The following is a 72,089-nucleotide window of genomic DNA, read 5'->3' as shown; positions in this document are numbered from 1 at the left end:
CCTCCATCTGCTGGAGGGTGATCATGTCATGCCTCCTGCCTGACTGTGGTAGTGGTGGTGGTGGTGGTGGTGGTGTTGGTGAACATCGCAGTGGTGACTGAGTGAGAGGGGATTGCGGCCCTCCCTGGCGCTGTGGTGATGTCTGTGGTGGAGGATTGGCTGGCTGCGATGACGCAGAGCTGGTGTTCCCTGCAGGCATGCTGTCTTCATCCTGTTCACTCCCCTCTGGCCTGGCTGACCTGCCTCTGCTGCCCTCAGCTGCACTGCGAGATGACTCGCCTGAAATGACACAAATGTAAATATTCTCAATGCTCTGTCTGCAATGCCATTGCATTAAAGTACATGCCAACAGTGCACAGTGGTTATCCTGGCCTATCCAATTCTATTACCATGCTATTGTGTTAGCTGCCCTGACAGTCCTGATCATGATTTCACACTGACTACATCACCCAGAATGCATTGCAGGTAAGCAGTAAGACATGGTGTGGAGTGGGAGCACTTTTACCACTATGGGGGTTGGAGTTGGGGAGGGGTTAGGGCAGCATGCTGGGCATGCTTCTTACCTTGTTTTCTAGCTGCTCTGGCAGAGCTGTCTGCGTCTCCTATGCCACTCACACTCTCCCGCTGGATGGTGGACTCCACCATCTGTTCCAGTGGTGTTGGTACTGGGGCTCGATTTTCCTCCTCCAGTTTTCCCTGCCAGCCTATGTCTCTCTGCCATCCTCTGTTTTGCTGTTTTTCTGAGGTCGTACCACCTCTTTCTGATGTCCTCTATGGTGTGCAGGGTCACACCTATGGCATTGATCTTGTCCCGAATGCCACTCCATATTTACCTCTTCTGTGCGTCTGGCACTTGGTGGGACTGGGCTCCAAACAGCTTGTGGTACTCTTGGGTGACATCCTCGATCAGGATCTCAAGCTCCTTGTCGCTGAACTTGAGTTTTCTTTTTCTTTCACCTCCCTCCTTCTCCTTGTCCTGGCTTGCCATTTCAATGCTCGTTCAGTGGTTTATCTATTTGTTTTTCTTGGCTGTGTTGCTGCTGGCTCCTCAGCTCTCCTGCCTGCCTGCCTGCCTCACAGTGAGCACCAGGCCCTGTGCACCTGGCTGGGTGTGGCAACTTCCTGTTTGGGAAGTAAATGGGTGTATCAGGATTGGCTGATTCACCAAAACGCAGTTTTTTAAATTACCGAATCGGTATTTCCGATTTTGGGTGTGGATTCGGTAACACCGAATCGGTAATAGCCTTTCGGTATGTATTTTTATTACCGATCTGTTCACAATCGGTATTTAATACCGATTTGCAACGAATCGGTAATGTTTAACGAATTTTTACCTACATCACGTTTACCTCATTCTTACTACCGATTCGGTATGATTCGGTATTAAGGAGTCGGTATTTGCAATTTACCTACATATGGCCCTAAATCTTTTTAAGATGGCCGTAGTCCAAGTACTAGTTCCTGGATGCAGACCTGCTGGTGCTTCTGGGCCGGGCCGGATCTGTGGCCCACACGCTGCTAGATGCCGGAATATTTACAGGAGGACACTGCCCGCTGCACGCCCTGTTGGAGGAGAAGTTCTACTAGTGCTTCTGGGCCCGTACGGATCCAAAGCCCAGACTGCGGGAGACATCCAGGCCTTTGCGGAGAGAACAGCTGCAGGCAACGAGGTGAAGCGCCCATTAGGGGAGAGGGGTGTGCTCCCAGCTGCAGAGGTGGCTGGATCAGATCCCAGTGCGGCTTGCGGTCGGGTGGGACCCTCTCTCTGCCTCCCTCTTGTCCTAATGTCAGGGGCCCTGTTTAGGGCACTGCCCCCAGCTCTGGGACATAGCACAATACCATGAGGTACTGGCCCTGAGGCAATAACAATCTGACACTGGGGTGCTTGGGGTGTGAATTGGGGCCCCTAGTGTTCACTGGTATCTGAGAGTAGATATACGGCTGGAGACCCTGTGATGCACACACCGCTTGACAGGCTGTGTCTGTTGCTATCATACACTTTAAGGATGGACTGGGCAAGGGGTGTTGACAGGCCTTGTTTTCCCCTCCTAGTTTCTGGCTCTTGGCAGTGAGGGCCTATTGCTGGGTCTTGGTGCATGTTGTCCCCGGATCTGAGTTGGCACTTGGTGGGACGCACGGTTTAGTCGTCTATACCCACACAGCATGTCCAAGGATAAGGCCTCAGGGCCCGGGCCAAAACAGAGCACTATGGATCGTTTTACAACCATGGCAGTGCCCCCCATTGAGAACGCGGAGACCACTTCTGGCCTGTCAGACAATGCTGCTCTCCTGCAGGCCATTACCCAGTCCAGACAGGCATTGTTTGGCGTCTCAGATTGGCGTGGTGGGGACGGAGGTCCCACTCCTGCGCCAGTACCTCCGCAACGCTGTTGACCGTATCACTGAAACGCAGACAAGAGTCTCGGGAGTTGAGGACACTGTAACCACATTGCTAAGCAAAGTCGCCTCTCTGGAACAGTTGATCAAGAGTCTCGCCCTACGGGTAGAGGACGCAGAAGGAAGGACTAAAAGAAATAACCTCCACTTTGTAGGCTTTCCTGAAAATTGCAAAGGGAACGATGCTGGCCAGTTCTTTACACAATGGCCCACCTCTTGGATTCTGGACACCGCTCACTCATTTTGCTTTGTCATTGAATGCACACATAGGGCCCTGCAGCAGAGGCCTTCACCTGGGGCCAGACCTTGACACATATTCGCACAAATTTTAAGTTTCCGGGATTGAGATGTCATTATGCAGCAGGCTAGACTTAAGATGGATCTGGTATACAAGTCCCATCGGATCATGATTTTTCCAAACTACACAAAAATGGTGCAACAGCAGCGCCAGTCATTTGCTGCGGCCAAGGCGCGTCTCTGTGACCTTAAGATCCCGTACACCTCCCCGGAACCTGGCCCACCTGAGAGTTATTTTTAATTCCTGCACCATATTTTTCGAGACCCCAGACGAGTTTTCACGTGGACTGATGAACAGCGGCCTATTAAGCCACATATTTCACCACACAGAGACAGGACTTTCGACCAGGACACAACCAAAACCCAAAGACAAAAGATGTCATACATCCCGGTCCATGTGGCGATCCAAAAATAAAAAGCAGGACCTGGAGAGTTCTCTGCCCCCAAAGGAATAATAGAATTTTTTTTTCCCGGGAGGGGTCATCTAGATGTTCTTAATGTATACTTGCTGATGAGCAGGAAGAATATGGGCCACATGTAAGGGTGGCTCTAGTCCACCCAGTAGGATTCGCAACACTTTAGGAACCCTGGGGATCCCTTGGGGAGTCGGCGTTGCGCCTGCCTGTTGGTGGTGGGATGCCAGGCTTCACGCAGCAGATACTTTTGCTGTTTTTTGGTATTTGGGGGTGCTGGGTGGGGGTTGGGTTGTTGTACGAGTTCTGGGTTGCTTGGTTCTGAATTGTTTTGGGTGCGTAGTTCTAATGTCCCTGCTCATCGTTTCCTCAATCATTCATTTTCACATATTGGTCTCCTATGACACAATGGCGGCAATTCCCATAGTACACTCCCGTAGGCAGCTACATATTGTGAGCTGGAATATGCAAGGGTTGCTCAACAAGATCAAACGAGGGGCAGTTCTCCAACCGGCCAAACACATAGGAGCAGATATCCTTTTTTTACAAGAAACGCACATGTTTGTCACAAAGGCCCACTGTCTTGCCTGCTATGGCTTCGCGCACACCTTCCACCTGGGGTTCACAAGGGGTTCCATGGGGGTGGCCATCCTGATTCCCCACCGTACTGCATTTACTTTGATACAAAAATGGATCGATATCCGCCGGCGTTATCTATTCATGCATGGGACTGTGGCTGGCGAGCATATAGTGCTTGGTAGTATCCCTTGGTCAGAATTTCATAGATCAGTTGGTGGAGATTTGGAGTACCCTGCCCAATGGACTTGCAGTAATCGGTGGGGATTGGAATGATGTGATGTCCACGAGAGTAGATAGGTGGCACCCAATGGCTGCTGAGGTGCGACCCTCTGATTCCAAACTGTGGACTCTGGTGGACATGGTCGGTGGGTCGATACTTGGCAGACACATAACCCTATAGAGACCAGTTTCACTTAGAGACCAGTTTCACTTCTTACTCCAGGCTTGATTATATATTTATCCCACATGCCTTTGCTCACAGAATACCGGCTACAACAATCCTTCCCAGAGGTCTGTCAGACCACTCCCTTGTGGCAATACTTCTCCTGATAGGCCTGAGCTGAGCCCCTCTTCGCGGGCGGCTCTCAATGTGGCACATACAAAACCCAGAATACCGTGCCCATATACATAACATGCTCTCGGAAAATATTTTCCATAATGAGGGCTTGTACCTTTGGGAGGCCATGAAGGCCATGTCTTGAAATGTGTGAACCTTAGCTTTTGCACAGCGGAACGCAGGCGTCCGAGTCAGTCACTCATTCAACTATCGGTGCAAATCATGACACTGGAACATTTGGCCCACAAAGAAAGCGGTGCTGCGGTGCATCATCAATTTCGTCTGGCTCAGCAGCAATACCAAGGTGTGCTGATGGATGAGGCACAGCGCATGGCTCCCTACACAAAGTAGGATCTATCAGTGGGGTGAAAAATCTGGAAAGTCTCTCTTTCGTCTCTGTCAACAAGCGCAAGCATAAACTACACTCTCAGGACTCTGTGCCCCTGATAATACGCTTGTGACTGACTCTGTGGAGCTGTCTAACAGCTTTACTGACTACTATTGCTTCTTATACACTGCCCATGAAGTAATTGCGGCCGCTGAGATTGAGAGGTTTTTGGACAACCTTCCCTCGAGGGCTCTCACCGAGGCAGCCAGGAAGTCATTGGAGGCCCCACTGACCTTAGAAGAACTGACCACCGCACTGGCTGATTTAGATGCAGGTAAGGCACCAGGTCCCAACGGCCTTCCTAGTGAATTCTATAAAGCCTATATGGCCCTGCTGAGCCTGCATTTCCTTGCTGCTATACAAGAAGCAGTTCAGACCACATTCATGGCCCCTGACTGGAGACATGCAGAACTTGTGTTCCAGAAACTAGGGCGTCCCCCGGGAATGCCATGCCTCCTATAGGTCCATTTCTCTTTTAAATAAGGAGGCAAAACTTTTGGCCAAGGCGCTCGCCACTAGACTGTTGGTCCATTTTCCCAACCTGATTCACCTGGATCAGGCAGCGATTATGTCCCAGCATGCCACTCAACATAATATTCTTTGAGTTTACAACGCCATCGCTGCTTGACTGTCTTCACAACCCCTCTGCCCTGTTACTGGCTGACATAGATCCAGCTTTTGATTCTGCCAACTGGACATACCTTTTCATTCTCTTGGAGCGTCTAAACTTTGGTCCAAAATTCATTTCATTCATACGTATGCTATACCACTGACTGACTGCATCAGTGCAAATAACTGACAGTGTCTTTATAGCCTTTCCAATTTGCTGAGGCACAAGACAGGGGTGCCCACTCTCCCCATTGCTATTCGCCCCAGTCATTGAACCATTAGCAGCCTGGATTCATATAGATGCCCGTGTCCGAAGCTTTAAGTGGTCTGATGGAGAGTCTGACCGACTGACCCTGCATGTCGATGATGTTCTTTTTTTCATGATTGATCCCTCTAGGTCTGACCCCTGAATACTCCAAATTATGCAGGTATTCGGTGAGACCTCGGGGCTCTTCATGACAGTAAATAAATCTACATTATGGCCACTTCGTGAATCGTTGGGCGATTGTAGATGGGGCTCGGACCTCTCCCAGACCGCGGGGAGGGATAAAATACCTAGGAGTTTTCATAACTGATAGACAGGAGATACACTGGGCACCCAACATTGAAGGAGCTCTCGCGAAGGTTAAAACTGAGATAAAGTCCTGGGTGGAGTTGCACCTCTCTCTCTATGGCCATTCGACGATATTCAAGATGATCTCCCTTCCCAGGCTCATATACCAAATACAGGATCACCCCTATCCCATCCCGCAGCTCTGGTTTAGACAGATTAACTCTATGCTTAACGGGTTATTCAGGGGAGGGCATGGTTTGACTGGCACTTCGCACATGCTTTCTATCTACGTATTGTGGGGGCATTGCATCCGCTGATATACAGTCATACTATGCAGCCTCTCATTTACAAGTTCTTAACGATTGGTTGTATTGGCAGAGAAACGAACCAGCATATATGTTAGAAAGATGGCTATTAGGGGATTCATGGCTTTACAAATATCTATACGGCAGCGTCAATACCAGCGCCTGTCCCCAACTACCAATGTAGTGCTGGCGGTATGGTGTCAGTCTCTTTGCCTTATTGGCTGCAGAAGAGGCTTACGGATGAGGCCCCACTGTGGTCCAATCAAATGCTCCCACACTTGCAACGTTTGCAGGGTTGGGACCGGATTGGGATCTCTACATTGGGAGACTTTCTTTAGGGTCTTACTCTCAAATCCTTTTCTGCTCTTCAGGAAGGGTATTTTATGCTGCGCTCTCAATTTTACAAATATTTGCAGTTTTGCCACTTGCTCGGCCCATATCTGAGGGACCTCACAGCTCTTCCTGAATTCAGCCCATTAGAGGGGCTGCTTCTCATGGGTGACTTGGAGGACCATAACATTTCTAAGATTTATCGAACACTTATCACTCACAGCGCGTCAACACTTGAATCCCTCCGGGAGAACTGGCAGACAGATATTTCTTTTATTTAAAGAGTTTTATATAGCGCTGGCTAGACCCAACGGTATCAGAGCGCTTTACATGAGAATCAACAATGTTACAGAAAATGATCAACAATTACACAATGCATCAAAGAATAGTCTATACAATTAGGAGAGGAGAGAAAGGAGAGAGAAAAGTAGTGAAGGGGGCAGGGGAGGTGAGAAAGGAAGGGTAAGGGAAGAGACAACATGGAGAGACTAAAAGGAAGTCTGTCTAAAGACCTACTGGGTAGGTGACGACCAAGGCGGGAAACCACGGTCCATCTCCCCTATAGCTAAACCAGGTAGCTCCATCGGGCATTAGACAAAATAGTTCAGTCTCAATACATTGGGAGAGGAGAGAAGGAGAGACATAAATAGAGGGAGGATGCGGGAAGAGACGAAAGGAAGTCTGTCTAAAGACCGACTGGGTAGGTGACGTCCAAGGAGGGAATCCCCGGCCTGTCTCCCCTATAGCTAAACCAGGTAGCTCCTTCGGGCATAAGACAAAATAGCTAGATCTCAATTCACAGATAAACAGGGTGGGGACTAAGGCCAGGAAAGGTGAGGGCAAAGGTCAGAAGCAGCAAAGTGGAGTAGAGTAGAGAGGGGAAGGGGGTAGGGGGAGGAGGGAGAAGAGGTCAGGAGAGACGCAGGAGGATTTGTTGCGGCCGTCATTTTAGGCAAGTACAGGCAGTATTTCAGGAGCAATCACAGTGTGGGGTGGCTACATCGCAGCATTGTTGTCTCTCGTGTCCCTGTAGGCTCTGAAAACGTACTGCATACCACTGTTTTTTGGGCTTTGCCGTGCTTCTTTTAGCCTCTCCACATTTTGGTCGCTTTTGTGCACCAGGGTATCGATGCACGTGTTCATGGCGTCCATTTTGCTTTCAACAGAGGTGAGGCTGGACTGTATTACGAAACAACAAAACAAATGCCAATACTGTTATCTCTGAATCAACCTGCTAGGGTTCTCAACAGAAAGAATAAAACTTAATGTGAGTACAAGACTTGGAATTCAGTCTGAATGAATCATTTTTTATTTTTATCTATTTTTACAATATTTATTTCTTGGTTAAATTTCACCAAATTTCACAATTAACATAAAACAAGCAACACAAAAAACAGTTTCATAGTAAAACACTTCAACCTCTACTTTCATACATCGTTGATCAACATTACACATTCCATTCCTACACTCTCACACACACCTGTCAAACATACTTTATTTACAATTTTTTATACAGTGGTACATATAAATAACACCATAGGCAGTAATTTATTTGATTTTCAAAATTCTACTGCATATGTAGCTATTTTTGAGGAATCTTATGATGTAACAAAACGGTCTACGCGTTTCGGACCCCTTTTGAGTATGGAGTTCTCATCAGGACCTCATAGCTGTGGAGAAGGAAAAAGAATATCTCTGTCACTATGAGTGGGAACAACTACTACCATACTATCTGCCACTTAGTCTTTAAACCTCTTACCTTACGGCTGGAATGTGCCATAATTCGTGAAATGCCCGGCGTATACAACTAGAAGAGACAAAGCAATGGACCCCCATCACTATGGTAAAACCATTAACAGCCACAAATGCAAGTTTATATCTATAGCCCACTCTCATCTCTTGTGAAACCCTCAAGGATAAAGCAAGATGAAGCTTACTTACATCGCTTCGGGGTATTACTGTGATGCACAGGAGATCTGTAAAAACAATACAGTCATTCAAGGTGACTTGTTTAATAAGTGTCTTGTGAGTATCTAGTGTGAAGTGATCTGCTTACTTTAAGTTGAGCGTCTTCCAGTGTATATTCACGGTGCCAATAGTTGTTAATAGGACCTGCAAAAAGACGAGTGCGGTTGAAAATCTCTGTCAATTTGAGCAGGGAGAGTAATCTGCAATCACGAGAATGCCGAGCTGAAGGAATCCTCTTACATTCGTTCGGGGAGCGTTCTCTGTCACGCAGCCTGTCTTTGCAAAGGCGTGTTGGTTCGATAAAAAACGCTGTGATTTAACCCTGAACTATTTCCAGGTTAGGTTTGAATCGTGGGGGTGAGCTTGCTGGGAATTGAAGTTTACTTGATGCACGATGCTGACTCGATCTAAGCATCATGGGATTTGGAGTTTAAGATGTGGTGTGCGTCTCGAAAATCTTCTGTACAGGATAAAAAGGCAGAAAAAGGGACGCTTCTCCAGTAACAGATGTCAGCTTGAATGAAAATAAATGTGAACTTAATTTTGGCAACGCTCGGTTATTTACTTTCGATCGGATTTTTGTCGTATAATGCCCCATCTCTTGAGGTGCATCTTGGGGCATGGAGTTGTAAACGTAAATGCAAACAATTAATGGCTTAATCCTGCCGTAGCTAGCTATCTCTGATGACACATTTGTGTTGTGTGGTGCCACATTCATGTAGATGCATCGTGGGCGGTGGAATTCTGGGGTGCAGTAGAATATATAGAAAGCTTAATAGCGGCAATAAATCTTTGTAAGTAATTGAACATGTATTGGTTGCGTGCATAGACTATGGCATGTCTCTTATAACTGATCTCGTCCTTGGTGGACCTGAATTTCTTTAGATTCTGCATTTTCTGGTAGCATGAGATGGTATATCTAGTGCTGCGGAGGGAAGCTGGTTGTATCTTAATTTAGCTTATATAGCTCTGAGAGCTCATTAAGGCCTTCAACGGCAGAATTGAATTTAACAATATGCATTGCTTCTCTTCTAGACAATTTTGCATCTAGATCCCCACCTCTTAGATCGTGTTCGACCTTCGAGATGACTGTCCACTTGAGGTCAGTTTCGCTGTGGTTCATTGTATGCCAATGATTGACCAGTGGAGCAGTCAGTATTTTCATTTTTATTCTCGATTTATGTTGTGTGATTCTGGTTCGGACCTCTTGATTGGTCTTACCAATATATAAGAGGTCACATGGACACTTGATCCCATAAACTACAAAATGTGATTTACAATTCGTGAACGAATTGTGTTTCCAGAAAATGTTCTTATACTTGAAAACAGACCCTTCTTCGGTGGTGGAGCAACATATGCAAGTTCTGCATTTCTTATGTCCTACAATGGGTGGTAGGCCCACAAAGGATCTAATTGTGATTGGTTCTTTCGGTGGGAGGGCCGCCCTGACTAGCTGATTCGCGATGCTCCGATCTTTTTTGAATGCGAAAAAAGGTTTATTATTCAGTGATGCATGCAAATTTTTCACCAAATGCCAGTTGCTAGCAATCACCTTTTTTAGCAAATTTGAGTTGGGACAATACGTTGAAACAAAGACAATCCTATCAGTTTCTTTTTTGACACTTCTTTCAAGAAGGCTTTCACGTGGCGTCCACCAAGCGCGTTACATCGACCTTTTGAGTAGCTTCTTGGGGTATCCTCGTTCCAGAAGGTTTTCAGTTAATTTGGTGGCATTACTTACATATTCATCTTTGAAGTGAAGATTGCGACGAATTCGCAAATATTGGCCATAGGGTAAATTATCTTTCATGCTTCGCAGATGGTTACTTGAGAAGTGGAGTGACTTATTCCGGTCTGTCTGTTTTTTGTACAAAGTTGTGACCAACCTTCCCTCTGCTGGGTATACTTCTACGTCTAGAAATGGCATTCTGCTTTTGGAGTAGTTAAGACTGAATTGTATTTCTTGAGTGCGATTGTTTAGCCATAGATGGAATTCTTTTAATTGGTCTTCGCTCCCAGTCCAGACGAAGAAAATATCGTCGATATATCGACTCCAATAGTTGATCTTTTTAGAGAAAAGATTGTTTGCATAGATGAAAGTCTCTTCATAGGAGGCCATGAAAAGCACCGCTAGTTCTGGGACAAAACGGACATCCCATTGCGACTCTGCCTGTTTGAAAATAAAATTCCCCATCAAAATTGAAGTAGTTTTTCTTCAGGGCGAAGCTGGCCAATCTTTAAATGAACTCCGTTGGAACTTTATGAGGTCATTCACGTGTCTCCAAGTATTGCTCCAGTACATGCAAACCTTCGTCTTGAGGGATTTGGGTGTAGAGGGACACCACATCCATCGACACCAGAAAGTGCCCATTTTCGTCAAATCTGATCTCTGCAAGTTTATTTATAAAATCTGTTGTATCTCCCAGGAAGGACTTGACCTTTATTAAAAAAGGTTTCAGGAAGAAATCCACAAATGTGGATATTGGTTCCATCAATGAGTCCCACCCAGAGACAATTGGTCTCCCGGGAGGTTCAGTCTCGCTTTTGTGTACTTTTGGAAGTACATAAAAGAGTGGTATTCGAAGGTGCTTTATTTTAAGGTATTCTGTCTCTTTTTTACCTAGGAAGCCTTTCTCATTTCCTTTTACAATAATAGATTGGAGTTGGTTTTTAAGTTCCAATGTAGGATCGTGATTGATTTTTCTATAGCATTTTTTATCATCCAGCTGGCGCTTAACCTCAGATGTATATAGTGTCTTATCCCAAAGGACGATTTTCCCGCCCTTGTCGGCTTGTTTGATAACCACCGACGTGTCTTTTTTCAAATTCATTAATGCTAAAGATTCCAATTTGGTTGTATTAAATTTGATCGATTTCTTACTTTTTTCCATGTCTGATATTGCTGACAGCACTGTCCTTTCAAAGGTTATTACTTCTTTCGGAATTTCTCACTATGGTGAATCCATTAAAAGTTTATATCTATAGCCCACTCTCATCTCTTGTGAAACCCCCAAGGATAAAGCAAGATTAAGCTTACTTACATCGCTTCGGGTATAACTGTGAAGCACAGGAGATCTGCAAAAACAATACAGTCATTCAAGGTGACTTGTTTAATAAGTGTCTTGTGAGTATCTAGTGTGAAGTGGTCTGTTTACTTTAAGTTGAGCGTCTTCCTGTGTATATTCACGGTGCCAATAGTTGTTTATAGAACCTGCAAAAAGACTAGTGTGGTTGGACTGTATTACGAGCAGGAGGGTGCCATAGTCACTGCCAGGCATGGACGAAGCACAGAAAGCTTGCAGAGGACGGAGACAGTTTTGCACCCAGGTTGAGCCGACTCCACTCTGAGCGCTGTCAGTGCTTGTTGGACTGTGGGGAAGGTACAGAGCCCCTCCTTCCTTACATCTCTCTTGCTGTCCTGAGGTGTTTGATATTGCCGAGACACTTACTTTGAATTCCTCCTCGTATGGTCAATTTTCGGCTTAGTGCTGGCCGCCATTTTAGGGTCAGGCACGATCAGGCAGGGTATAGGTTTGCTGCCGTTTTCTATCCCTGGTCTAGCTGTCCGGTACCGAAATTGCTCCCACGGCCCTTTGATTACACCAGGCCGTTTTATTGTGTCCCCGCCTCACCAGCTGGAAGTATTGCGCCCTCCAAGGGACGACGTGTCTACGCCGATGGTCCCAGCAACTTTCCTCCGGTCGCGATTTGCAGCTCCTCCGATCGTGGTATGCAGCATCCCGCTCACCGCTCATTCAGGGGTCATGTTGAGAGCGTAAGCTCCACAAGCCTTCCTAATAACAGATAAGGTGCATGGATATCAGCGGACCTTCCTCCATCCGAGCACAGCGGTCCCATTGACAACGACGACTGGAGGAAGACCTTGAATCCCCCAGGTCGGCTGCCATCTCCATGCGCCTGATACAGCTAAAATACCTACATAGGGCATACTTGGGTGCAGCTTTACAGAGCGGGTCTCATTTCTTCCCCAGTGTGTCTCCGCTGTGGGATGGGGGAAGCCACTTTTATCCACACAGTGTGGGCATGTCTCAGGCTGGACAGGTTCTGGAGAGGTGTCCACAGATGTTTGTCTGAGGTGCTGGGGTGGACAATACACAGTACACCACGGCTTGTAATGTAATGTAATGTATAGGCATTTATATAGCGCACTACTTACCCGTAGGGTCCCAAGGTGCTTCGACCGCTGCGAAACCCTTCCTGGCTTCCCTGAGAGATGGTCCCTTAATGGGTATCTCCAGGGTGAGACCAGGCATCCCCGGCGGTCTGGTGGGGCCGTTAGTGAAGATGAGGCAAGCTAATGCCCAGAGTTGCCGAGTGTGATCGCTGATCAGAGTGGGCACCGAGGCGAGAGAATTATCGAGTCCGCTGACCCTGGTCCAGAAACCTGCCGCGCCGGGAATCGAACCCTGGTCCCGGGCCGTCCTCTGCTCTCGGGTCTGCCGCCTCTAACCAGTGAGCCACACTACTTCACTCGGCTTGCATTACTACGCATCATGGAAGACAAAGGCAACCGATATAAGAGCCACTTGCTGTTTCTTGGTCTGACCCTGGCTAAGCAAGATATAGCCCACGCTTGGAAAGAACACTCCCCTCCCCTGTTGGGGGTTTGGAAAGGGGGTCAGATTTTTGCATGGTTTTGGAGGGGCTGGTCGTTAGGGCTTGGGGATGCCACCAAAAACACACACGCATATTTGAACGTTGGGCAGACTTCAGGGGCTTGTCCTGATCCCATAGACCTCACAGCCCACATGGTCGGACCTAGGGGTTTTATCTCATGTATAGCATAACATTCACATGCACCGCTATTGAGTTGAAGAGGAAGATGATCGCAATGACAGCGTCCAGGGACAAGTTCATAATATCAAGATTGTATTCCTTTCCTTTTGCTTTTTCTTTTGTTTAGGTTCATGTTATCAATGTATAAAAGCGCCATTTTCCATATGTACGCAAATATAATGTCTTGTCATATATGTAAAACACAGCTCCTGGAGCATGTTCCTGGTGGGAAACACTCAATAAAGTTAGTTATTTAAAAAAAAATTAAATCACATGATCAGGATGTGTTTGGTTGTATAAGATGTTTTTACAACAGTTTATTATTGGTTTCATCATAAACAAATATACAGGAAATATGGATCAGCAGTGGCAGTGATGTTCTTCAAACAAGGACCAGCAACTAATATTAAAATGTTATAGATCTATGGACTGCATACATAGTGCATTTGTAAAGATTTTTTTGCAAAATGGAATCCTCCAGGGAGTTCATCATCTCTTCTCTTCTGATAATTGGTGTGGCTCGTCTTTCTCTTTTCCCCCAACTAGTGAGGTAGAAATGTACGCCCAAATTAGCTAAGTCTTCCTTTAACCCACCGTCAAAGCACAACCTGGTTGTACATATCACCTTAGCCAAAGATCATTTCCCACGGCTCCAAGTAGGCACGACACAACCCTATGCAAGAACTCTGACATTGTTGGCTACGCCCATAACATGTGTAGGAAATCAGCACTCCTTGTTACCCATCAAGGACACTTGCCAGTACAAGATGGTTGCCATCTGTGTAGGGCCGAAAGGGTGAGATAGCAGCTGTTTAAAAATGTGTATTGTGCAAATCGAAAGCTTGTTGGTATTTGCATCCCCCACATCTCTTCCTCTTTGCCCTGTTTGGCAGTTTCACCATTGGGCGGCGCGTCCAGCATGCCCTGTAGTTTGTTGAGATTGGACTGACCCCATCACCCCTCTCCCGGCTTAACATGAAGCTCCTTTAAAGTGTTAATTTCAAGCTATCTTCCAGAAACCCTTTTAACATTTTTTTGAACATTCGTAATGTTAATGCATATCTTTTATGAACAGGGTGTTCCTTGCATAATTTAGGTGTGAGAATAAATATGAACGAAAACCTCATTTGGAAGCAGAGCGAAGAATTCGAGAAGTAGTGTGAACGAAAGGTTCACCAGCGACATGATTCAAAAAGTATTTTCAGTTTAACCTCTAAGGAACCTTCAATTAGCGTTGGATTATTTCCCTTCGGCGCCATAAACTTGATTTCTACCTTCATAACCTGCGCCCTCATGTATGGGGGTTGAATTTGGAGTGTTTTACTGCCGTCGATATCACGATGCCCATAACATGCTATTTTTTTATGACGGATATTTTTTTTATGGATCTAAAGTTTGTCAGTTTGTAGGGAATTCTGGGCCAGATGTACGACAGAAAATTGCATGTGCAAACGATTTGTGACCTCTGGGCCATGTACTAACACAATTTTGCGAAAAATAGTGTTTTGCAACTCGCTATTAGGAAGGGGCTTTCCCTTCCTAATAGCGTCTCACAAGCCATATACAAATGTTTTGCGACCGCAATTGCGGTCGCAGAATACTCGCAATTTGCCGTCCTCTTCAACAGGGTGGTAATGCAGTCACAAATGGGAAGGGGTCCCCAGCGGACCCCTTCCCCTCTGCAAATGCAGGGGAAAATATTTTTTAGGGGTAGGCAGTAGTCCCAGGGACCATTACCTGCCCTTAAAAAAAAATCAAACAAAATCATTTCATTAAAAAAAAAAAAATGTATCACGTTTTCCTTTAAGGAAAATGGGCTGCATTAAAAAAAAAAACTGCTTAATTGACAAGCAGTCCCAGACATGGAGGTCTGCTGAGCCCGCCAGGCCACCATCCCTGGGAGGGCCAGCCATTCCCAATGGATTCGTAAATTGCGAGTTCCCTCATTAATATTCATGAGGCTCACATTTTGTGACCCCATTGGGAATCGCAATTGTGTCTCTGACACCGTTGTACATTGCAATTTGCGACTCGCAATCAAGCAGAAATTATGAGTCGCAATTTACACTAGTCGTACATCTGGCCCTCTGATCTTTTTTCTGCATATTTTTCCCGGGGAGTGGAGCAAGTGTAGACTCAAAGGGCCAGATGTACAATCAGTGTAAATTGCGTTTCGCAATTTGCACGTTGCACATTGCGAGTCACAATTTACAATATATAACGGTGTCGGAGTCAATGATTGCGATTCCCAATGGAGTTGCAAAATGCCCTATTGGGTATGGTTGGCCCACCCAGGGATGGTGGCCTGCTGGGCTCAGCAGACCTCCATGTCTGGGACTGCTTTCCAATAAAGCAGTTTATTTTTTTAATGTAGCCTGTTTTCCATAAAGGAAAACAGGATGCATTTAAAAAAAAAAATGCAACGTTTTCTTTTCGTTTTTGGTGGTCCCGGGGACCACTGCCTGCCCTAAAAATATTTTCCCCTGCATTTGCAAAGAAGAAGGAGTCCCCAGGGGACCCCTTCCCATTTGCAACTGCATTACCACCCTCTTGAAGAGAGCGGTAAATTGCGAGTGGTTTGCGACCGCTCGGTACAGAATATTATATTCTTTGAAACTCTTGATCAGGTGTCTTCTGAGCTGTCTACCGAGTCTGCTGTGTGTTTATTTAAAAGCTATGACTCTGTTTACTGTCAGTGGTTAACATCTGTGTCCAAAAGTAAATTTTAGTGGTCCCGGGGACCACTGCCTGCCCCTAAAAAACAATTTCCCCTGCATTTGCAAAGGGGAAGGAGTCCCCTGGGGACCCCTTCCCATTTGCAACTGCATTACCACCCTCTTGAAGAGGGCGGTAAGTTGCGAGGGTTTTGCAACCGCAATTGTGGTCGCAAAACATTCGTACATGACTTGTGAATCGCTATTTGGAAGGTAACGCCTCTTTCTAATAGCGAGTCGCAAAACACAATTTTTGCATGCACAAACGGGTTGCGAACCTGTTTGCGCATGCAATTTTCTGTCATATATCTGGCCTAAAATCTTGAAAGATTTCCTAATTAAAACAAAACAAGTAAACAATTGTGCCTTCCTTAATTTGCTGCACTCAATAAACAGATCTTCAAGTTTCCCAAAGAGATATCTTCTCACGAAATTAAAAAAAACATATTTTTTAGTGCTGCACGAATAGCTAACCCCGCCATAAGGAGCCCTCAGCAATGTTTCGGCTGCGTGCTGCGCTTTGTGTAAACCATTATCTGGAGAATTGAAGCAAACTGTTCTCACTGACCCCTGGTTTATTTTTATTTTATTCGAGCTTCGTTCCCAGGTGGCTACACGGTACAGAATGTTATATTCTTTGAAACGCTCGATCGGGTGTCTTCTGAGCTGTCTGCCATGCGTCTATTTAAAAGCTATGACTCTGTTTACTTTCCGTGGTTAAAATCTGTGTCCAAAAGTAATGTAATTGACACTGAGAGCAGTATTTCATTCGTGTGTACACATACATTTTATTCTTGATAAATGTTTGTTCATTTTTTTCTTAATTCTCCTCAGTTATATTAATGTTTGGAAATGCCATGTCTTTCAGAGGTTCATAAAAGGCTCTCTAATACGTCAACGTTCTTGTGATAAATTTGAACTTAAGTAATATTTGTTAAACAATTTTATTCTTGCTTTGCCTTTATTTTGTATTAATTCATCATATTGCGACTATGGTAGTGCGAGTTGAGCCGCCTGTTATCCTATGGTTTTCCTTTAAGTAACTTTAAAGGAGACAGCCTTTTTTTCGGATGGATTTCCACTTATTCCTCCATAGAAAATGTATTTGCCCAGTTTTAATATTTTTTTTTCAGAACACTAATTAGCCCTCCATGACTGACTCCTTGGTCTCCTAGACGCAAGTGTGAACTTAGGCACTCCGAGCTGTAGCTAATAATAATAATAATAATAATAATAATAATAATAATAATAATAATAATAATAATAATAATAGTAATAATAATAATAATAATAATAGTAATAATAATAGTTAAACTCGAGCACCTGCTTCTATTAGTGCTTCCTGTTGAAGCTAATTTAGGTCAACGTTTGTGGGAGACGGGTGCACTCCTTAATAATCCATTATTTCAACATTTTTAAACCATTTGCTTCAAAGTTTCAATCTTTAAGCGTGCAGACTTCTTAAGTGCAATGCCCAAACGCACTTTCGTAAACAAAACACCAAATGTAGGAACGCAATCGCGCGCCAATCCGTTGCACTGCATCAATGCCTAATGGCACATTGTCCTTCAGTTATACCATCATTTTTTTCTTCGACTTGTTTCTCAGTAAATTTAATTATATTTGTCTTCACATTGTTTCATACTCCTCACTCGAAAACATCATGCCATATTTTCCAGGTTTCTAGTATTTCCACCACGTCCATCCGAACTTTACAGAGAAAACACGACTAGGGCATGTTGTATTCAGGACAGAGTTTATTTTTGAATAAAAAACCCAATGCATTTCGTGCATATTTGCACTTCGTCAGGGGTCACTCTAAATAAAAAAGATAATAGAATATACACATCAGTTGATCGTCTTTCCATCAAATGCACAAACATTTCCTATTATTTGAACGTTACCCTCAGAACTCTCCCCAGTCTATAAAAATTAACTAGTCTCCTCACAGACTTAAAAAACCAGACGTTCTATGAAAGTTGACGCGTAATACACCTCGCTATCTTTTGCGGTTGTCCCTAATGTTACCACAGTATGACACGTTGATTTAACGATATCTATGTAATTACAACATAAATGCGGTTTGGCGCTTAACTCTTTACTATTTACAGCATATTTGGGAGTAACTTGTTGCACTTTCAATGCTAAACAGGTAATGTAAACGCTATAAATACCGATTATTTTTAAAAAAATGTCACGAGTAAACAATCCTACGACTGCATTATTCTCTATACATGCTTTGGTTTTTAGTCAAGTTTCACATACCTGTCATGAACTTTTATGTAAAAACACCATCCGTATCGCTTACAGCTGCATAACAAACTTTCGTACACCCAAACCTGCTCCATTATAAACACACCTTGCCTGTAACCCCGCCTAGTTCCCGCATCTGTGTAAGAATCTCGCGCTCTTTCTGGATTTCTATTACTAACACCTGTATACTTGCGCTTATGTACTACATGTCCCACAATTCATCATTAATCATAATATGACAGAGTATAGAGCTTTATCACAAAAATTGTGCATATGCTAATAAAGTGGCCTCCTTTTCAAGGTGATATTTGGTAACCTTCCTGAATACACAAAGTTCTTTTCGAATGAGTGAATCACCATATTCTTCCAGAGTCATTTTTAAAGATTGAAACTTGGAAGCAAATGGTTTAAAAATGTTGAAATAATGGATTATTAAGGAGTGCACCCGTCTCCCACAAACGTTGACTCACGAAATGCCCTTCACGGGTTGCACCCACAAGATTAGATAAACATAATGACTCTGGAAGAATATGGTGATTCACTCATTCGAAAAGAACTTTGTGTATTCAGGAAGGTTACCAAATATCACCTTGAAAAGGAGGCCACTTTATTAGCATATGCACAATTTTTGTGATAAAGCTCTATACTCTGTCATATTATGATTAATGATGAATTGTGGGACATGTAGTACATAAGCGCAAGTATACAGGTGTTAGTAATAGAAATCCAGAAAGAGCGCGAGATTCTTACACAGATGCGGGAACTAGGCGGGGTTACAGGCAAGGTGTGTTTATAATGGAGCAGGTTTGGGTGTACGAAAGTTTGTTATGCAGCTGTAAGCGATACGGATGGTGTTTTTACATAAAAGTTCATGACAGGTATGTGAAACTTGACTAAAAACCAAAGCATGTATAGAGAATAATGCAGTCGTAGGATTGTTTACTCGTGACATTTTTTTAAAAATAATCGGTATTTATAGCGTTTACATTACCTGTTTAGCATTGAAAGTGCAACAAGTTACTCCCAAATATGCTGTAAATAGTAAAGAGTTAAGCGCCAAACCGCATTTATGTTGTAATTACATAGATATCGTTAAATCAACGTGTCATACTGTGGTAACATTAGGGACAACCGCAAAAGATAGCGAGGTGTATTACGCGTCAACTTTCATAGAACGTCTGGTTTTTTAAGTCTGTGAGGAGACTAGTTAATTTTTATAGACTGGGGAGAGTTCTGAGGGTAACGTTCAAATAATAGGAAATGTTTGTGCATTTGATGGAAAGACGATCAACTGATGTGTATATTCTATTATCTTTTTTATTTAGAGTGACCCCTGACGAAGTGCAAATATGCACGAAATGCATTGGGTTTTTTATTCTAAAATAAACTCTGTCCTGAATACAACATGCCCTAGTCGTGTTTTCTCTGTAAAGTTCGGATGGACGTGGTGGAAATACTAGAAACCTGGAAAATATGGCATGATGTTTTCGAGTGAAGAGTATGAAACAATGTGAAGACAAATATAATTAAATTTACTGAGAAACAAGTCGAAGAAAAAAATGATGGTATAACTGAAGGACAATGTGCCATTAGGCATTGATGCAGTGCAACGGATTGGCGCGCGATTGCGTTCCTACATTTGGTGTTTTGAAGCTAATTTAGGGCCAGATGCATCAAAGGGTTTTTCCCATTCTGTGTCTATGGGGAAATGTGTTCATGCATATGGCCCTTAGTAACTATTTTAGAATGGCGCTGGCAGCTTGCCGGCGTCATTCTAAAATAGTTACAAGCTTGAAGCTTGAACTTTTGCCCCCCGGATCCGTTCCGCTCGCGGATTCGCGGATTTTTGGCAAATTCACGGGAGTTCGCGGATTGCGAATTTGCCGAAAATCCGCAAAATCCGCGAGCGGAACGGATTTTGCGCCCATGCTTAGTATTTTGTCTATAGAGGACAGCAGAATGCCACAACAGTGATAGGTGTCCCTGTTATCTGGTGATGCATCCCTTAACCTAACAAAAGTTAGAGTGGAAATAAATTTCCTGGCACATCTGCAAGAGCAAGTAACAGACGTTCTTCCGCCAGTGAATGAAAGAATGAGTCCTAGTCAAGAGTCATTTTTTTGAGCAGCTTGTTTAAAAAGGTGCTTACTCAGCCACTGAGATTCAATCAATTTTCATCTCTACCAGAGCAGAGCATTCTTCTGAGTCAGCCACAATGCTGTTCTTTTTACTCCGCCCCTATCAAAGTGTACATCACCCAACAACAGTCATTTCACACACTATCAAGCAATCCTAGTTATCTTATGATGACCAGGCAATACTCTTTGGGACTTCTGCTTACATTCTCATTCATTGACCCCTTCCCATGCTATAAAGGTGATTGCAGCAAATTGTCCAGCTTGATGCTCATTTATGTCCTATATAACTTTTAAAGGCAACTGGTCTCTTCAAAAGTAAAAATTTGAAGACCTCCCAAAGGTTTTTCTGAACAAAGTACAATTTTGTGCATTTGAAAACAAGCAGGCTTGATCGTGTACCTCCAACAGCTACCTCAAGGATTCAGAAAGTTATCCAGGACTAGATCCATGAGAAGATTTAGGGGCATGTTTACAAGAGGATAGCACCACCGGAATGCCACTTTTTTGACGTTTTGGTAGCGCAATGCCCTGCACCATATTTAAAAAGCTGCGTTAAGCCTCTTTGCATGGCTTAATGCCACTTTTTAAATATGGTACCCTTTCACATAGTTATCTGCATGAAAGGGTGTGCAATTGGTGTTGATGTGGGCATTCCCCCGCAACACCGATTGCTTTTTGACGCTGCTCCAGATTTACAAGGATGTGTAAATCTGAGGAAGCGCCAAAAACTAACGCCATGCAAAAGCAGCCATTAGATTGGTGCAACGAAGATACATTCTTTTATTTCTCCTCGTTTTTGCAATTTCTATATGTCCCTTCCTGCACAAAAACAATCATTAAATAATGGCTATTTATTACTTCAATGTGTGCTGCTCAATGCACCCCATATAGAAGTAGTAGTAGTAAATAAACTTTATTCAGCATCCAAGTACCATCAAAGTGCACATATGTATAAACATTATAAAAAACATATCATAAAACCAATATAGAAGATTTTACAGCACAGTTCATTGTAAGAGAGTCAGCACCATTCAGAATTCTATTTTCTTTGAGCATTGTTCATTCGCCAGATGGAAGCAAAAATCAGACAAACTTTTGTGCAAAATTGAGCAATGGATACTTAAAAAGCTACATAAAAAGAGCTTAAAATACTATCTTCAGCAATACATATATAAAATCAATGTTAAAAAAAGGGAGAAACATTAAAAAGAATCAATCAATCAATCAATCAATCAATCAGAGTACTTGTAAAATGCGCTACTTACCCGTGAGGGTCCCAAGGCGCTGAAGGGAGGGGGGTGCTCCTACTGCTCAAAGAGCCAGGTTTTGAGTAGCATTCTGAAGGTGAGTAGGTCTTGGGTCTGCCGTATGAAGGTAGGGAGGGTGTTCCAGGTCTTGGTGGTGAGGTGGGAGAAGGATCTGCCGCTGGAGGTCATCCGTTGGATGCGGGGGACAGCGGCGAGGATGAGGCTGGCAGAGCGGAGCTGGCGGGTGGGGGTGTGGAAGCTGAGTCTGCTGTTCAGGTAGGCATGTCCGGCGTTGTGGAGTGCTTTGTGTGCGTGGGTGAGGAGCTTGAAGGTGAACCTCTTGTCGACGGGGAGTCAGTGTAGGTCTCTCAGGTGGGGGGTGATGTGGTTGTGACGGGGACGTTAACGATCAGTCGGGCAGAGGCGTTTTGGATGCGTTGTAGTTGTCGTAGGTATTTGGCTGGGATTCATGCGTAGAGTGCGTTGCCGTAGTCCAGTCTGCTGCTGACGAGGGCCTGTGTCACCGTTCTTCTTGTTTCGGATCCATTTGTATATCCTGTAGAGCATGCGGAGGGTGTTGTAGCAGGAGGAGGAGACAGCGTTGACCTGCTTAGACATGGAGAGGAAGGAGTCGAGGATGAAACCTAGGTTGCGTGCGTGGTCAGTGGGTGTTGGTGCTGTTACCAGTGTGGTCGGCCACTAGGAGTCGTCCCAGGCTGAGGAGGTGGGTCTGAGGATGAGGACCTCCATCTTGTCCGAGTTCAGCTTCAGACAGCTGCTCCCCATCCAGTTGGCGACGACCTTCATTCACTCGTGGAGGTTTGCTTTGGCAGTGTGTGGGTCCTTGGTGAGGGAGAGGATGAGCTGGGTGTCGTCGGCGTAGGAGATGATGTTGAGGTCGGGATGGCAGGCCACTTGTGCGAGGGGGCCATGTAGACGCTGAACAGCTTCGTGCTGAGGGATGAGGCCTGAGGGACGCCACAGATGATGTTGTTGGCTTCGGATCAGAAGGGTGGGAGGCAGACGCTCTTGGTTCTGCTGGCGAGGAAGGACGTGGTCCTGTCGAGAGCCTTCTCTTGTATTCCGGCTCCTAGGAGGCGTGTCTTTAGAGTCCGATGGCAGACCGTGTCAAATGCGGCTGACAGTTCCAGGAGGATGAGGGCTGATGTTTCGCCGTTGTCTAGTTGGCGCCTGATGTCGTCTGTGGCGGCGGTGAGGGCTGTCTTGGTGCTGTGGTTTCGTCTGAATCCGGACTGGGACGGGTCCATGATGTTGTTATCTTCCAGGTGGCGGGCCAGTTGCATGTTGACGATTTTCTCAATGACCTTTTCCGGGAAGGGGAGCAGGGAGATGGGCCGGAAGTTCTTAAAGTCCTTGGGGTCCGCTATGGGCTTCTTGAGGGGGGCGTTGATTCGGCGTGCTTCCAGCTTTCCGGGAACGTCGCTGTTTCGAAGCAGATGTTGATGACCTTTCGTAGTTGGGGTGCAATGGCTGCGTCTGCTTTGTTGAATACGTGGTGAGGGCACGCGTCAGACGAAGAACCCGAGTGGATGGAGTTCATGACCTTGCGTGTCTCGTTGTCGTTGACGTTGGACCAGGAGGTCAGTCGGTTGATGCTGGTGGTGTTCACAGGGGGGGTGGAGTCTGGCATAGTCGGGGCGGTCGTGGTGTTGAAGCTGTCGAGGATGTCAGGGATCTTGTGGTGGTAGAAGATGGCTAGTGAGTCGCACAGTTCCTGTGAGGGCGGGATGTCGTTGGCATTGGCGCTGGGGTTGGAGAGTTCCTTTATGATGCTGAAGAGCTCTTTGCTGTCATGTGCGTTGTTATCCAAGCGGTCTTTGAAGGAGGATCTCTTGGCTAATCTGATGAGGTGGTGGTGTCTGCGGGTGGCGTCCTTGTGGGCTGCGTGGTTGTCCGGTGTGCGTTCGTGGAGCCATTTCTTCTCCACTTTCCGGCATGCGCGTTTGGAGGTCTGGAGCTCGTCGGTGAACCAGGTGGCTCTCTTGTTGGCGTGGCTGTTGGAGGGTTTCTTGAGCGGGGCGAGGGTGTTGGCACAGTTGTTGATCCACTGTCTGAGGTTGCAGACTGCGATGTCTGGGTTGGTGGGTTCTTGGCAAGGGAGTGATCATTTATTTATTTATTTAAAACATTTTATATAGCGCTGGTTAGACCCAGAGGTATCAGAGCACTTTACATGAGCATCAGATCATAGTTACAGGTTACATCATTACAAACGTTACACAGTTCTTAGAGAATGGCAACATACTTACATGTAAGGTCGAGATAACAATAAGCACAAATACGTAAGAGGAAAAGCAGGCAAGGTGAGAGATTCCGGGGAGGGGGGGTTGGAGCACGGGAAGTAGACAGCAGATAATGAGGGCGGGAAAGGGGAGGGGCGGGTGAGAGACACAGCATGGAGAGAGGAAGGGTGATGGGGACACAAACCGGTAGACGAGTCAAGGCAACGTCCAAAGTCCAGTAAGGTGTGATCCCAGGGCAGACAAGGGGAAAGATTCAGGGGAGAGAGGATAGGAGCTAGGGAAGAGACAATAAGGACAGACGAAAAGAAGTCTGCCTAGAGACCGACTGGGTAGGTGACGACCAAGGAGGGAATCCACGGCCCATCTCCACTATAGCTACAGGCAAGGCAGCTGCTGGGTGCGGTGGTGCATGGTTGGTTTCTTGAAGGTGATATGGATGCAGCGGTGGTTGGTCCAGTGGAGTTCGGTAGTGTGGTCGAAGGTGACGTGGGAGCCTGTGGAGAAGACGGGATCCAGTGTGTGGCCGGTGGCGTGGGTGGGTGCGGTGACGAGTTGTCTGAGGCTGAGGTTTGCGAGGTTGTTGATCAGGGTGGCGGAGTTGGCGTTGTTGTTGTTCTCGAGGTGGAAGTTCAGGTCCCCGAGGAGGATTTAGTCCATAGAGGAGAGTGCGTGGGTGCTGGTAAGGTCAGTGATGGAGTGGCTGAACTGAGCCTGGGGGTCCGGGGGTTCTGTAGATGAGTGTTCCTCTGAGGGTGGTGTTGGGGTCGGTGTGTATCCGGAAGTGCAGATGTTCAGCGGTGTTAAGGGTGTCATCTGCGTGGGTGGCAACCTTGAGGGTGGACTTGTGGACAATGGCTATTCCTCCTCTGATTCTGTTGGCGCGATCCCTGCGGGTGATCTTGTAGCCGTCCGGGATGGCTATGGCGATGTCGGGTGCCGAGGAGTCGTTCCACCAGGTCTCGGTCAGGAAGGCCATGTCTGGGGCGGAGGTGTCGAGCATATCCCAGAGCTCGATGGCGTGTTTGCGTGCCGAGCGGGTGTTGAGAAGTATGCAGCGGAGGTGGTTGGGTCCAGTCCTTGGGGGTTTGGTGGTTCTGTCGCAGGTGAAGCTGCAGGTGCGGCAGGAGAAGGGTCCGCGGCCCAGAAACAGGTGTCGTTTCAGCCGGCATTGAGTGCGTGGAGGGTGCTGGCGTTGTAGTGGATTCTGGTGTTGCGGCGTTCACAGGGTCCAGGGGTTCTGGCCTAATCACTTGTGGACACAGGCTTTAATCTACCACGTTCGTACCATGCCACCTATAGAGAGTTGCTATTAGCAATAGCTATACCATAGTTGTGTTGCTCCTGAGTATTCTAAGGGCCACTATATATTTTGTGACCTTTAGATTGTTGCAAACAGGAATAATCCATTTCCAGCGTGTGCTACGATAGCTTGGGCAGAAGACAAATATATGCGCTTCATCTTCCTCTGCCAAGCCACATGCCGGACAAGTGCTGGCACCAAGAGACTTCCGCCATTGGCTCGTTGCAGATCTTAGAGGCAAGGTGCCAAGACAAAAACGGATGTAAAGATTCTTGGCTAAAGAGGAGGAAATAACATTTAAAAATTCCTCATAATGAGGGAACAGCTTAATATCTATAAATCGGATTGTTAGTTTGCCAGTTGAGTGGTTATTTAAGTGAATATCTCGGATATGGATCCCGTAACTAGATTTTAAATAGTTAAGATCAGTTTTACATAGCCTTTCTGGGTAGATCCATAGCCTTGCCAATCCTAATCTCTTGAACCAATCTGAAGCACATTTGACCCAAGGGATTAGTTTGGCACCCCTCATACCCAACAATTCTGCAAGGCAATCTCTAAATTCCTTCAGCTCAGGAGTGACCCATAATCTAATCCAGTAGACAAGAGGTCTAAGGGCAGCCATGTCAGCAATTCATTTGAGCCCAAAGTCATAAAACAAAGGAATTAAAGGGGTGCTACTGTGAACAGAGACCAGCCTTCTGACAATTCTAATGTCTGCAGTAGTTAGTTTAAAAATATCAGTGTACCCCCAAGTCTCAGCTCGGTATAGAGCGGCCCCTTGAGCTTTGCCGCGATACACTTCCAGGGCAGGCAATACTGCACAAGAGCTTGTTTGCCTATGCAGCCTACTAATTGTGTCGGTCATTCCACTTCATGTTCCCATTACCTTAACTCCTAGGTAATCAAAGCTCCTAACCCTCTCAAGTACCTCATCCCTGGCCCATATGATTGAGTTTTTAACCGCTCCCTCACGAAGTACCATATACTTGGTTTTGTTAGCATTGAGCTCCAAGCCCCTTGCAGCACAGAAGTCAATACATTTGTTCATAAGGAGATGGAGCCCCATTCAAGTCTTGGAGATGAGAAGGGAATCGTCTACGAATAAAAGAATCAGTACCTTAGTAATGTTCTGCAGAGGAGAGTTGTTTCTACAGTTTTTCAAGACATCTACCATATCATTTGCATAGACGATAAAGAGCGTAGGGGAAAGAACACATCCCTGGCATACACCCCTCTGTATGGGGATATGCTCAGTTAGCTCTACTGCATGTCCGCACCACACCTGGGCAACGTTATTACTATATAGCTGGGAAATAAGGTGGATTAAGTTTCCTGGGACCCCATTGCATTTAAAACAGACCACAAATGTGTACAGGAGATGAGATCAAAGGCGGCTCTAAGATCAATGAATGCCACATAAAGATTGTGCTGTTCTAGCAGAGTATATTTCCAGTGTAGTGTGGTAAATCTGAAAATTTGGTCTACAGTTCTCATCTACGAGCGCAACCCTGCTTGGAGGTTTGACATAATAGTATTAATGTCTATCTAATGGTGTAATTTATCAAGGAATCTTTTGGGCATTATCGATTAGGCTAGTTGAATGGTACACATGCATCACCCTTCTTGTATATAGTAACAATCTCAGGCCTCTTCCAGGACTCGGGTGTATCTCCCCCTCTGACTATGGTATTAGAAAGGAGGTTAAAATAAAGTGACCAAATCTGGGGTTACGATTTATAGAGATCCCCTGGAATTTGATCAGGTCCTGGCGCCTTAGCTGTTTTTAATGCGGAGATGGCATTCATAGTATCCTCTACACTGACAGTGACAAATGTGCCATCAACCTGTGAAATATCATGGCAGGACGGGTCCCTAGCTCCTATTGAAATACTGTATGATCCCTGTATAATGCCTACCTTGGGCTCATAAAGATCAGAAAAATGTGACACCCACCTATAAGCTGAGATAAAATGTTGGTGATTCTTGGTATTCTCCGTTCTAGTTTGTGACACTGTGAGCCAGAATAGATTATTATCCTTTGTTTTTACCGCACACAACATATCCTCCCAAATTCTGTCATCCCATCGCTTTTTTGCATTTTTTATAGAGCTTTCTTACGTGTGCCTAGCTTGGGCTCTTTGAACCCTATTACCTTCAAGGACAGCGCACCTTAATCAGGGCTTAGCTTGTTTACAAGGGGAATCGAACCAGGAGGTTTTTTCCCCCAAAACTGGTATCTTTCTGGGCACATCTTTATTAAAAACCTGTTGGAACTCTTTAAAAAGAGAATTATGTATGTTTAAAATTGGGATATCTTGCATATTTGCATTTTCATAATTATCAAGTGAGCTAACATAAAGCCCATATATCTGAGACAGCAATGCTTGATTCATCATAAGTTTGGGCCAGGAGACATAGCGCCTGCAGTTAGAGAGCACTGGATCTGGTACCTCTGTGTAACATGCATTCAAAGATCTTGCCAGTTCATCTATCAACTTTCATATCATCCAAAAGTGGCCAGTCTCACATACAAAAAGACAAAATCAATAACAGTTTCATTGTTACCGCTTCTAAAAGTAGGGGCTTGATCAGGGTCAGATCTAGTGTGACCATTACATGCCCTCAACCCTCTACCCACTACTATGGAACCATGCTTGAGACCAGTTGCCATGAAGTTTGCTTGTGGTTTCCCCATTAGTGCTCTGATACCCCACTGCTCGTCCTCGTCTTCTGTGACTTCATTGATATATGAAGATGGTTCGTAGAAAGTGTTAAAATCACTGGCCAGTGGGACCAGCAGAGGGAGAGGGCGTTGTCTGCTCTGGGAGGTGAGTTACAGCCCGTCGGTAGTCAGAACCTTGCAGACATACAGGGCTCTAATTCCTTGCAAAATCCAGGCCCTGCATCTAAATTCTTTAGATTCAACGCACAAAAAACCTCTACCTCTAGCCAGATTGCAAATGAGAACACGCATATAACTTCCGTTAGAACCCTGGGGAAGCGGAAAGCAAGGGGGAAGGGAAAGGGCAGCAATAAAAACAAGGAATTAGTGGTTGCTTCAGGCTCTAGTGATACAGCCCAAGCACAGGGAACTGAAAAAAGCCCAGGGGGGGAGCCCCTCAAAGAGTCTGAGTCTGAGGTCGAGTTGGGGTACGAGGCCGCAACTGATACATTTCACCCCCCTGTCTTAAGGTCAGCGAAGAGGGGTAAGGAACATCAGTTGCGGTATATCGCTCCGAAAGAGCTGCCACATAAGGCCAGTTTGATTAAGGGGGCTCCAAAACAAAAACTAGTAAAAGTTCCCGAATTACACCCTCACTGAAGTCTTATTTTAAGGTCCTACCCCAGATCTTAAATATAAATCAAGAGGCCCAAAAACCTCCTTGTACCCAAACTGCACTCTTATTAGTGGAAGAGGCTACACATATAACCACTGTTATACCTCCTACACCTCCCATAGCTATACTTGCTAATCTGGGAGATAAGGAAGGGAAACTGGTAGGTGAAGGAGAGTTAGCTAGAGGCATAGAGATGGGGGATCCAGTAGACGCAACCATAACCTCTCCTCCGGATCAGCAAGCCCCCACTGTAGCAGCGGGAAGTAATACAAAAGACTTGGATCAATGCAGCGGGGGTTGCGAAGATAATGGCAGCGACGATACCATTCAAGCCATACTTCTCAGTATGAGGAAAGAGATCAGAAACGGATTTGAGGAATCAAAGAGATGTTTTGAGGAGTCCAGACTCACTCAATCAGAGATCCGGACAATGTGTGAAAATTTAGAGTCTAAGGTGGATGGTCTCTCACTAAGAACTGGGGGACTAGAGAATAGTGTTGAAGAACTCAAGGCAAAACTGGAGCTTACCGAGGGAAAGATTCAGTCACTAAGAAGAGAAGGCAATACAGTCAAAGAGAGGGTTGAGTCCCTAGAAAATTTCTCTAGAAGAAACAACTTAAGGCTTCTAAAAATACCGGAGGGAAAAGAAGGAGGAGATCTAAAGAACTTTGTCGCAACTATATTAAAGGACTCTCTAAATATGGATGAACCTTTGTCTGAGATAGAAACAGATATTCAAAGGGTACACCGAGATCCGTTCCGTCTTAAACCAGGTAGAGATAAACCAAGGAAGATACTGGTAAATTTCTTAACATACTCCCTGAAAGAGAGGATTTTGACTTTAGCCTTGAAAGCTAAGACCTTGAAAACTCTAGATTTCTCTTTTGAAGTGAGATCGGATTTGTCCAAAACTACACTGGATAGACAGTGGGAACTAGGTCAACGGATGGATAAATTCAGAAGTTTAGGAGCTACTGTCCAAATGAGATTCCCCGCCTTTCTAAGGGTAATGTACAATAATAAAATGTACAATGTCAAGTCTCCCTTTGAAGCTGATGAGTTACTTGTGACTATCAGCGAACACGCAAATCCTCCGGAACAGGTGTGAAAAATAAATAATTAAATAAATAATAGAGCAAACTGTTCAATGAGTTAAGAAAGGAAAGGGGGGGGGGAGGAAAAATAAAAATAGAATAAGAATAGGAAATAATAAGAAAATGAATAAAACTCATGAAGGGGAAATAAAAAAAATGGGAAGAAGGGAAAAAAAAAAAACGGGAAAAAAGGAGGGGATTTGAAAAAAAAAAAAAATAAGAAATAAGGAAAAATGAGGAAAGGGGTAAAGAAAAGAAAGAAAGGGAAAGGGGAAAGGAAAGGGGAAGGGAAAAAAAAAGAAGGGAAGAAGGGAAAAAATAAGGAAAAAAAAAAAAAAAGATACAAAAAAAAATTTTTTTTTTTTTTTTTTTTATAAATAAAGACGGAATACACAAAAGTATATGTACACTTATGGGAGGTTATATAGTTTCGTTATTAAAAACATAAGAAAACTAAACAGTAGGGCGCGACAATTAAATATAAGCTTATCAAATATGGAATCTCACACAGAACTTATACCCCTAGCATACTTATCCTCAACAGTTTGGGGTAAAAGCGTACTGGGTCTTACTTCTAACTCCTATACTATAGTCCTAAATCACCCTTGGCCACCTGAGTATCTTTAATAGTAACAAATGTTACAAGATAATCACCTTATAAAAGACCTAAAATAGGGCTTTATGAGTCATCACTGCCTTCATCTTAAACATAGTGACCAATAAGATAGATATTAGGGCATGGAGCAGGAAAACGTCAGAGACGACAAGCTGGCAACACATCAAGCCAGAGTAAGTTGGGGGGGGGGTTTCCAGGGGAGGGGGGGGTGGGAAGGCAAAATATAAAAGTCCTCATAAACCGAATTTCAAAATCATGAAGAATATAGATCCATCAGTGTTCCAAAGCGGCTGTTTGGTCAAAATAGCAAGAGATACAATTAACAATAGGCATCTTTGCAAAAAAAAGTATCAGAGGAGAGGGGAGGGCAACTCCGTTATATATTAATGTCGGACACTAAATTTTTATCCTGGAACGTAAATGGTCTGCGTGTCAGGGCTAGAAGAAATAGAATTTTACAGTACCTACGGGACTCACCCGCGCAGATCATTGCGATCCAGGAAACGCACTTGAATAAACAAGAGATCACAGACATACTTAAAAAGCTCAAATGGGTTGATACATTTATAACTACAGATCACAACACTAGCATTCGTGGTATAGCCATCATTTTTAAAAAAGCAGCAAGGGCCCAGATTACGAGTTGGGAAACAGATTCAAGCAGCAGGTGGCTGATAGTTAATGCTCAATTACATTCGAAGGATGTTACCATCATCAGCTATTACGGACCTAACCAGGACGACCCTTCTTATTTAAACATCCTGCAGAAGCACTTGATTACTTGTTCTGATCCCATAATATGGGTGGGAGATTTCAATCTTGTCCTAGATCCAAAGCTAGATAAATCTCCCACTTCTAGAGCGGTCGTTCATAGTAATATGAGGGATACATTGCTCAGATGTATGTCGAACCTTGGTCTAATAGATCTATGGAGACAAAGGTCCGGCAAGGTTTTGGGAGTCTCTTACCACAACTATAAATACAGACATAAATCACGAATTGATTATGCTCTATTTAGTCGATCTATCAAAGACCTGGTTAAAAGTATAACATACCTCCCTCTACACTTGTCAGACCACTCTGCTATCTTTTTCTCTGTAAAATTAGATCAGAAATCTACCCACCATTCTTGGTCTTTCGACCGTACAATTCTACTGGAGGAGGAGGAGAAAGATTATCTGACGCAGGAAACAGTCTCCTTCCTAGACCAAAATTTAGGTTCTACCTCCGTGGTTATAGTATGGGAGGCTTGGAAGGCCTTCATCAGGGGATGCATTACAGGGAGGGCCTCATACAGGAGAAAGAAATATGAAGAGGGAATAAGACATATTGAGCAAGAATTAATTCTTTTAGAATCACTAGAACAGCTCCCCTTAGACAATCAAGAGGAGAAAGCCGAATTAAAAGCCAAGCTAGACACACTATTGCAGGAGAGAATTAATAAAAGATGGCAGGCAAGTAAACTTGCCCACTTCGAATATGGGGAATCTGCAGGAAAACTGTTGGCCTGGAAAATTAAAGCGGACCAATCAAGAAATTTCATCAAAGAAGTGAGGGTCACCGGGGAAGCTAATAGTAGGTCAACAACCATGGCCATAGGAGAAGCTTTTAGGGAGTTCTTCCAGAACATATACACAGAGGAATTGAATGTCAATGAAGATGAAAGGAACGAATGGTTGAATAATATAATCCTCCCGGAACTGGAAAGTTCCCAAACTGAGAATATAGACAAAGAGATCACTGAATTAGAAGTCTCTAACACCATTAAGCAATTATCACAGGGCAAAGCCGCGGGACCAGATGGCCTCCCCGGGGAATTATATAGGGTACTCAATTCCACGCTTACCCCTGTCCTCACGAATCTTTTTAACGACATAATGATCAGAGGGCAGGCACCACCAAGCTCCTGGGGGGAAGCCAATATAGCTTTAATATTAAAAACCGGCAAGGACCCAGCCGAATGTGGATCATACCGCCCAATCTCGCTTCTCAATAATGACTACAAGATTTTCACTTCAATTTTGGCTGCGAGATTGGGAAGCGAGATTGGTTCGATCATTCACTCTGATCAAAAGGGGTTTATCAGAGGTCGGCAACTGGCTGATCTAACCTATGATTTGGTGGGAGCCTCGGATATTGCCTCAACTTTCGGCCTACCCCTGGCCATCATGACCCTCGACGCCACTAAAGCGTTCGATAGGGTAAATTGGGCATACTTAAATTCAATAATGACTAAATTTCACCTGGGACCCAAATTTTGTAGGACTATAGGCTTACTATATAACAACCCCAGAGCATCTCTACTAATAAACGGTACACGAACAACTCCTTTTAAAATCAGCCGAGGAACAAGACAGGGCTGCCCCCTGTCCCCCCTTCTCTTTAATTTATATGTAGAACCGTTTGCACAATCCATTAGGGAGGATACCAACATTCCACATTTTAATTTTTCGGGCTGGGAAAAGAAGATTGGCCTCTATGCCGATGATATTCTCATATACACAACTGATCCTACATTGGCATTTCCCATCATTATAAAGAAAGCGGAAAATTTTGGGAAATTCTCTGGTTACGAAATCAACGCAGGAAAAACCGAAATTATGGTCTGGAATATTCACAATCTTCAACTTCCGACAAAATCCTCAATGAGGTACCTTGGCATCACAATAACTAAAGATCTAGATCACTTGGCTCAAAACAACTTAGCCCGTATTTCCCGAGAATCCCAAATTCTGATGAAAGCCTGGTCTTTTCTCCAGCTTAACATCTGTGGGAGAACTAGCCTGATAAAAATGAGTATTCTCCCGAAATTCACTTTTATTTTTAATTCCATTCCACTAATCTTTGACACCAAGCAGCTTGCAAAATGCCAGCAAAACATTAATTCATTCATTTGGGGATATAAATCCAGCAGATTAGCTTGGAAAAAGCTGAGAAGGAGAAGAGAAAAAGGGGGGCTTGCTTTGCCAGACCTGGAATATTATGCCTGGGCATTTCATCTGACCCACTCTAGGATGTTACTTAAGCTCCCCTGGGAAAATGCAAATGGGCTTATGTACAAGGCAATGTTACTGGGTTCGGACCTTCCAGTGAATGGTTTTCTCTTCAAGTTCGGCCACCAGAAGTTTTTCAAAAAAATTAGATTAAAGACACAATTGAGTAGCTTAAAAGAATGGTCCCAAATAAAATCTAAGATCGGGATAGGACATTTATCCGAACATGCCCCAATTTGGGACCTACCTGGACTAGCACCACAGGAAGCCAACACAGTCAAAAGAATCCTGCTGGACGCAGGGATCACAAAGTGGGGGGATCTGCTGACGGAAGGAACAATCTTGGGTTGGGATATCTTCAAGCTTAAAGTAACATCACCACTCTCCTGGATAGTATATCTACAAATAGGAAGTTGGATTCGGACTCAAATTAAGAAGAAAGGAATGATGGGACAGGAGAGTCCTCTAGAAAATATCCTAGTGGAAAGACCGGCGGGGAAAAAAGAAGTTGCACTCTTCTATTGGCATGTTATAGAGGATGGAGAGCGAGACTTTAACCTCCCGGAAAAACTTTGGGGTGCGGTGGGAGAACCAGATAGGGGAGATATTTGGGAGGAATCTTTTACCCTCCTCTATAAAATCGTCAAGCCAGCATGGCTGAGGCGCAATCATTTCTTCACACTTCATAGAGCGTATTACTCTCCTAAACGGCTGTCGAAATTCCAAACAGGGAAGTGCTGTAGTAAATGCTCCTTACCAGCAGCGTCAGACCTGCATATGTTTTGTGAGTGTCCGAGTATTGCCACCTTTTGGCATGAAGTTAGAACAACACTCAAATCTATTCTTAGTGTCACTATCCCGTGGTCATGGTCTTTGGTCATCTTCGGATTAAATTATAACATCAAGGGATCAGAGAGAGATTTTCTGTTTTATGCCATCTTACTGGCTAGAAGAGAAATCTGTAAAAACTGGATTAACATAAATCCCCCAACACATGCAGAGTGGCTGTCTTCATTATACGCAACTTCAAAGCTGGACCTATTGAGAACATGCAGCCCTCGATCTCTTACATTTTGGCACCTTTTGATCGATTGGAGGAGGGATAGTTAGCCTACCCGGGTTTTTTTTTTTTTTTTTTTTTTTTTTTCCCCCCCGGGTCCGATGATTAGGCCTAAAATCTCTCTGTCCAAAAGGGTGGTATCGTACAGTAACTGGACAACTGGCCGAACTGGTCTGAAGGGAGTACACCTATTCAAGCTCTGCTGGAAGCATGGGGGCCGGCTCTCTGGGCTCCTTGGTGCTATGGGGGGGACGGTCCTCGTGTCTGAGAGGTTAAGAGCATAGTTGGATCGACTTTATGGCTAATGAGGACAATAAAAAAAAAAGAAAAAAAAAAAAAAAAATCACTGGCCAGTATTACTTTTGTAATTGAATTCAAAGAATCCATTAGTTTATCAAGAATAGACAAAGTGGGAGATTCGATACTAGCCGCGGTAGATCTTACATATATATTTAAGAAAGTTAAGCTAATCCTGATGGTAACGAGGCGGTGATCCCCATTAAATCTAAACATGATATCTGTATCAATCAATCAATCATGGCATTTATAAAGCGCAATACATACCCGTGAGGGTCTCAAGGCGCTGGGGGATGCTGCTCGAAGAGCTAGGTCTTGAGGAGTCTCCTGAAGGTTAGAAGGTCTTCCGTCTGCTGCATGCGGATGGGTAGGGTGTTTCATGTCTTGGCGGCGAGGTGGGAGAAAGATATGCCGCCTATGGTTGCTCTTCAGATGCGGAGGAAGGTCGCTAGGGCGCGGTCTGCGGAGCGGAGCTGGCGGGTGGCGGTGTAGAGGCTGAGTCAGCTGATGAGGTACGCTGGTCTGGTGTTGTGTAGTGCCTTGTGTGCGTGGGTGAGGAGTTTGAAGGTTATCCTCTTGTTGATGGGGAGCCAGTGCATGTATTTCAAGTGGGGTGTGATGTGGCTGCGGCAAGGGCTGTCGAGGATCAGTCGTGCAGATGCGTTTTGGATGCTTTGAAGTCGTTTCAGGGGTTTGGCCGGGGCTTCTGCGTAGTGTGCGTTTCCGTAGTCCAGTCTTCTGCTGACGAGGGCCTGGGTGACCGTCCTTCTTGTTTCGGTGGGGATCCACTTGAAGAGCCTGTGAAGCATGCGGAGGGTGTTGAAGCAGGAGGAGGAGACGGCGTTGACCTGCTTCGTCATGGAGAGGGTCGAGTCGAGGATGACCCCTAGGTTGCATGCATGGTCGGTGTGTGTGGGGGGTGCTCCTAGTGCAGTCGGCCACCAGGAGTCGTCCCAGGCCGAGGGGGTGGGTCCGAGGATGAGGACCTCCATCTTGTCCGAGTTCAGCTTCAGCCAGCTGTTTCTCATCCAGTCGGCGACGGCCTTCATTCCTTCGTGGAGGTTGGTTTTGGCGGTGTGGGGGTCTTTGGTGAGGGAGAGGATCAGCTGGCTGTCATCGGCATAGGAGAGGATGTTGAGGTTGTGGTGTCGTGTGGCGTGGACAAGTGGTGCCATGAACGCATTGAACAGCGTAGGGCTGAGGGATGAGCCCTGGGGTACGCCGCAGATGATTTCGGTGGCTTTGGAGCGAAAGGGGGGGAGGCGGACGCTCTGTGTTCTGCCGGAGAGGAAGGTGGTGGTTCAGTCCAGAGCCTTCTGTTGGATTCTAGCCTTGTAGAGGCGAGTTCATAGTGTGAGTTCATAGTGTGTGGTGGCAGACCGTGTCAAAGGCGGCTGACAGGTCCAGGAGGATGAGGGCCGCAGTTTCTCCGTTGTCGAGCAGGGTCCTGATGTCATCGGTGGCGGTGATGAGAGCGGTTTCGGTGCTGTGGTTGCTGCGAAGCTCGGACTGGGACGGGTCCAGGATGCTGATCTCCTCGAGGAAGCTGGTCAGTTGTTTGTTGACAGCTTTTTCAATGACCTTCGCTGGGAACGGGAGCAGGGAGATGGGCCGGAAGTTCCTGGGGTCCTTGGAGTCCGCCTTGGTTTTCTTGAGTAGGGCGTTGGTCTCTGCGTGCTTCCAGCTTTCCGGAAAGGTCGCTGTCTCGAAGGAGATGTCGATGATGTTTTCCGGAGATGGGGTGCGATGGCGCTGCTTGCTTTGTTGAAGATGTGGTATGGGCAGGTGTCTTCCGGGGATCCAGAGTGATGGTGTTCATGATCTTGATGATGTTGTCGTTGGTGATGTTGGTCCAGTCGAGCAGGCGGTTGGTGCGGGTGGCGGTCGTGGGAGCGGGGGTTTCGGGGGGTGTCGGGGTGGTGATGGCGACAAAGTTGTCATGGATGTCTGCGATCTTGCGATGGAAGAATGTGGCCAGCGAGTCGCACAGGTCTTGTGATGGTGGGATATTGTTGGAGTTGGAGCTGGGGTTGGAGAGATCCTGCACGATGTTAAAGAGCTCTTTGCTGTTGTGTGCATTGTTGTCTAGGCGGTCTTTGAAGGAGGTCCTTTTGGCGGATCTGATGAGGTGGTGGTGTCTGCGGGTGGCGTTCTTGTGGGCTGTGTAGCTTTCTGGTGTTCGTTCACAGATCCAGTTTTTCTCGAGTTTTCAACAGGTTCGCTTGGAGGCCCGAAGGTCTTCGGTGAGCCAGCTGGCTCTCTTGCTGGTGTGGGTGTTGGAGTGCTTCTTGAGCGGGGCGAGGATGTTGACACAGTCGTTAATCCACTGTCTGAGGATGCGGGCTGCTGCGTGGGGGTCGGTGGGTTCTGGGTGAGGGCGGTGGTCAGCTGGTGCTCGGTGACTTTGCTCCAGCGGCAGCGAGGTATCTGCTGGGTACGGTGGTATGTTGTAGGCTTCCGGAAGGTGAAGTGGATGCAGCGTGGTCGGTCCGGTGGATTTTGGTGGTGCGGTTGAAGAAGACGTAGGAGCTTGCTGAGAAGATGGGGTCAAGCGTCTGGCCGGCGGTGTGGGTGGGTGTTGTGACGAGTTGTCTGAGTCCGAGGTTGGCGAGGTGGTCGATATGGGTGGAACAGTTGAGGTCGTTGTTGTACTCGAGGTTGAAGTTCAGGTCCCCGAGAAGGATGTAGCCCGTGGAGACGAGGGCGTGTGTGCTGATGAAGTCGGCGATGGAGTCGGGGTCCAGGGGGTCTGTAGACGAGGGTCCCTCTGAAGGTGGTGTTGTGATTGGTGTGGATCTGGAAGTGCAGGTGTTCTGCAGTGCTCAGGGAGTCGTCAGTGTCTGTCGAGATTTTGATAGTGTTCCTGTGGACGATGGCAATTCCTCTTCCAGCTCCGTTGGTGCGGTCCTTGCAGGTGATCTTGTAGCCTTGCAAGATGCCGAGGAGGGGTTCAGCCAGGTCTCTGTCAGGAAGGCGATATCTGGGTCGTTGGTTTAGAGTAGGTCCCAGAGTTCGACTGTGTGTTTGCAGGTGGAGCGGGTGTTGAGCAGGATGCATCCGAGGGAGTTGGGTTCTTCGGTAGGTGGGCTGGCGGGCCGGATGCTGGTGAAGCTGCAGTTCTGGCAGGCGAAGGGTCCTTGGGTGCGCTTCGGGGCAGCCAGGCAGCAGGTGTGTGATCGTTCGGCGTTGAGTGCTTGGAGGGTGCTGGAGTCGTAGCGGAGGCGGGTGTTGCAGAACTTGCGGGGGCCAGGGTTTCTGGGCGCGGTCCAGGCACGGCTTACCTCCCGCTGCACGTTGCTGCTGTGCGGCCGCTGCGTGGCCTCCATATGAGTAGCTGTGGGAGGGAGGAGCAGCTGGGAGGTGGGGCGGCGAATGGGAGTGCGGGGGGGCAGGGGCGCAGGGACGCAGCGGGAGCAAGAGGCACAAGAAATCAACAGTAAGGGCACAAAACAAGTTATGCACAAAGCAATGGTGCACAGAGAAGAAGCAAGAACAGAAAAAACAAAATGGTACAAATTCAGAGGCAGTTAAGGCACAGAGAGAGCAAAAATAGCACAGGAATACCAGTGTCACGGAACTATGCGGGTCCCGGTGGCGAGACCGGCAGGCAGACCGGGCTGTGCAGCAGCGTGGGGAGTGACCTGCCTGTGAGCAGGGTCAGAGGGCATTCCTTTCACCTCTGCGCGGCCTCCATGTGAGGAGTAATCATGAGCGGGAAATCTGTTACGCCCGCGGATTTTGCGGATTTTTGGGAAATCCGCAATCCGCGAATTTTGCGGATTTCCTGCAAAATCCGCCAAAAAAATTCCGCGGACGTAACGGGTTCAAAAGTTGAACCCCCACTCATGTAACTATTTTACAATGGCGCCAGCAAGCTGCCAGCGCCGTTGTAAAATAGTTACAAAGTTAGCTTGCACAGGAACCACTAGATAAAACGAAGCAGGTGCTGCTTTATTTTATCTAAGTGCTTCCTGTGCAAGCTAACTTTGTAACTATTTTACAACGGCGCTGGCAGCTTGCTGGCGCCATTGTAAAATAGTTACAGCTCACTCAAGGGACCCCTGCGCCCTTCGGGGCGATTGCATAGTAACACACACATGGTCGCTCGAACTAGTTGATGCTCAAATTCAGTGACTCATTAATTAGCCCAAAAACAATCGTGAGCGTCGTCTAGGCTGGACAGGTGTGCCTTCTTCCCAAATCTACCGTGGAAAATCAGCTGTGATGCTGGATAGACTTTGCATCCTTGACTTTCACGAGCGCAATACCCGTGCTGTTACTGTGACTAGGAGCTTCTTTCTCTTCATCTGCTGAACTGATGAATGAATGAATGAATGAAGCAGTTCTTGTATAGCGCTATCTACCCGGAGGCCTCGTAGCGCTTATGACAGAAACTCAATTAGCAAGGGCTCAGGGCAGGTCAACAGAATGTAGTATACAAGTGTGTTTTTAAAGTTTTCCTAAAGGAGAGATGGTTTAAAGTTTCCCGCAGAGGCAGAGGAAGAGTATTCCATAGCCTTGCCGCAGTGTGTGAGAAGGAGCGGCCACCCCATCGAGCCTTCTTGACTCTGATGGGAGTAGCCAACTGGGAGGAGCTGGACCGAAGAGAACGAGATGGAGCATAGGGAGTGACCAGGGACTGAAGAATTGCAGGGCCGGTGCGATGGAAGGCCTTGTGTAAAATACACATGGCCTTAAATTGTATTCTTCCAGCTATAGGAAGCCAGTGAAGTTCCCTCAAAGCATTCCTCGCTGACTGCCAATGGGGAAGGTTGTAGAGTAGACGGGCTGCACTGTTTTGGGCGACTTGGAGCCTATGGATGGTATAGGCAGGAGCTCCCATATAGAGGACATTCCCGTAATCCAGGCGAGATAGTATAAGGGCCTGGATCAGGATCCTCCTTGCCTGAAATGGGAGCAGAGGGAGCACCCTCCGTAGCATCCTCATCAACCCAAAACAGGTAGCCGCAGTCTTCGTAGCTTGTACCGAAAAGTTCAGGTCGGTATCAAGCCAAATCCCTAGGCTTTTTATTTGAGGTTTGGGCGTAGGGGGTGGGCCTAGACATGGAGGCCAGGAGGATCTTTCTCTGACCTTTTATACACACAAGAGGTACATACATGAGCAGGCACATTGTGTTTGCACGGGTTTCTGCAAGTTCGCGAGCGTTTTGTACAATTTCGCTATTTGCGAAATTGTACAAAACCCTCGCGAACTTGCAGAAACCTGTGCGAACACAAAAAAAAAATCCGCGAGGATTCGCAGATTTTGCGGATTTTCGAAATCCGCAAATTCGCAGATTGCCAATCCGCAAAATCCACCCATGCCTAGTGAGGAGCTGTGGGAGGGAGGAGCAGCTGGGAGGCGGGAGTGGGCGGTGAATGGGAGTGCGGGGGGGCGGGTCGCATGGACGCAGCGGCGAGAAAACGGGCGGGGAGTGGCAAGAGGCATAAGACATCATCAGTATGGGCACAAAGGAAAGAAAACAAGTAATGCACAAAGCAATAGGGCACAAGAGGAATACACAAAGCCCAACAGTCAGCTACACCACTTGAGCCAGAGAAAGGCTGCAGGCACTAAATGGTTAAGGCAAGAAAATGCCAACTTTCTAAAAGTGAGATTTTCAAAATTGTAAATTAAAATTTATCTTAACCATAAGAGGATTTTTCATTAAAATTTCGAAGACAGCAACCATGAACTGGTTACTTGTTTCCATTTGGAATTTACGGTTTATTAAATGTAATAAGCTAGACCCAATGTTATCCTTTGGGAGAGGTAGGCCTCTCCCATAGGATAGTGAAGAATTAATGTTATACTTTTTCACTACCAGCACATGTAAAACCTAAAAGTAAATGTCCTGCTTTCAAAATACCCTGCACCCTGCCCTCTGGGCTGTCTAGGGCATACTGTAGGGATGACTTGTATTGAATAAAAAGAAAGGTTTGGGCCTAGAAAAAGTTGATTTTGCCAGGTCAAAATGGCAGTTTGATTTTCCACCCACAGGCTGCAATGGCATACCTGAGACATGTTTAAAGGGCTACTTAAGTAGGTGACACAATCAGTGCTGCAGTTCCACTAGTAGCGTTTAATTTACAGGCCCTGATTACACACAGGACTACTCTACTAGGAATTTCGTAGTAAAGCCTGTTGCAGATAAGCCAATGTTACCATGTTAGCACATGCACTTTAGCAGTGGTTAACAGTGGTAAAGTACACAGAGTCTAAGGCCAGCAAAACAAGTTCAGCAAAAAGGCAAAATGTTTGAGCACCGACCACCATGTGGTTGACAGGTCTAGCAACTGGTTTCCTGCCAAAACTGTCTTCAAAAGAAGAAGACAAGTAAGAGGACTCATTCCCATCATACATCTACACAGGGTTTGATATTACTGAAATTTCCATCATCCATCAGTAATGGAAGTGACATTACTGATTTCCTGCCAAAACTGTCTAAAAAAGGAGCCTGGAAGTGGGCTGTATGTTGGCTGTTTCGGCTACCTCTTAGATAATCCTGCTGAAATATCATTAGTCTTGCAGAGGGTTAGTGCATTCTGTTATCACAACGTGCAGTTACCTGCCAAAACAATCTGTAAAAGAAGAAGCAAACCAAGAAGACTTCATTTTCAAACATCATCTACATAGGAGATGATGTTGCTGCATTTCCCAACATCCATTTGCACAGGAAGTGACACCACTGGTTTCCTCTCAAAACGTAGTTTAAGGAAGAAGCCAAGCAAGAGGACTCATTTCCATCATCCATCTACACAGCAAGTGAGATCACTGGATTTCGCATCATCCATCTGCACAGGAAGTGACATCATTCCTCTCCTTGTCCAGGACCCACTGAATGGGTGCCACAGCGTGGACATTCAGCGAACGTGCCACTGGAAAGCCAAATGTGTGCCAAAAACCATCCCATCCATGCCCATCTGTAACTGGACCACACCAAGTACAAGGAATCCTAATCATTCTGCTTTCACCGCTATCAAGCTCCGATCCTCCGTGCACTGAACCCTAAATGCCACTCCACACACTGCTGCCTTGCCATACTATCCAACACTGAGCAAACCTTCACCAGTGTCTACTGCAAGTTTTCATGCATTTGTCCACATGCATCACTCACTGCACTGGCAGCATCCACCACCCCACTCTTTCACACTCACATAGTTCGGCAACCATACACAGAACACTGTACACTCACATGCATGCTCCTCAATACTGGCTCACTCACCAAGCATATGACAGGGAACTTGGAGCTGCTGCACGACAATGCCCCTGACCTACTTTTCCGCACTGACATATGGCTGAACCCTGCATTGACACCTGACTTCGCCACAGCCAACCCCACCCCCCAAGCTACAAGGTTACCAGGCAAGACAAACTTGACAAACCCGGAGGTGGAATTGTCATCATCCACAAGAACATTATCAACTGCACCACATCCATGAACATGGCATCCTCCAAACTGGAACACCTTACGTTCAAGCTCCACATCACAGCCAACATTATCTTAAGCTGTGCCCTCATCTACAGACCACCGGGACCATCACGGACATCATTGTATCACTCCTCCATGATGCTAGTTTGAAACTTGAACTTCCATTTGAAAGACCATACCCACCCCAACTCATGTGCACTCATTAATTATCTTGAAAGCCTAGGCCTCACCTAGGAGTATAGCGAATTGCCCATGGTACCAGACACCCTCTGGACCCTATTTTCACCAACTTCGGCAACATCCGAGACAATGGGTCCACACCAGTCCCCTGGACAGACCACACCTTTGCCAAGTTCAGAATCACTGTCCTGGTGCAAACAACATGCACCATCACCAGACCAGACTAGACTGCTGAAACTGGAACAGCATCACTGACTAGGACTGGAACATCGCTTTCACCACCCATCGACCTGACTACAGCAACAGCTTCCCCAAAGCCATCAAGAATTTCAACAATTGGATCACCATCTGCACCGACCTCCAAACCCCCTTAAAACACAATAATACAACATGATCCTGACATCAGCTCAGTTGATACATCGAGGAACTCAGACTGATGAAATGCCACCATAAACAACTGGAGCGTAAATGAGAATGAGCCAGGATAATACAAATACAAGCATGTTTAAATCTGCCCTAGGATGCTACGGACAAATAATTTAGACCACCAAACATGCCAGACTGGTGGACTTCATTGATACCAGCACCAACAGAAATCTTTGCCATTGTGCAACATTTCACCTTACCACTGGCTGCCCCCAAGTCGATCACCCCAAAAATAAACTGTCACCACCATGAAATCCATCCACTCAGGTGCCCCATTGGACCCCTGCCCCACCACACCTTACCATAGGACTGCAACCAATCAGTGCCATGCTCATCCCCATTCGGAATGCCTTCACCTCTTAGGCGACCTTCCCAGCTGCTTGGAAACATGCAACCATCTTCTCATAATGGAAGACACCCTATGCTTACCCTTCAGCACTTGCCAACTGCAGGCTGATCTCCGTGCTACCTTTCCCAGCCAACCTTTTAAAGAAAATCATTAATAGACACCTCACCAAATACCTCGTGACCACCCACTCCTCAACACCACTCAGTCTGGTTTCAGACTCAACCACAGCACAGAAACTGGCCTCATTGCTGCCACGGATGACATCTGCATGACTCTGTACAGAGGAGACACAGAGGCCCTCATCCTTCTGAACCTCACTGCACCATTTGACACAGTCTCCTACCCCATTCTTATCCAATGCGTACATGCCATTGGAATCCAAGGACACACGCTCCAATGGATATGCTCCTTCCTGACTAGAAGGACCTAATCAGTCAGCCTGGCACTGTACACCCTGGAAGTTCACAACCTCATCTGCGTAGTTATGCAAGGATCCTCCTTGAGCCTAACCCTCTTCAACATATACATGACCCCTCTAGCCAGCACCATCTGTTCTCATGACATTGCAGGGGCAGAACCCCAAGATTCTAATACACCCCAATATTTTAGATCACCCCAAAAGTTACCTGAGAGGGTCTGCTCCATCACCCTTGATAAGGCAATAAGGGCCACCATCCTCTTCAACATCAGTCCCAACAAATAATAGCAGATTAATAAGTCAATGGGACCGCTCAATAACTGAGTTCTAGATCTGGGAAAAGTTAAAAGGTTTTCTTCCAAAAATCTCAAATTAAGCTCTGCAGAGAAATGTGGACTATAAATCCATGAAGTTCAGACACAGAGTACATACATAGCCAGAAATCAGAATTCCCTATAAGCAGCAAAGTCCTATGCGAAAACGGACAGAGATCCTGATAAAAAATGAAAATCACCTGGCTCACCTCCAAAACCATGGAACTTTTATAAACATTTTATGAATATGTATTAAGCAACAACTGCACCTTTAGCATGTCATATCTAGGGATAACAAAAATATAAGGAGATGGCGGCACTCCGGGGTAGAAAAGTTCAAAAGGGTAAATGGTGAAAAGCTGGTGATCGTATTTTAGGGTGCCAGGAAATAGTTCCTTCCGGCCGGTAGGAACTGACAATTTGAACCAAACAGTGTAGGAGTGCAAAGACCACTTGCACTACTTCCGAAGGCACTCCAATAGGAGTATGGACTCCTGTAATAAACTTTATTTTCAAGGTAATCAAGGTAGAGTAGTCAATAGTAATATGGTTTAGAATCCATATATTTAATGGGTCACATATTACGTCATAGTAACCATTTGGCAAAACAATGTATTAGATTTGATTTTCAATAACATCCATTTATCCACATATTATCCCTATGCATTTCGGGACAGAGCCCTTCGTCAGGGGATGGTGGACGATCTGAAAATAAACATATCGATATCAGGAAGGAGAGCTAACTTCCACAAAGTGCATAACACGTGTCTGGAAATTAAAGTGCGAGTATTAGTGAACAGAGAAAGAATCACTAAATCCACGGATTAATCATGGTTAAAGATCAATGGTGGGTGCTTGGTAAAAAAACGTGCGCGAAAATTAAATGAAACTGAGCATAGAACTAAGAGCCATGTAACCGAAGTTAAGAGCAAAACGATAAACACAAACGTTGTGTGACAGTCACCCGTGTGTTAAGACCGAAATCCAGGTGCACTCAGAGCGAACAAAGCATGCTTTTATACTCAAGTAAAATGGTCAATACATGTAAAGGACACCAAGTTGCTTACCAGATGTCAAGAGTAGCAGCACACAACATACATCTCTGTGGTGAGTCGGTGTTCGATGTAAGACGCGGAAATACATAAAGAGTATCAAAACAACTCGTAAGAGAGGGTCCGAGGGAGGTGTTTAACGACCAAACAGGCTAATACCCCCTGTGTAACTACCTAAATAACAACAAAGCCTGTAGGTCAAGTGGTGCTGAGGTATAACAATTAACACTGGTATGTTTGCACAGAGAGTGAATCAAACAAAAGACTATCAACTGTTGCTGATTAAGTCCTATCAGCCCACCTGATGGCGGAGCCTCATCATGTAGGACTACCGAACCAAGGTAAGTGTGCGATCGCCCAGTTGTAATTTAGCGACGCATCACAGAACCAAGGTATGGTCACCACAGTTGTTAGACCAAAAGGTGAGGCTGATATGTGCAGTGCAAAAATTAAAGTAAAGTGAAGTGTATTAAAATGGCTATCAAAGCAAACAAAGACCTTTATTAGTGTTTGCCTGGACGTCAGAATAAAAAATAGTGAAATGACAGTGTGAAAAAATCACTGTCTAACTTGCTTGGTAGAAATCAAAAAAAGATCTATATAGGGCCAACATGTTTCTGCCTTACTGTGAAGAGTCACTGGCATTCGTCAGGGCCAAGCTATTATCTGCTACTGCAAGGGCACTATCGTATGTGCTAAAACTAAGAAAATAAACATCAAAGTGATCATTACAAGACCATCCTACCACATCTTCTCAGTATTGTTCTGTTGATGCAATAGGTCTTTCCTGTATAAGAACAAGAAAAGGAAAGAGAACAGTGTAGACATTGCATGTATATATTGCTCAAAGTTACGTCTACAACAAACATTATGTGTGGATGATATAACTGTGCAAACCAGTGACAATTCAAAATACCCTCAGACTGGACCATCACTCCTTAGTGATAGTCACATATAGAGTGCATTGTATTACGTCACCCAAAGGTTGATTAGTATACAGAAGTTTGACACTTACCCATCAGTGTGTGGGAAGTAAACCTCACCTCACCCGGCAACTGCTCGGACGAATAAGGCACCGCTCTAAACATATAAAGACAGTCTCTGTAAAAGATGCATGTCTAGAGGATACGACCTCAATGGATTGTTAAAAAACCCACCTATTTTCTAATCTGTCTATGACATGTACCCCACCGGTGTCTATGATGGCCACATCGAACGACTACAGCATCTAACCCCCTTTAGTGTGTTGAAGGAGGTACTCCACAGTTATTCCAAGGCACCTACTGATGCCTGTATAAACAGCTGAGTGATAATGCTGTTTAACACTAGTGGACAAGTGTCCCCCCTATTCTTATCTATTCCCCGAGTGGAGGAGTCAAACTATAAACTTATTGACCTCTTAAATCTATATTCCTCGGTCCCATCTTACCTGTCCGTCGGTACCTTGCGGCAGAATCTCGAGCCGAAGGGGAGGCACCGATCGGCAGGTCGGGCGTCTATTTATAGCGCCGCTAAGTGTGTAATTGGGCTCAGCTGGGCCACTCTGTTAACGTGCTGCAATTGCGCTATGTGGAACAACTACACCTCCGCACATGCGCACAACCAAGCGGTCATCGGGCGCGCATGCGCGAGAGTGAGTGCGCCTGGTAAAGCGCACAGCGCATGTCCGTTGGCAATGCGCTTACTCTACCTCTCTCGCCGAGTAGCGAGACTCTGTCTGAAGCTGTATCGCGCTTGAGCATTGAAGCCACAATTCAACACTGCTTAGCGCGTGTATGGGTAAACAGTGAGAACGCAATTATTGGCCGCGACGCGATTGCCATAGGAAATTGGGCAAGAACCATTTTTTAGTAATCCCAGTGAACGGCATTTTCGGTTGATATAACCCAATAATTGATTACCTTTAAAAGGTAGCGTAAAAATGCGCTGCATGGCCAAAACGGCAGTGACTGGGTGTAAACTGGGGGAATGGACAAAATCATGGAATAAAGCTTCCATGGACCCCTAGACACTATGTTAGGATATTAATGGTAGGAGATGTAGATCAATAATGAATATATGATCAAGGTGCCTACTGTAAAGGTGAAAGGTACGCCAGTAGACTGCATTTTAATAATGAATATATGATCAAGGTGCCTACTGTAAAGGTGAAAGGTAAGCCAGTTGACTGCATTTTACATTAGAACCTGAAAATAGTTTGCAAGGAACCTGGTGTGATGAGTGCCACAAATATGTAGCGGTCGCAATCAGTAAACACACCTTGTTGTGAAAACAAAGAGCACCCACTGGCAAGTGTTCCACTCAGATAGATAACCATGGAATATTATCATTCAATCCATTGACATCAGATTGCAATCTATAAATCCACCGTTGCTCCTTGACAAAAAGGAAATGGGAAACGTTGGTGATATGTGGCAGGATGTATGGCTGTTCCAGCACTACCCAGAACAAATCCTCAGCTTTGTGGTTCGCTTCCAGAAAGTGATTGGTAAGGCCTGTGGATTGCTTCCTACATCGGATTGTGCTTTTATGTTCGCTGATGCGAGACTTGATCATCCGCGTTGTATGGCCCACATACTGCTTCTTGCAAGGGCAAGTGATCAAATAAATCAATTTTTCTGAATTGCAGTTTGTATGTCTTGTCAGTCTCCAGGGTCTATTAGTGCCAATGTCTATTGTTAAGGTCTTACGTGTCTGTGGACAGGCAGCACAATTCCCACAAGGGTAATGACCTTGGACTGGATTGCTATTCCAGAGGGTATTAGTAATTTGTCTCGTCTCCGTGCAAGGTCTAGTATGCACCAGATTATCCCTAATGGATGGTCCTCTTTTAAATGCAAACAATGGGCGAGGTATTATACCTGCTGCTGTATTTAGGATTTTCCAATGCCTGAGTATGATTTTCTTCACTTGATTGGAAGATGTGGTAAAGGTTTGAACCATAGTCATCCGGTCTCTTGTAGTCTCTGACCTCTTGTGTTGCAGAAGTGCCTCCCGATTGTTGTTGAAGGCTCACTTCCGCGCACGGCGTATTAGATGGTTGGGGTAATGCCGATCTTTCAGGTTGAGTGCCAGTTCTTTAGCATGGTGTTCGTATAAGGTGTTAGACGAACAATTCCTTCTTACCCTAAGAAATTGACCAACAGGTAAATTCTCGCGAAGGGATTGAGGGTGAAAGCTCTGGTATGACAACAGCGAGTTGCGTGCCATCGGTTTCTTGAAAAGCTCACTTTGTAGGCCTCCTTCTGCCGGAAAGATCTGGAGGTCAAGGTACGCCAATTTCTCTTTGCTGGTTTCCATGGTAAACTTAAGAAACTGATTCCTGGAGTTTAACCATGTGTGAAAGGACGATACCTCCGTTAGCGTCCCTCTCCAAATCACCAGGATGTCATCGATGTATCGTTTCCACAGTACCACCTGATGGATGAAGGGGTTACTGTGGTTCAATACATGATCTTGTTCGAATTGGTGCATGTATAGGTTTGCCAAACTAGGCGCAAAGACACTCCCCATTGAGGTCCCTGAGACCTGGAGGTAGAGATCGTTTTGGTACTGAAATTTTTTTTCCATCATGGCGATCCTCGCACACTCCATAATGAAAGCAACGGGTGTTATAGTGTCCATTTGTTTAGCCTCTAGGAGGCTCCTGATGCAATCCAATGTTTCTTGTTGTGGGATTGATGTATACAACGATTCAACGTCGAAGCTCACCAGTAGGTCTGTATCAACGTTGAACTCAGCATCGGCCAAAAGTCTGAGCACATCACCAGTGTCCTGGAGGTACGTTGGGGTTTCCTTCACGATGGGCTTTAGGAAGAAATCCACGAAAGTAGATAAAGGCTCGAGTAACAAACCTATGCCCGAGATAATGGGCCTTCCAGGTTGCGGTCTTTGGGCCTTATGTATTTTAGGAAGGCAGTAGAAGTAAGGAATGACTGGATATGTTGTGATTAAATATCTTGCTTCGTGAGGAGTAATCCAGCCCTCTGCTATTCCTTCTTCTACCAGACTCTTGATGTCATTCGAGATTCTGGGAGTTGGATCTTCATGAAGGAGACGGTAGGATTTGGTGTCATTTAGTTGTCTTTGGCATTCTTGTTGGTAAACTATAGTATCCTGTAGCACTATAGCTCCGCCCTTATCAGCCGGCTTGATAGTAAGGGATCTATCATTCGACAGAGTGGAAAGTGCTGATTTCTCCAAATTGGACATGTTGTGGAAAGTCTTTCGTCGTTGTTCGGTATTCATAACCTCATGCGTCACTGCTTGCTCAAAGGCTAGGACATTTGCTGGTACTTGTTGATTCAGAGGAGTAAATGTCGATTTAGGTCTAAGGCCGGTGTTCTGTTCACCTTGGTCGATCATATTGGACTCGTTCATGTTGGAACTAGATGACTTGAAAAAGAAATGCAAACGTATTTTCCTATAAAAACTTTCAAGCTCGCACCTCAATTTAAACAAGTCACCTGTGTTGGTAGGAACAAAGCCCAGCCCTTTGTTGAGAACAATGTTTTCAGTTGGTGTAATGGTCCTCGAGCTCAGGTTCACTACTAAGTCGCAGCTCCTGTTGTTGGGCCTGTCTTGCTGGGCTGCGGAGCCCAATTCACAGTCTGTTGGCCTCTCCTTTTGCCGCGGTTCCTGCCTCGGCCCTGCCATAAAAAAGACTGGTCATAGTAGAATGACGGATTTGGAGGATACATAGGCATAGGGTGACCTATCGGTGGGGGACCCATTGCCCCAGGATGGTAGTTCCATGGGCCTGGGGGCCACCACTGTCCCGGATTGGGGTACTGTTGTCCTCCACGGCCTCTATAGGGTCTTCGTTGGAAGCCTCCGCCACGTATCCCGGTATTAGAGCCTGTGTTGGAATTTCCTTGGTCGCTGGGGCCCGAGTCCGAGCCCGAAGAAGAGTAATTCGACCCATATCTTCTCCCTTTGGAGTTGGTAGAAGGAGCTACATAGGAATCACTCAAATAGGGATAAGCCAATTCCATGGAAAAGCGTGCCAAGTCTTTTTTAAACTTCTCCACTTTATTCAACAAGATGTTGTCATAATATTCTTTGTTCGTTTTATTGGCATCGTCCAAGTTCTTTTTGTAGATCACGGGCCGCACAGCTGCATTGATTTGACCCTCCAGCACTTGAATCTCTATCAATAAGGCATCAGCTGTTTTTTTTGCTGTTTTAATAATTAAAACCAGCCAGTCGCGGGTACACCGCCATCCAATCAATGGGGCATTGATTGGATAAAGTGGAGAAGTTTAAAAAAGACTTGGCACGCTTTTCCATGGAATTGGCTTATCCCTATTTGAGTGATTCCTATGTAGCTCCTTCTACCAACTCCAAAGGGAGAAGATATGGGTCGAATTACTCTTCTTCGGGCTCGGACTCGGGCCCCAGCGACCAAGGAAATTCCAACACAGGCTCTAATACCGGGATACGTGGCGGAGGCTTCCAACGAAGACCCTATAGAGGCCGTGGAGGACAACAGTACCCCAATCCGGGACAGTGGTGGCCCCCAGGCCCATGGAACTACCATTCTGGGGCAATGGGCCCCCCACCGATAGGTCACCCTATGCCTATGTATCCTCCAAATCCGTCATTCTACTATGACCAGTCTTTTTTATGGCAGGGCCGAGGCAGGAACCGCGGCGAAAGGAGAGGCCAACAGACTGTGAATTGGGCTCCGCAGCCCAGCAAGACAGGCCCAACAACAGGAGCTGCGACTTAGTAGTGAACCTGAGCTCGAGGACCATTACACCAACTGAAAACATTGTTCTCAACAAAGGGCTGGGCTTTGTTCCTACCAACACAGGTGACTTGTTTAAATTGAGGTGCGAGCTTGAAAGTTTTTATAGGAAAATACGTTTGCATTTCTTTTTCAAGTCATCTAGTTCCAACATGAACGAGTCCAATATGATCGACCAAGGTGAACAGAACACCGGCATTAGACCTAAATCGACATTTACTCCTCTGAATCAACAAGTACCAGCAAATGTCCTAGCCTTTGAGCAAGCAGTGACGCATGAGGTTATGAATACCGAACAACGACGAAAGACTTTCCACAACATGTCCAATTTGGAGAAATCAGCACTTTCCACTCTGTCGAATGATAGATCCCTTACTATCAAGCCGGCTGATAAGGGCGGAGCTATAGTGCTACAGGATACTATAGTTTACCAACAAGAATGCCAAAGACAACTAAATGACACCAAATCCTACCGTCTCCTTAATGAAGATCCAACTCCCAGAATCTCGAATGACATCAAGAGTCTGGTAGAAGAAGGAATAGCAGAGGGCTGGATTACTCCTCACGAAGCAAGATATTTAATCACAACATATCCAGTCATTACTTACTTCTACTGCCTTCCTAAAATACATAAGGCCCAAAGACCCCCACCTGGAAGGCCCATTATCTCGGGCATAGGTTCGTTACTCGAGCCTTTATCTACTTTCTTGGATTTCTTCCTAAAACCCATCGTGAAGGAAACCCCAACGTACCTCCAGGACACTGGTGATGTGCTCAGACTTTTGGCCGATGCTGAGTTCAACCTTGATACAGACCTACTGGTGAGCTTCGACGTTGAATCATTGTATACATCAATCCCGCAACAAGAAACATTGGATTGCATCAGGAGCCTCCTAGAGGCTAAACAAATGGACACTATAACACCCGTTGCTTTCATTATGGAGTGTGCGAGGATCGCCATGATGGAAAAAAAAATTCAGTACCAAAACGATCTCTACCTCCAGGTCTCAGGGACCTCAATGGGGAGTGTCTTTGCGCCTAGTTTGGCAAACCTATACATGCACCAATTCGAACAAGATCATGTATTGAACCACAGTAACCCCTTCATCCATCAGGTGGTACTGTGGAAACGATACATCGATGACATCCTGGTGATTTGGAGAGGGACGCTAACGGAGGTATCGTCCTTTCACACATGGTTAAACTCCAGGAATCAGTTTCTTAAGTTTACCATGGAAACCAGCAAAGAGAAATTGGCGTACCTTGACCTCCAGATCTTTCCGGCAGAAGGAGGCCTACAAAGTGAGCTTTTCAAGAAACCGATGGCACGCAACTCGCTTTTGTCATACCAGAGCTTTCACCCTCAATCCCTTCGCGAGAATTTACCTGTTGGTCAATTTCTTAGGGTAAGAAGGAATTATTCGTCTAACACCTTATACGAACACCATGCTAAAGAACTGGCACTCAACCTGAAAGATCGGCATTACCCCAACCATCTAATACGCCGTGCGCGGAAGAGAGCCTTCAACAACAATCGGGAGGCACTTCTGCAACACAAGAGGTCAGAGACTACAAGAGACCGGATGACTATGGTTCAAACCTTTACCACATCTTCCAATCAAGTGAAGAAAATCATACTCAGGCATTGGAAAATCCTAAATACAGCAGCAGGTATAATACCTCGCCCATTGTTTGCATTTAAAAGAGGACCATCCATTCGCGATAATCTGGTGCATACTAGACCTCGCACGGAGACGAGACAAATTACTAATACCCTCTGGAATAGCAATCCAGTCCAAGGTCATTACCCTTGTGGGAATTGTGCTGCCTGTCTTACAGACACGTAAGACCTTAACAATAGACATTGGCACTAATAGACCCTGGAGACTGACAAGACATACAAACTGCAATTCAGAAAAATTGATTTATTTGATCACTTGCCCTTGCAAGAAGCAGTATGTGGGCCATACAACGCGGATGATCAAGTCTCGCATCAGCGAACATAAAAGCACAATCCGATGTAGGAAGCAATCCACAGGCCTTACCAATCACTTTCTGGAAGCGAACCACAAAGCTGAGGATTTGTTCTGGGTAGTGCTGGAACAGCCATACATCCCGCCACATATCACCAACGTTTCCCATTTCCTTTTTGTCAAGGAGCAACGGTGGATTTATAGATTGCAATCTGATGTCAATGGATTGAATGATAATATTCCATGGTTATCTATCTGAGTGGAACACTTGCCAGTGGGTGCTCTTTGTTTTCACAACAAGGTGTGTTTACTGATTGCGACCGCTACATATTTGTGGCACTCATCACACCAGGTTCCTTGCAAACTATTTTCAGGTTCTAATGTAAAATGCAGTCTACTGGCTTACCTTTCACCTTTACAGTAGGCACCTTGATCATATATTCATTATTAAAATGCAGTCTACTGGCGTACCTTTCACCTTTACAGTAGGCACCTTGATCATATATTCATTATTGATCTACATCTCCTACCATTAATATCCTAACATAGTGTCTAGGGGTCCATGGAAGCTTTATTCCATGATTTTGTCTATTCCCCCAGTTTACACCCAGTCACTGCCGTTTTGGCCATGCAGCGCATTTTTACGCTACCTTTTAAAGGTAATCAATTATTGGGTTATATCAACCGAAAATGCCGTTCACTGGGATTACTAAAAAATGGTTCTTGCCCAATTTCCTATGGCAATCGCGTCGCGGCCAATAATTGCGTTCTCACTGTTTACCCATACACGCGCTAAGCAGTGTTGAATTGTGGCTTCAATGCGCAAGCGCGATATAGCTTCAGACAGAGTCTCGCTACTCGGCGAGAGAGGTAGAGTAAGCGCATTGCCAACGGACATGCGCTGTGCGCTTTACCAGGCGCACTCACTCTCGCGCATGCGCGCCCGATGACCGCTTGGTTGTGCGCATGTGCGGAGGTGTAGTTGTTCCACATAGCGCAATTGCAGCGCGTTAACAGCGTGGCCCAGCTGAGCCCAATTACACACTTAGCGGCGCTATAAATAGACGCCCGACCTGCCGATCGGTGCCTCCCCTTCGGCTCGAGATTCTGCCGCAAGGTACCGACGGACAGGTAAGATGGGACCGAGGAATATAGATTTAAGAGGTCAATAAGTTTATAGTTTGACTCCTCCACTCGGGGAATAGATAAGAATAGGGGGGACACTTGTCCACTAGTGTTAAACAGCATTATCACTCAGCTGTTTATACAGGCATCAGTAGGTGCCTTGGAATAACTGTGGAGTACCTCCTTCAACACACTAAAGGGGGTTAGATGCTGTAGTCGTTCGATGTGGCCATCATAGACACCGGTGGGGTACATGTCATAGACAGATTAGAAAATAGGTGGGTTTTTTAACAATACATTGAGGTCGTATCCTCTAGACATGCATCTTTTACAGAGACTGTCTTTATATGTTTAGAGCGGTGCCTTATTCGTCCGAGCAGTTGCCGGGTGAGGTGAGGTTTACTTCCCACACACTGATGGGTAAGTGTCAAACTTCTGTATACTAATCAACCTTTGGGTGACGTAATACAATGCACTCTATATGTGACTATCACTAAGGAGTGATGGTCCAGTCTGAGGGTATTTTGAATTGTCACTGGTTTTGCACAGTTATATCATCCACACATAATGTTTTTTGTAGACGTAACTTTGAGCAATATATACATGCAATGTCTACAATGTTCTCTTTCCTTTTCTTGTTCTTATACAGGAAAGACCTATTGCATCAACAGAACAATACTGAGAAGATGTGGTAGGATGGTCTTGTAATGATCACTTTGATGTTTATTTTCTTAGTTTTAGCACATATGATAGTGCCCTTGCAGTAGCAGATAATAGCTTGGCCCTGACGAATGCCAGTGACTCTTCACAGTAAGGCAGAAACATGTTGGCCCTATATAGATCTTTTTTTGATTTCTACCAAGCAAGTTAGACAGTGATTTTTTCACACTGTCATTTCACTATTTTTTAATCTGACGTCCAGGCAAACACTAATAAAGGTCTTTGTTTGCTTTGATAGCCATTTTAATGCACTTCACTTTACTTTAATTTTTGCACTGCACATATCAGCCTCACCTTTTGGTCTAACAACTGTGGTGACCATACCTTGGTTCTGTGATGCGTCGCTAAATTACAACTGGGCGATCGCACACTTACCTTGGTTCGGTAGTCCTACATGATGAGGCTCCGCCATCAGGTGGGCTGATAGGACTTAATCAGCAACAGTTGATAGTCTTTTGTTTGATTCACTCTCTGTGCAAACATACCAGTGTTAATTGTTATACCTCAGCACCACTTGACCTACAGGCTTTGTTGTTATTTAAATACATAAAGAGTGCCAGAGATAAAAAACGGACTAGCGTGAATGTTAGTAAACAAGCCGGGGACACTGACGTAAATGATTATCAAATGTGACAAACGACCACAATCACGGCCTGATGGGGAAAGCGAGGGTTAGATCGGGAACAATGTTGATCACAAAGAATAAATTAACAATTACGTGAATATACAAGAGCGTTACAGTATAAACCGAAAAACAACAGACAGAAACAATGCTCTGCTCTTCACCAGCTGTCATCCTACCTCTCTCAAAACTCATTTACCATATTCTCAGTTACTAAGAGCCAAAAGGATATGTTCTGAACCAGAAGCCTACGAAACATCTGAACAAAAAATACTCCAAAGATCGGAAATATCCCGAACAAACACTACAAACAGCCAAAGGTCGTGCGGCAACCAAAACCTGTGTGGATCTTCTGTCTTCACACATCAAACCCACCAGTGAACAGTGACCGGTTTTTGTATCTAAATACTCCACAAGAAGCACCGTCATCAAGAACATTATCCTAAAAAGCCGGGATATGATCCGTTATGAACCAGACTTTCAGGGTATTTTTAATCACAGACCACTATTTGCTTACCAGAGAGCCAAAAACATCAAGAACATCTTAGAGACTGAACCCACTGATCCTTCCATCCACTATTCAGGTACCAAACCATGTCTAAACTGCAGCCACTGCCATAATATCATTCCTGGGAATACCCTTAATCATCCATCATCAGGTGAAGCTATCAGACTACTAACTAATGCCACTTGTCACTCCAAGAATGTAGTATATTTATTGAAGTGTCCTTGCGGATTACCTTATGTAGGTAAAACCGAAAGAAAAATTAAAGTTCGCTTGACGGAGCACAAGAGTACTATCAGAAACAAAACCACCAAAGCACCATTGGCGGCTCACTTTACCACACACCAGCATAATGTGAGTCAACTGAGGTTCCTTGTGTTAGAGATTGTACCGCTAAGACCAGGCGTTGATAACAGAAAAAGACTCCTCCAGAGAGAAACTATTTGGATTAAGAGACTCGATGCTTGCCAGCCCAAAGGTCTCAATGACAGACTTGAATATAGCTGTTTCCTGTAATGATTTGTTGTCTCATTGTAAATACACTCTACTAGCTCAATTGTCACCACTCGTTCACCTTGACTTTCCCATTTCACGCTTTTTTTAGTTTAGTCATACCCTTCAAATCCGTCTGTTACCTTTTAGTGTTTCGTCTCTTTTACCTCTGGTTCTCTGTTTTCATTTGTACTATGACTATATACTTTCCCATTCACCCTCACTCTACTGTTTATTTTCTTTTATCTTTTATTTTCTTCTGCTATTTTCTTCTATCTTTAATTTTCTTCACTCACCTGTTCTTTATCATTAATATGTTTTTTATTGATACCATCACTTTTACATTGAGTTTTGTATTCCACACATGTTTAATATAATGGTTCCTTATGGTACTACCACAACCAAGGTAGCGTGATTGACCGTTCCAAGATGGCCGCCATTATCGGTTTATACTGTAACGCTCTTGTATATTCACGTAATTGTTAATTTATTCTTTGTGACCAACATTGTTCCCGATCTAACCCTCGCTTTCACCATCAGGCCGTGATTGTGGTCATTTGTCACATTTGATAATCATTTACGTCAGTGTCCCCGGCTTGTTTACTAACATTAACGCTAGTCCGTTTTTTATCTCTGGCACTCTTTATGTATTTCCGCGTCTTACATCGAACACCGACCCACCACAGAGAAGTATGTCGTGTGCTGCTACTCTTAACATCTGGTATGCAACTTGGTGTCCTTTACATGTATTGACCATTTTACTTGAGTATAAAAGCATGCTTTGTTCGCTCTGAGTGCACCTGGATTTCGGTCTTAACACACGGGTGACTGTCACACAACGTTTGTGTTTATCGTTTTGCTCTTAACTTCGGTTACATGGCTCTTAGTTCTATGCTCAGTTTCATTTAAATTTCGCGCACGTTTTTTACCAAGCACCCACCATTGATCTTTATCCATGATTAATCCGTGGATTTAGTTATTCTTTCTCTGTTCACTAATACTCGCACTTTAATTTCCAGACACGTGTTATGCACTTTGTGGAAGTTAGCTCTCCTTCCTGATATCGATATGTTTATTTTCAGATCGTCCACCATCCCCTGACGAAGGGCTCTGTCCCAAAATGCATAGGGATAATATGTGGATAAATGGATGTTATTGAAAATCAAATCTAATACATTGTTTTGCCAAATGGTTACTATGACATAATATGTGACCCATTAAATATATGGATTCTAAACCGGATTACTATTGACTACTCTACCTTGATTACCTTGAAAAGAAAGTTTATTACAGGAGTCCATACTCCTATTGGAGTGCCTTCGGAAGTAGTGCAAGTGGTCCTTGCACTCCTACACTGTTTGATATCTAGGGATAACACATTATACACTGAGCAAATTGGAATTCAAATCGTCACACATTATCATATAACACTGACACATTTCTAAGGAAAATAAAAACTCCATCAGCTTCTGCAGCAACAACGCAGTCCAGAGATGCACTACACCATATGAAACATTTTCTATTCAAAGACCCATACACTAGTGTATTCTAGGAGTTCTACATCGGAACTTATAGCAGAAGTGTCCTTGAGAATAATACATTCAGTACACAAAAAAAGTTTTATTCACATACTCTCTGAGGAAAATAACCAGTTGCGTTACAGTGTCCTGTGCTCTGCGAAGAGTATTGGGAGTGAAGACACACAGGCAGCATTGATTGGGAGAGGAAATGCGTAGGAAAAAGATGAACAGAACACCAAGACAATATCCTTATTAATAAAATGGTGTCACTGCAAAAACATGACACAACTAAACAACATTAAGAAACATACTTCTAAATAGGTAATAACATTGTTTCAAGTGCAGCAATAATAATTCATTGGCTATGAAAAATGTATCATAAAAATCATTAGTATCCCAAAAGAAGTGCCACCCTAAATTTTATATATTCATAAAAAGCTTCCACAACATCAACGTTGTCTCTGACAATAAGCAATTCATTCTCTCCATCGGTTGTCAAGACGCCCTCTACCTGGATCAAATTCAGTGCTTGGATAACTGAAACTGCCCACTGAATAAAGACCAACTGTCCAAAGCTAAACACCAACAAGACTGAAATAGGGATTGTTAGAACTGGGGTTTCTGGTTGTCAGAGTATGTACTCTGTAAAACCAGGAACCACCACTCTAATCAGGATCAGCTAGATACTCACTAAAAGATAACCTGTGCTCACCCTCTGGTAGCTTGGCACAGAGCAGTCAGGCTTATCTAAAAGAGGCAATGTGTGAAGTATTTGTATAACACACACAGTGACAGAATGAATACACTACAAAATCAGTCCATGCAGGTTTTGAAAATAGATGATATTTTTATGAGTGAAACAAGACGAAAAAAATCATTGAACAGTAGTTATGATTTTTTTAGAATAAATCAAAATCTAGTTCTTACCGTCACATAGTGCCTAGGTGTTAGTTGAGGTTGTGCTGGACCTGGGCAAATCCAATGTTCAAGCCTGACGTGATGAAGGACAGGTTGGCTATAGGACTCATGCAGGTCCTACTAAAAAAAGTATGTTGGATGGAGCAATGATCAATGTCAAAGAACCAATGTATTGGTTCCGCCCTGGGCAGGTGATGAAGGCTTCATCGACGAACCTCTTTACGATGCAGGCACTGCATTGTCATTGAGCATCGCTGTCAATCATTATTGAGCTGTGCAGTCCAGCGAAGCCATGTCGTCGATCAGCTCCTGCATCGCTGTCGAAGGGCAATGCATCCGTTCCGATCAGTGCAAATTCGCCACTGCATTGATTTTGATGGTTCTGAACAGCAGAAATAAAATGTCAAGGGCTAAGGAGTGGATTGACACCACTTGGCAAGGCAGGATTTACAGATGGCTGAGTCCAGGTGCTGTTGCAGGGTTAAAGGAAGTCTTTGATGGCCGTGAGACTTCATAACATTTCATGCACTTTTATCAAGAAGCCCAAAATGTGTGGGTGTTTTGCACACTTTTGACATTGGGCTACACTTGGGTGAAATTTGGGCTACATTTGGGCTCTATTCTCTCTGGTGGTCATCTTGGGAGACTTATGTGTTATGAAGCTCCCTAATCTCCTCATTTACTGCGGTATCCTCAATTGAAAATGCTTTCAATTTTCCACTTTGATTCCACCAAGATGGCGGTCAGATGTGCCACACTTTTGGCATATTTCCAAATGTTAGAACTCCAGTTGCTTATCAGAATACTCCAGTAAACTGATGCTCAGCAGAGTTAACTGGCAGTCTGCTGCAGGCATGTTTAAGTCTACATGCCAGAATGTTTTAATGAAATAGAAGAGGAAGATATGAGAACGCACATAAAACATTTCCTAATTTGTCTTTCTACAATACAAACCATATTTTCTAGGACTAAATGAACCCCCTCATTGTGTTTCTTTCTAAATTAAATGTTTTACCTGTTTGATACAATCAAGAAGGCTTCAAATGTGCCATACTTTTGTCATAAGTAAGACTGTTTGCACCCTAGTTGTTCTTTAGAACACTCTGGGATTCTGCAGAACACACAGGAATCAACTGACAGGCTGCTCTTATAGGAAGTGCACATTTACTGAGAATGTCAGACTTCATTCTCATATGGCTGAGAAACATTGTGAATTTACAGAAAATATGCTCTCACTTTAGCTTCTGCAGCAACTTCTATAACCTCTATGGGAAAATATTTCCCCATAAACCGTTTTCTCTCAAACATGACTGATATACTCCCAGCAAAAGGCTTTTTCACAGGCTAATCATCTTAGAACACACCAGAATTCTTAAAATACTATGGTACCATCAACAAATGATTTCTCCTTTTTGTGACCCTCACTATGACACTTTTTCAAGAAACGTTTGTGAAGATTCGTCAAACGACTCTATAGAGATACGCAAGTCCAAAAACTTTTTTTCTATAGAAACATGGCCCTAACTATAACTACCTACTCGTCACTGCCAGTAGGTAAAATATATAGGTAAAATGTATATATATATATATATGTATATATATATATATATATATATATATGTATATATATATATATATATAATGATGCCTCATTATGGAATTGTGAAACAACACTATAATAGTGATAGAGAGTGTTCTGGTTATAAGGAGTACATGGGTGAATTAAATATTTGTTATTGAATGGTACTCTTAACACTTACATGAGATTAGAGGGGAGGTGGAGGAGCAAGACCTCTAACCTCCTGGTCAGAGACCTGCTCTCTCCCCCTCACTGTTGTGTCTGCCGCCGCTGGACCCTGTTCACCTTAGTTGGTAGGTGTCCGAGGCCCTCATCCCTGGTGGTCCAGTGGGAGAGCCTTGCTCTTCTGCTGGTCCGCTGCTGTCTGTCCTGTCTGTGCCCATTTTTCTGTCTGCTGTCTGTCTTTCGTTTCTTAGGTCTCGCTAGAGCCCAGCGCATGCGCTGATCTAGCGAGACATTTAGTAAGCCGCTTTTGGAAGTACTTCCAAAGCGGAGACCAGCTTACCCTCACGCGGCCGACGTGCACGGCACTTTTATTCGTTGCGCACATGTGCACGACTCGCGTACACTTTATTCATTCACAATTTAGTGCTCACAAATCCCACTTTATCTCTCCAGTATCACATTGATTTTGTTATTGCCTGTGTACTTACACTGGCTCGGTTTACAGAATTTAACATGCCTGCTCAACAACAGGCTCGTACCATTATATATCTTAAGACTTTCTTTTTTCCGCTATTAGCATGAAAACACAGTCCATTTTCTATTTTTATTTTCCTGGCATTGCTTAAGTTCACTTCCGAATTTACATCGGGAGATTCCTTGAAGCGCTTGCACTAACCGTCACTCACGCGTCAAACACTTCGCTTTACAAGTTTCAGTAAGATTCCTTTTTTTATATTCATATTCCGCTTCTATATTTGGCCAGCGGGTATATTTAGAGACTTCATGTTCTTATATGTTTTTTCAGCAGGAGGTTTGAGTTGCATTGGGAGAATTACATTTGCCACATCTCTTTAGGTGAGTGTTACATGCTTCACTAGTGTTTTTTGGCATCCCGGCATAACAAATATCGAGTATTTATACGTTGTTTACATTGCAGGCACACAAGTTAACTTTCACCTACTAAAGATTGTATTGACATTCATCAGGTACGTTCTTTTGAGAGTGTAGATATGTCACATCTTTCTGATACACATATTATGACATGCCTTATTTAGGAGCTTTGGTCGTTTTTTAGGATACCACGTTTTTCGTTTTTACAGAGGTATGTTCTGACTGGGGTGCTTAGCACACCGTTATTTGAGCACTGTTTTATGTACTTCCATCAGCTAACACGTACAGCAATTTGCATATTTTGGCTTTTTTTCACACTTGTGATGAACTCATTTCGGTTCTTCAGCTTTAGCATTTGTTTGGTTATTATGACTCAAGTGTTCTCTCCATTTACTTCTTTGTGCGCCTACTATATTACTTCTCAGAATTATGAATATGGGCTCTATAAACATTCATAAACTTTTGGCTAAACACTTATAAGGTCCCAATGGCGAAACCTATTCGCTATGCCCATGCTTGTTCATTTTTGTGCCTGTGAATTTTTGTGCCTTTAATTTGCCTTTTTCTGTTGTATTATTGCCTGTTTTTCTTTTCTTACTCTGTTGTATCATTGGCTGTTTTTCTTTTTGTATTCTCTTGTGCCATGCCCGTTCCTGTAGCTGCATTCCCCACTGCCCCTCTCCCCTGCCAGTTCTGACTCCTGCCTCCCAGCTGAGCTTCCCTCCCCCTTTCCTATTTAATGGTGGCCGCTGCTGGGGTGTGAGAGCAAGACCTCTGACCTCCTGCTCAGAGACCTGCTCTTTCCCCCAGCAGCTCTGCTGTTGTGTCTGCCGCTGCCGGACCCCATTCAACTTAGCTAGTAGGTGTTCGAGGCCTTCCTCCACCTGCTGGCTCCTGCCTGCGCCTCATCCCTGGTGGTCCAGTGGGAGAGCCTTGCACTTCAGCTGGTCCGCTGCTGTCTGTCCTGTGTCTTTGCCCATTTTTATGTACGCGGTCTGTCTTAAATTTTTCGTTTCTGTGCCCGTAATTTGCCTTTTTCTGTTGTATTATTGCCTATTTTGTACCTTACTTTTTTGTATTCTTTCTGATTTTTCTTTTCTTATTCTCTTGTGCCAGACCCGTCCCACTGCTGCTGCCCCCACTACCCTCCCGCCTGCCGGTTCCCGCCTCCCAGCTGCGCTTCCCTCCCCTTCCCTATTTAATGGCGGGTGCACGGTAGCCATGCAGCGGAAGCATGCACGCAAGCCAGTCTGCACCCGTCCGCAACCCGTCTGCGACCAGCGCCAGGGACCCTGTATCGCTGACCATCGACCGCTAATACCCAGCTGCCCTCCTCGCATTCACACTGGAAGGAACGATAAGTGCCAGCTGTCCATGCCGAACATTACCCACGCAAAAAGAGCAATTGATGGACAGAATGCAGAACAATATTATACATTCACCCCAGTACAGAGATCTGGGCCTAAATCCATTGTTTTTTGCTCACCATGCCATTCCAGTTTGGACCCAGCCATATGCACATCAGTTTTGACCCTGTGCCCAATGGGAACAGTCAAGCCCGAACTGCCAGGCCAGGTCCTCCTAGGACTGGAAACAAGCATCCTAGGACCGGTTTGGGGATTTCAACCCTCATCAGTCAGGATAGCTTGGCTCCAGTGGCATGGAGAGCACGGGACCCACATCTGGGCATACCCGTCCCTCTCAGGGTGACAAATGCTCAAAGAACAATTGATCGACAGAATGCAGAACACTGGCATACATTCACCCCAGTACAGAGATCTGGGCCTAAATCCATAATTTTTTTGCTCACCATGCCATTCCAGTTTGGACCCAGCCATATGTAAATCAGTCTTGACCCTGCGCCCAATAGGAACAGTCAAGCACGAACTGTCAGGCCAGGTCCTCCCTGGACTGGAAACAAGCATCCTCTGACAGGTTTTGGGCTTTCAGCCCTCATCAGCCAGGATAGCTTGACTCGACTGTCATGGAGAGCATGGGACCCACGTCTGGACATATCTGTCCCACTCGGGGTGAAAAATCCAAAAAGAACAATTGAGGGACAGAATGCAAAGCAATGTCATGTATTCACCCCAGTATAGACATCTGGGCCTAAATCCTCATGTTTTGCTCTCCATACCATTCCAGTGTGGATCCAGCCATATGCAATTCAGTCTTGCCCCTGCACCCAATGGGAACAGTCAAGCCCGAACTGCCAGGCCAGGTCCTCCCTGGACTGGAAAAAAGCATCCTAGGACCGGTTTCGGGCTTTCAGCAGTCATCAGCCAGGATAGCTTGCCTCCAGTGGCATGAGGAGCACGGGACCCACGTCTGGGCATACCTGTCCCACTCGGGGTGACAAATGCAAAAAGAACAATTTATGGGAAGAATGCAGAACAATGTCATACATTCACCCCAGTACAGAGATCTGGGCCTCAATCCATTGTTTTGTTTCTCACCATGCCATTCCAGGGTCATGACTGATTTGCATACGGCTGGGTCTAAACTGGGGTTGTATGGTGAGCAAAAGAACAATGGATTTAACCGACATCTTTTGACTGGGAGTGAATGTTTTGATTTGTTCTGCATTTCGTCCATCAATTGTTTCTTTTGCATATGTCTCCCTAAGTGGTGAGGTTATGCCCAGATGTGGGTCCCGTGCTCACTACACCACTGGATTCAAGCTAGCCTGGCTGATGAAGGGTGATGCCCTGAAACCGGTCCCAGGATGCTTGTTTCTGGTCAACGGAGGACCTGGCTTGGCAGTTCGGACTGGACTTTTCCCACAACAAACAGGGTCAAGACTGATTTGCAAAGTACTGGGTCTAAACTGGGGTGGCATGGTGAGCAAAAGAACAATGGATTCAACCCAGGTCTCTTGACTGGGGGTAAATGTATGATTTATTCAGGATTCCGTCCATCATTTGTTTGCGTAGCACCGAACACCACCCACGGCCAGTTCTCCTGCCGACACTGCCGCAAGACCTTCACCACCCTTCGCACCCCCACAGTCACTTCCCCCAAGTCGGATGCCATCACCACCGAAGCCCTGAAGTGCATCTTGGACCTCCTTGTCATCCTGTCGCCAGATGTTGCCATCTTCACAGAAACCTGGACCAACACCTCCTCCGACCCCGACATCGCCAACACCATTCCTGACGGATACAATATCCAGAGGATGCACCGCTCCAACCGCCCAGGAGGAGGACTCATCATCGCACACAAGAGCTCCCTCCGACTCTCTACCTCCACCACTAGAGACTCCTTCTCCACCACTGAACACCTTCACTTCCAGATCCAGACCAGCCTGGGAACCTCACTTCATGGCACCCTGGCCTACAGACTCCACGGACCTCGCGCCCCATTCACCACTACCATCGCCGACCTCATCGCTCCTCGACCATCGCCTCCATGGACTATATACTCATCGGAGACCTGAACTTCAACCTCGACAACTCCAGCGATCCCAACTCTGCCACTCTCCTGGACAATCGTGCCAACATCCGACTGAAACAGCTCATCACTACTATGCACAAGGCAGGAGGATAGACCTCTGGACCTTCTATTCATTGCAGAGACATGGCTTGATTCCACGTCCAATCCTATTGTCACCCTGGCCATGCCCGAGGGTTACAAGATCTCTAGAATGGATCACCCAGATGGAAGAGGGGGTTGAGTGGCTATTATTTTAAAGACAAATTGGACTTTCGGAAAGGGTATGTCTCTCCATGTGGGGACTGTGAAGCACTTGATTTCAGCATCCACTTCTCTACCCATTTTACCCTGAGGGGGGGGGGGTTCTCTGATTTATAGACCTCTTGGCCCTGTGGGGCCCTTTCTTCAGTCATTTGATGATGTTGTTGTCCCTCTGGCTCTTCGATTCTCCAACTATATTGTTTTAGGAGATCTTAATATTCATCTCGACCAGGCAGAGGCCAGGGAATTGTCCGACCTTTTGGATATTCTTAATCTGGCCCAACTCTCCCAGTGGATAAGCAGTCCCACTCACCAAGCGGGACACGTTCTGGATCCTATATGCACTAATGTCACCATTATAGTAGAAGATCCGTGTCCGGTCCCCTGGTCGGACCTTTTTTAACCTATTTTTAATGGGCAATCACCAATGCTGACCCCCCCTGCTTTTAGCCATAGCATGGGCGAAATTTGTGAATTCGCGTTCTGCGAATTCACGGATTTCCCCGCGAAATCGCAAAAAATATCTGCGAATTCGCAAATTTTCCCGCCAAATCGCGGATTTTTTTGCGATTTGCCCTGGAGTACTTTCTACTGGCTAATCCAGCAAGAGCTCCCTCATTGGGTAAATGTATAGTGCTTTTACTACACTGCAGCTGAGTAAAGGGCCAGAAGATGTGTCTCCAGTGACCATGTGTGCCTGTGACACAGGCACAGGCACACATGGTCACTGGAGTCACATCTTCTGGCCCTTTACACAGCTACAGTGTAGTAAAAGCACTATGTGGCAGATTTACAAGCCACTTGTGCCTCTTTTGCGCCGCAGTTGCATCTCTTTTGTGACGCAGCAGCAGCACAAAAGATGTGCCATGGTGCTGGGTATTAACAACGTGACGCATCTGAGAGATGCGTCACGTTATAAAGCCCTGCGCCATCAGGAGGCGTTCCTGCGCAGGAACGCCTCCTAAAAGTGGCTGAGTGAAATCTACAAGATTTCACTCAGTCTCTTTTAGGCCAATGCTTCGTCAAAACCCTGCGCCTGCTTGAAGCAGGCGCAAGGCTTGAAGCAGCATTGGGGAGATAGGCGACGCAGCTCGAGCAATGCGCTGCTTTTACGGCACAGATGCGTGACGCATCTGTGCCGTTTTTGCCACATGGTGCCGCATTGTAATTGCGGCGGACCATGGGTGGCGGAGCTGCGGCCCACAATAACTGGCGCATCCCTGGGGATGCGCCAGTTATTGTAAATCTGCCCCTAAACATTTAGCCAACAAGGGAGCACTTACTGATTAGACAGTAGAAAGTACTCCAGTTGAGTAGAGGTATTGCACAAAACGGTGGCATCGTCATGAATGAACACGCAGGGCGGGATTCATTCTGCCCCCTGTTAGACTCTTTTTTTGTGCCCTTCTGCCCTCTGTTAGACTAATTTTTCCCTTGTTTTTCTGCCCTTCTGCCCTCTGTTAGACTCGTTTTTTGTGCCCTTCTGCCCTCTGTTATTCCCTTGTTTTTCTGCCCTTCTGCCCTTTGTTAGACTTGTTTGTTGTGCCCTTCTGCCCTAGGTTAGACTCCTTTTTGTGCCTTTGTGCCCCCTGTTAAACTCGTTTTTTGTGCCCTTCTGCCCTCTGTTAGACTCGTTTTTCCCTTGTTTTTCTGCCCTTCTGTCCTCTGTTAGACTGTTTTTGTGCCCTTCTGCCCTCTGTTACACTCGTTTTTCCCTTGTTTTTCTGCCCTTCTGTCCTCTGTTAGACTGCTTTTTGTGCCTTTCTGCCCTCTGCATCACCACATCATCACTCAGCGCTACCCCAGCATCACTCAGCACCACCACATTATCACTCATCACCACCACATTATCACTCAGCACCACCACAGCACTACTCAGCACCACCACAGCATCACTCAGCACCACCACATTATCACTCAGCACCACCACAGCATCACTCAGTACCACCACAGCATCACTCAGCACCACCACAGCACCACTCAGTGCCACCACAGCATCACCCAGCACCACCACATTATCACTCAGCACCACCACAGTACCACTCAGCACCACCACAGCAGCACTCAGCACCACCACAGCAGCACTCAGCGCCACCACAGCGTCACTCAGCACCACCACAGCATCACTCAGCACCACCACAGCATCACTCAGCACCACCACATTATCACTCAGCACAACCACAGCACCGCTCAGCACCACCACAGCATCACTCAGCACCACCACAGCATCACTCAGCACCACCACAGCATCACTCAGTACCACCACAGCATCACTCAGCACCACCACAGCACCACTCAGCACCACCACAGCATCACTCAGCACCACCAAAGCACCACTCAGCACCACCAAAGCACCACTCAGCGCCACCACAGCATCACTCAGTGCCACCACAGCATCACTCAGTGCCACCACAACATCACCCAGCACCACCACATTATCACTCAGCACCACCACAGCACCGCTCAGCACCACCACAGCAGCACTCAGCACCACCACAGCAGCACTCAGCGCCACCACAGCACCACTCAGCGCCACCACAGCATCACTCAGCACCACCACAGCATCACTCAGCACCACCACATTATCACTCAGCACCACCAAAGCACCACTCAGCACCACCACAGCATCACTCAGCACCACCACAGCATCATTCAGCACCACCACAGCATCACTCAGCACCACCACAGCACCACTCAGCACCACCCCAGCATCATTCAGCACCATCCCAGTATCACTCAGCACCACCACAGCACCATTCAGCATCACCAAAGCGCCACTCAGCACCACCACAGCACCACTCAGCACCACCACAGCATCACTCAGCACCACCACATTATCACTCAGCACCACCACAGCACCACTCAACACCGCCACATTATCACTCTGCACCACCACATCATCACTCAGCATCACCACAGCACCACTCAGCACCACCACAGCATCACTCAGTACCACCACAGCATCACTCAGCACCACCACAGCACCACTCAGCACCACCACAGCATCACTCAGTACCACCACAGCATCACTCAGCACCACCACAACACCACTCAGCACCACCACAGCATCACTCAGCACCACCCCAGCACCACTCAGCACCATCAAAGCACCACTCAGCGCCACCACAGCATCACTTAGTGCCACTACAGCATCACTCAGTGCCACCACAGCATCACCCAGCACCACCACATTATCACTCAGCACCACCACATTATCACTCAGCACCACCACGGCACTACTCAGCACCACCACAGCATCACTCAGCACCACCACATTATCACTCAGCACCACCACAGCACCACCACAGCATCACTCAGTACCACCACAGCATCACTCAGCACCACCACAGCACCACTCAGCACCACCACAGCACCACTCAGCACCACCACAGCATCACTCAGCACCACCACAGCACCACTCAGCACCACCAAAGCACCACTCAGCGCCACCACAGCATCACTCAGTGCCACCACAGCATCACTCAGTGCCACCACAGCATCACCCAGCACCACCACATTATCACTCAGCACCACCACAGTACCACTCAGCACCACCACAGCAGCACTCAGCACCACCACAGCAGCACTCAGCGCCACCACAGCATCACTCAGCACGACCACAGCATCACTCAGCACCACCACAGCATCACTCAGCACCACCACATTATCACTCAGCACCACCACAGCACCACTCAGCACCACCACAGCATCACTCAGCACCACCACAGCATCACTCAGCACCACCACAGCATCACTCAGCACCACCACATTATCACTCAGCACCACCACAGCACCACTCAGCACCACCACAGCATCACTCAGCACCACCACAGCATCACTCAGCACCACCACAGCATCACTCAGTACCACCACAGCATCACTCAGCACCACCACAGCACCACTCAGCACCACCACAGCATCACTCAGCACCACCACAGCACCACTCAGCACCACCAAAGCACCACTCAGCGCCACCACAGCATCACTCAGTGCCACCACAGCATCACTCAGTGCCACCACAGCATCACCCAGCACCACCACATTATCACTCAGCACCACCACAGCACCGCTCAGCACCACCACATTATCACTCAGCACCACCAAAGCACCACTCAGCACCACCACAGCATCACTCAGCACCACCACAGCATCACTCAGCACCACCACAGCATCACTCAGCACCACCACAGCACCACTCAGCACCACCCCAGCATCATTCAGCACCATCCCAGTATCACTCAGCACCACCACAGCACCATTCAGCATCACCAAAGCACCACTCAGCACCACTACAGCACCACTCAGCGCCACCACAGCATCACTCAGCACCACCACATTATCACTCAGCACCACCACAGCACCACTCAACACCACCACATTATCACTCAGCACCACCACATCATCACTCAGCATCACCACAGCACCACTCAGCACCACCACAGCATCACTCAGTACCACCACAGCATCACTCAGCACCACCACAGCACCACTCAGCACCACCACAGCAGCACTCAGTACCACCACAGCATCACTCAGCACCACCACAGCACCACTCAGCGCCACCACAGCATCACTCAGTGCCACCACAGCATCACTCAGTGCCACCACAGCATCACCCAGCACCACCACATTATCACTCAGCACCACCACAGCACCGCTCAGCACCACCACAGAAGCACTCAGCACCACTACAGCAGCACTCAGCGCCACCACAGCACCACTCAGTGCCACCACAGCATCACTCAGCACCACCACAGCATCACTCAGCACCACTACAGCACCACTCAGCACCACCCCAGCATCATTCAGCACCATCCCAGTATCACTCAGCACCACCACAGCACCATTCAGCATCACCAAAGCACCACTCAGCACCACCACAGCATCACTCATCACCACCACAGCACCACTCAGCACCACCCAGCATCATTCAGCACCATCCCAGTATCACTCAGCACCACCACAGCACCATTCAGCATCACCAAAGCACCACTCAGCATCACCACAGCACCACTCAGCGCCACCACTGCATCACTCAGCGCCACCACATTATCACTCAGCACCACCACAGCACCACTCAGCACCACCACATTATCACTCAGCACCACCACAATATCACTCAGCACCACCACAGCACCACTCAGCACCACCACAGCATCACTCAGTACCACCACAGCATCACTCAGCACCACCACAGCACCACTCAGCACCACCACAGCATCACTCAGTACCACCACAGCATCACTCAGCACCACCACAGCACCACTCAGCACCACCACAGCATCACTCAGCACCACCACAGCACCACCAAAGCACCACTCAGCGCCACCACAGCATCACTCAGTGCCACCACAGCATCACTCAGTGCCACCACAGCATCACCCAGCACCACCACATTATCACTCAGCACCAGCACAGCACTGCTCAGCACCATCACAGCAGCACTCAGCGCCACCACAGCACCACTCAGCGCCACCACAGCACCACTCAGCACCACCACAGCATCACTCTGCACCACCACAGCACCACTCAGCACCACCACAGCATCACTCAGCACCACCACAGCACCACTCAGCACCACCAAAGCACCACTCAGCGCCACCACAGCATCACTCAGTGCCACCACAGCATCACTCAGTGCCACCACAGCATCACCCAGCACCACCACATTATCACTCAGCACCAGCACAGCACTGCTAAGCACCATCACAGCAGCACTCAGCGCCACCACAGCACCACTCAGCGCCACCACAGCACCACTCAGCACCACCACAGCATCACTCTTCACCACCACAGCACCACTCAGCACCACCACAGCATCACTCAGCACCACCACAGCATCACTCAGCACCACCACAGCATCACTCAGCACCACCACAGCACCACTCAGCGCCACCACAGCATCACTCAGTGCCACCACAGCATCACTCAGTGCCACCACAGCATCACCCAGCACCACCACATTATCACTCAGCACCACCACAGCACCGCTCAGCACCACCACAGAAGCACTCAGCACCACTACAGCAGCACTCAGCGCCACCACAGCACCACTCAGTGCCACCAAAGCATCACTCAGCACCACCACAGCATCACTCAGCACCACTACAGCACCACTCAGCACCACCCCAGCATCATTCAGCACCATCCCAGTATCACTCAGCACCACCACAGCACCATTCAGCATCACCAAAGCACCACTCAGCACCACCACAGCATCACTCATCACCACCACAGCACCACTCAGCACCACCCAGCATCATTCAGCACCATCCCAGTATCACTCAGCACCACCACAGCACCATTCAGCATCACCAAAGCACCACTCAGCATCACCACAGCACCACTCAGCGCCACCACTGCATCACTCAGCGCCACCACATTATCACTCAGCACCACCACAGCACCACTCAGCACCACCACATTATCACTCAGCACCACCACAATATCACTCAGCACCACCACAGCACCACTCAGCACCACCACAGCATCACTCAGTACCACCACAGCATCACTCAGCACCACCACAGCACCACTCAGCACCACCACAGCATCACTCAGTACCACCACAGCATCACTCAGCACCACCACAGCACCACTCAGCACCACCACAGCATCACTCAGCACCACCACAGCACCACCAAAGCACCACTCAGCGCCACCACAGCATCACTCAGTGCCACCACAGCATCACTCAGTGCCACCACAGCATCACCCAGCACCACCACATTATCACTCAGCACCAGCACAGCACTGCTCAGCACCATCACAGCAGCACTCAGCGCCACCACAGCACCACTCAGCGCCACCACAGCACCACTCAGCACCACCACAGCATCACTCTGCACCACCACAGCACCACTCAGCACCACCACAGCATCACTCAGCACCACCACAGCACCACTCAGCACCACCAAAGCACCACTCAGCGCCACCACAGCATCACTCAGTGCCACCACAGCATCACTCAGTGCCACCACAGCATCACCCAGCACCACCACATTATCACTCAGCACCAGCACAGCACTGCTAAGCACCATCACAGCAGCACTCAGCGCCACCACAGCACCACTCAGCGCCACCACAGCACCACTCAGCACCACCACAGCATCACTCTTCACCACCACAGCACCACTCAGCACCACCACAGCATCACTCATCACCACCACAGCATCACTCAGCACCACCACAGCATCACTCAGCACTACCACAGCACCACTCAGCACCACCCCAGCATCATTCAGCACCATCCCAGTATCACTCCCCAGCATCATTCAGCACCATCCCAGTATCACTCAGCACCACTACAGCACCATTCAGCATCACCAAAGCACCACTCAGCACCACCACAGCACCACTCAGCGCCACCACAGCATCACTCAGCACCACAACAGCATCACTCAGCACCACCACATTATCACTTAGCACCACCACAGCACCACTCAGTACCACTACA

The sequence above is a fragment of the Lissotriton vulgaris genome, chromosome 2_1, assembly GCF_964263255.1.
Source record: "Lissotriton vulgaris chromosome 2_1, aLisVul1.2, whole genome shotgun sequence".
NCBI lineage: Eukaryota > Metazoa > Chordata > Amphibia > Caudata > Salamandridae > Lissotriton > Lissotriton vulgaris.
Note: the sequence above shows the minus strand (reverse complement) of the source record.